This window comes from Chrysoperla carnea, chromosome 4, assembly GCF_905475395.1.
Source record: "Chrysoperla carnea chromosome 4, inChrCarn1.1, whole genome shotgun sequence".
Lineage (NCBI taxonomy): Eukaryota > Metazoa > Arthropoda > Insecta > Neuroptera > Chrysopidae > Chrysoperla > Chrysoperla carnea.
The window spans coordinates 11,313,995-11,378,180 of record NC_058340.1 but is presented as its reverse complement, the minus strand read 5'-3'; the positions used below and the strand labels follow the sequence as shown (position 1 = coordinate 11,378,180).

General features: G+C 30.2%; 4 protein-coding genes and 1 non-coding gene across 8 annotated transcripts; 3 read left to right on the top strand and 2 right to left on the bottom strand.

Annotated features, from left to right (window-relative positions):
- The first annotated feature begins 1,675 nt into the window (after positions 1 to 1,675).
- LOC123299258 (serine--tRNA ligase, mitochondrial) lies at positions 1,676 to 4,453 on the top strand. Its single transcript, XM_044881592.1, has 3 exons — positions 1,676 to 2,286; positions 2,828 to 3,012; positions 3,696 to 4,453. The coding sequence occupies exons 1-3, from the start codon at positions 1,684 to 1,686 to the stop codon at positions 4,171 to 4,173; spliced, it is 1,266 nt and encodes a 421-aa protein (XP_044737527.1). The 5' UTR covers positions 1,676 to 1,683; the 3' UTR covers positions 4,174 to 4,453.
- Positions 4,454 to 6,059: 1,606 nt separating this feature from the next.
- LOC123299257 lies at positions 6,060 to 28,250 on the bottom strand. The gene is made up of 5 exons (XM_044881591.1): positions 28,032 to 28,250; positions 11,543 to 11,749; positions 8,256 to 8,665; positions 6,454 to 7,181; positions 6,060 to 6,195 (listed from the first exon to the last, which is right to left on the bottom strand). The coding sequence occupies exons 1-5, from the start codon at positions 28,119 to 28,121 to the stop codon at positions 6,101 to 6,103; spliced, it is 1,530 nt and encodes a 509-aa protein (XP_044737526.1). The 5' UTR covers positions 28,122 to 28,250; the 3' UTR covers positions 6,060 to 6,100.
- Positions 28,251 to 32,953: 4,703 nt separating this feature from the next.
- Positions 32,954 to 40,587, top strand: LOC123297852 (dynein regulatory complex protein 9-like). Its single transcript, XM_044879659.1, has 5 exons — positions 32,954 to 33,223; positions 36,023 to 36,412; positions 37,570 to 37,706; positions 38,210 to 38,551; positions 40,579 to 40,587. The coding sequence occupies exons 1-5, from the start codon at positions 32,965 to 32,967 to the stop codon at positions 40,585 to 40,587; spliced, it is 1,137 nt and encodes a 378-aa protein (XP_044735594.1). The 5' UTR covers positions 32,954 to 32,964.
- Trnag-gcc lies at positions 34,463 to 34,533 on the bottom strand. The gene has a single exon. It is a non-coding gene; the product is annotated as a tRNA-Gly (tRNA).
- Positions 40,588 to 48,428: 7,841 nt separating the features above from the next.
- On the top strand, positions 48,429 to 63,851 carry LOC123299048 (nucleoprotein TPR). 4 transcript variants are annotated; one of them, XM_044881194.1, is made up of 9 exons: positions 48,429 to 48,681; positions 48,750 to 53,137; positions 54,423 to 55,308; positions 55,394 to 55,764; positions 56,049 to 56,250; positions 56,326 to 56,862; positions 58,042 to 58,442; positions 59,435 to 59,594; positions 63,605 to 63,851. In XM_044881194.1, the coding sequence occupies exons 1-9, from the start codon at positions 48,519 to 48,521 to the stop codon at positions 63,700 to 63,702; spliced, it is 7,206 nt and encodes a 2,401-aa protein (XP_044737129.1). In that variant the 5' UTR covers positions 48,429 to 48,518; the 3' UTR covers positions 63,703 to 63,851. The 4 variants fall into 4 exon arrangements, with proteins under 4 accessions (XP_044737129.1, XP_044737128.1, XP_044737126.1 ...); XM_044881193.1 differs by having other exon boundaries at positions 56,049 to 56,862; positions 59,435 to 59,540; XM_044881191.1 differs by having other exon boundaries at positions 56,049 to 56,862; positions 59,435 to 59,588.
- Positions 63,852 to 64,186: the final 335 nt, after the last annotated feature.

Genomic DNA, 64,186 nt, shown 5'->3' with positions numbered 1-64,186 from the left:
TGGGAAGCTTAGGACAAAATGTGTATTCTTATGGAAAATTGAAAATAAATATACAGGATGTTCTTTTTTAAGTTGGCATATGCTTGAAACTCGATCATTAAATTTAATTGCTTCAAACGAAAAATTAATATCAAAAGCACACATTTTATACTGGCATCGAATTCGATCTAATTTTTTCTCTAAGTGCCGTTGAACAACCTGCTATTATACCAAAAATTATAGTTAAAATTAAATTAAATAAATAAAAATGTATATTACTATAATCTGCTGTAGAAAGTTCTTGTTCAAAAAACTCTGTTATTTTTATAATTATTCGTTGCGAATCATCTTTTCTTCTTGTTTGTATAGCTATTTTGAAATTTTCAAGTAAATTATTTAATGAATCCATCCTTAAAATAATCTTGAAATAAAATAGCAGATATATCAGCGGTTAGTATTAATAACTAATCACATCAATAATATATAAATAAAGTTTAATTCCATATAAAATTATGTTTACTTTATTTTAACTTGAGAAAACTTTTGCTTTAATATTTGAAACACAAGTTTTAAAATCATATGTTTTTGATGTCCGGTTTCCCCCGCTTTTATTAATACAGTAGGTTTGTTCGTTTGTTCCATGATTGCTCAAATTCAAAGAACTAAAATTTTTCTTTTACAATAATATCAGTTGTCATAAATTTTTATTAAGCCTCAAAGACGATTGTATTTCAATCAATTAATCACACTTTTCTGTTCTTTCCGCTATTAATAGTTTTTTTTTTTTTTTTTTTTTTAAATCGGAATTTTGGAAAACCCACAATGCACATAGGGATTTTAACGCTAAGATGTCAGCGTCACGGATAAAAAATGTAAACTAAATTTGGAAGATTCAGCTGATTTTTTCATTGAATGTAAAGTCAAAAGATGTATCATACTTGTACTTACATATGATTTATACTACTCGATCTCATTAAACCCGTGGATCACAGAGTGGACGCCATCACAGTATGAACGCAAAGGACAAAAAACTCGCAGACTCGCTTATTATCGATCCCATTAAAAGCATATGGCCTATCCGCGGATCACAGGTTGGATGCAATCACACGGTGAACGCAACAGTCAACAAGTATTTGTCCCTTGCATTCACCCTGTGATGACGTACCCCCTGCGATCTACAGGTTGGTCATACCTTTAATGGAGTTAAGTTAACGGGAGTCTGAGAGTTTTCTATCGAGAAATTTTTTGTTAAAATTTTTTTTTTAATATCTTCTCTTTTTTAAAAGTTTTTTAAGGTTTTCGGAAGCACTCAATCAGCACTTAAATGTTATGCCTAGAAAAAAAGAAAATATCTACTTTTATACGATGCATTGCTAGAATATTAATATCCTGACAAACTTTTTTTTGCCAATTAATGTTGGAAAATCGTTTGTGTATTATATTGTCTTTATGTATTGAATTTTCAAAGGTCTTTATAGGAATTTAGTGAAAAGTTATTGCAAAAATTAGAAATATAAAAAACATTACACTGAAGAAACACTTTAGAGCGGCCATTGCATTATCTTGGAACAGAACAAACCCACACGCCGCTTCGTTTTAAGTTTGACAAACGTCAATTTGACATTTGTTAATATAATGCTTATTTTGTCAACCCTAAAACTAAAAATTTAATTTTATGTTTGTAGACTAACGGGAATTTCTAAAATGAGATTTAGAAGTCTAACGCCTTTATTTAAACGAAAATATTCGGTCATATCAAAAAATTCGATAGCTGTTCTGAATTTCCCTTTGTCAAATTTTAATGTTGATTTTTTATGCAATAAAGATAATGTACAGTGTATCCAAGAAAATATTCAGAAACGAAAAGGTGTTGGAGATATTTTAAAAGTACAAGAAATATATGAAAATATTCGTTCAGATAAGTTTAACAATGAAAAACTACGAAATGAATTTTTAAATGAAATTAATAAAATACCAAATGATACACATCCCGACGTGTTTAATATGGGCGATGAACCGAAAATAGTTAAACCATGTTTAAATAAACCACAATTTAGTCACGAACCTTTAGATTTCACAACAATAGCAAAAAAATTAAACTTACTAAGAACCGAACATTTAGGAAATTTAACTGGTCATAGAAGCTACGTTTTATTAGGTGAATTAGCAGAATTGGAACAGGCACTTATTAAGTTTACTGTAGCAAATCTATGTAAACGAGGATTTGTGCTACTATCAGTTCCGGATATACTGCCGAGTCAAATTATTGAAAAATGTGGAATGAACACTAAAGGAGAGAGAAATCAAGTAAATATTTTATTTAATATTACCATAATACTATTCGGACACTATAGTGTATCTAACGGCTATCTAACGTTAACGTTATCTTTAGCGACTTTTCTTAAGCTGGTGAAAAATAATAGTTTTTCCTTAAGATTGCGTCCATTCACTGATCCACGGATTGGCCATGCCTTTAATGGGGTCGAGTTAGCACAGGTCTGCGGACTTTGGCTTTTTGGTTAACCCTTTGATTGCGTTCATTCACTGGTCATCAGAAAATATGAGAAAAGTTCAAAAAACTTAGATAACATTCTGTTCACGCTAATTATCTACTCCAAATCATTTTAACGTGACTATCGCGCTAAACACACCCTAATCTTCTAATAGCCTAATCCTTAATATTATTGTACGTTTGTAGCTCATACAATGAGTTAGCTTTGAATCGTTGCCCACTGAAAGCTAAAACAAGCTGCGACACAAACAGTCCGTTAATAATGTTCAATTTTATTGAACATTACTTGACATTAAACAAAATTGTTTATACCAAAATTTCTGATTTATATTTTAGGTTTATGCACTAGATGAAAAACATGGTGAAAATCTTTGTCTATCTGGAACATCCGAAATGGCTATTGCTGGATTTTTAATGAACAAAACGTTTCCTGAAGATCAGTTACCTTTAAAATTAGCTGCAGTAAGTCGATGCTATAGAGCTGAAACATCAAATATTCATGAAGAAAGAGGAATTTATCGGTATTTTCAACTATTTATTTTGTTAAATATTTATTTAGTTACTGAGTTAATTCCCCAATAGCTAAAAACAAACGGCTAATCATTGGCATAGCTAGATATCTTTCCTAGGATGAGCAGCCAGTCAGCAACCTCCCAAAATATTCTCTGCGTCTATGCAAAAATAATATTTCTTGAAATATTAAATTTTTGGTCTACGATTTTCTTGCTATTTTGAAAATAAATGAATTTGTTAAGGCAGTACGAGCACCAAGGCAATTTTAACCTTAATTTGTACCTTATTTTCAACTTTGATGATGAATTTTGTTATAACTTCATGAATGTAGATGAAAAATAAGAATACAATTTTTCGATATCTGCCTTGGTTTTCGAAATATCGAAAGCTAAATAATTAAACAAAATTTTCAATTTTCGATATTTTGAAAATGTCTCCAGATATCGAATAATTTTATTCTTATTTTGTCAAGTTATAATATATACTACAGTTTATATAGAAGCTAGTTACTCTAGTCCATAATGCACTAAATTACAGGAGTTTTTATTAAAATAGGTTCGGTATCACGTAATGAATGTGGTTTTTGGAATCGATTTTGGTTTTTTTTGTACAAACTTGCCACAAAATTTGAAAATGATTTGATGTATTTCTTTATTTACAGATTAATTTCATTAAAAAAATTTTTTTTTAGTGTTCATCAATTTACAAAAGTAGAAATGTTTGGTGTGACAAGAGAAAATGAATCCAATCAATTTTTAGAAGAATTTCGATTAATTGAAGAAGATAATTTTACTGCATTAGACATACCTTACAGAGTATTGGATATGCCACCCCATGAATTAGGTGCACCTGCTTACCGAAAATATGATATTGAAGCATGGTATCCTGGGCGAAAAATGTTTGGTGAAATATCAAGCTGTAGTAATTGTACCGATTATCAATCACGTCGATTAAATATTAAATATGAGAATAAACAAGGTGAAACACATTTTGTTCATACGTTAAATGGTACCGCATGTGCAATACCCAGAATGTTAATAGGCTTAATTGAAGTAAATCAGCAATCGAATGGTACGATAAAAATTCCCAAAATATTGCAACCATTTATGGATAGTAAAGAAATTATCAGTAAGAATAAAAAAATACCTCAATTAAAATTAATAAAATAGAAAGTTAATCTTAGAAAATTATGGAAATTGTTAATTCATGAAATTACATTAGAACAAAAAATATTTGCTTTTTAATGATTTTCCTATTTATTATATTTTTAAAACGTTCGATGTTTCGATTTGTTTATGCAGAGACGCGAGTGATTTTCTAACGTGCATTGGAAATATCGCCCTTAATTACGACATGTCAACGACATATTAAATCTAGATACTATTTTTTTATTCGAAGAAAATTTTATTAGTAGGGTATTACAATATTTTGGCAAAATAAACACACTTTCTTGCCATAAAATTAAATTTTAAATTTTTGTTAATCTCCCAAAAACGCTGTCGGCCATTTTGATGACGTAATATTGGTAAAAACAACAGTCACAAACAAACAAACAAACATGCTTACTTTTGCGTTTATAATATATACAGATTTTGTTGACATTGCAAAAAATATTATCTATCTAATTATTATGTGTATGTAATTATTATATTTATGTATTAAAGAAAGTTGATGGTAACATAACCTACAATTACTATGAAAGCCATCAGCAAATTAGTAATTAATGCATATTATTTTTGCCTATATGATGTCACATTATGGCGGCTCGTGTTTTCGGTCACTTGATATACAGATTAAAAATTATGTCATTTAATTTTAATACAATAAAACAATAATGTACTTTTATGATTTAAAGTCAGGATATTTAAGAATATTTTTCCACATAAATTTTAATTTTTATCTTTCATAATTTATTATTCACTACCGATAGTACCTTATTATAGCATTGGGTTCACCTGAAATAACTTCAAAGGTCGGCTTGGAATGAGTCAGTTAGTTAAAAAAAACTGGCCACTATTTGCTGGGTGTTGGTTAAATAAAAATCCAGGAATCGATGGAGATAAAAAGAGTTTATGATTTGGCTAAAATAGGTTATTCACAAGCTATTGACCAAATGACTATTTCTTGGAATAAAAGTGAGATAAAATATAAAATAAAAAAACTAGCGGAATTTGTGACAGCGAAATATGAATTTAACCATCCTTGAAAAAATACCACTCATGGCCTAGATCTAGACCATAAGCCCATGCTGAAATTTGGGGTGAAATGACCCACCAGGAAAGAGTAAGACACCAAGAGGTGTGACATTCATATTCCCATCTGAAGGTGCTCACCTGTATCGCGCATAACTGACGCTGTGGTGCTTAAACTTACTTTTACATATAGGAGCATCTTTTTAACATGATTCCTGATGGGCCATTTCACCCGAAAAATTTCAGGATGGGCTTGCGGTCTAATAATGCAAAGTCTCTTAAAACATTAGAATGCTTGTACTTTAGAAGGAACCAACAGGGGGATACTTACTGAACTGGCCAATACCGTCTCAAGATACAGGGCTGCCTATATTGTTTGCGAGGAAAGATTCTAACCAGATAAAATTAATTATGTGTCTCCATTTTGGCAAGGTAAAATTAATTTTAATCTATTAATATTCGCCTGTAAATAATATCTGAAAAATGAATGAAACAGTCATGTTATTGAAATTTTGTTAAAAATTTATTTTCAATAATAAAATCAATTTTCTATTTACATTCCAAAATTTAAAAAAAAAAACAAAGCTAAACCAAAAAAAAAAATATTATTACAATTTTCACTACCTATGTCTTTAAAAAATATACATACAAGATTTTTTGTGTGATAATATTTTATTAATTATACAACCATATTGATCTGGATCTCTACAAAGCTGATATAAAAACTTTTTTTTTTTTATAATAACCAAAGATCCCCCCAAGTGTTATTTTTGATTTATTGGATACGTTGATAAATATGAAGAAATTAATTTTAAATGGTTTTATAATTTTGTTGAAAATGTGTCTTCAACTATTAATATTTCAAATTTTTTTTGAAGTGGTTTTTAATAGTAGTTTCTTCTTTTTAACAAGCGCAATCACATGAGCAACGTTTTACTCTTTTTTCACGGTGATGGATGAGTGGATTGTCTACACTACGAATTGAACGTGGTTGCAAAACTGTAAATAAATAAATAAGTATTAATTTGGGATACAAAAATTATATTTGATAATTCTTATTGCTAAATTCCTAAATAATTTACAAATTGATTACAAATTTATTAAAATTTGAATACATAACACTATTAAATTATCAATTTGTCCAGCTTTTACATTCTATAGCATACTAGTTATAAAATTAAACTTTTACGACATACTGTAGATATAAATTATATAGTATGCAAAAAAAAAAGAGTTAAATAATAAATATACACTTACAGTGAGGTCGGTGTTGTTCATTAATTTGTGATGGTGCTGCTTGTGGCATTTCTTGGGGCATCATTTGAACAGGAATTTGTACAGGTAAATTTCGTGCAAAAGCTTGTCGTGCGCTCATTTGTGGGACATTTTGACGTTGTTCTTCTGAAGCAACTCTATTTTCTGCTGATTCTCTTCGATCTTGTTCTTGATTTTGATCATCACTTTCTTCAGACACTTGAATTGCAATGACATCTTCATGTGGTAAACGATTAATTTGCGTGAGTACTTCTTCAGGGATTGGTAAACGTTGAGAATGAGTAAATACTGCTTCAGACATAGGAACTCTCATTCCTGGTTGTGGAATAAAACGTGCTACTTGTGGAACCATTTGCATTTGTGGATGACCTTCTGGTTGATGCATTGGCATTTGTGGATGATGGAACATTTGACTTTGTTGACTAGGTTGTTGGTGTTGTTGTTGTTGAGCATGTGCTGCTTGTTCTGCTGCAACTCGTTGTTGAATTTGTGCAACATGTTGAGCAATAATATGTGGTGGAATCATTGGTGCCATTCGGTGTGGTGGAGTTTGTTGTTGAGGTGGGGCTACTGGTTTCATATTGAATGGGAATCGTGGAACTTGGTGTGGTGGCATTTGTTGTTGTTGGATGGCATCGGCATTCAAAGGAATAATGATAGGTTGAATGTGCATTAAAACTTCATCGTTTTGTTGTTGCGGGGGAGTATGGCTGAAATAATTAAGAGGATTAATTAAAAAAATTTGTATACCTAACTAACTTCTATTTGTATACCTATTCTATTTTGTGGATAAAGTGGATAAGTCTTAATATAAAGCTAAATTGAGAAATTGTGTAGTTCAGTTGTTCGCTGTTTGGAATATGACGAATGCTCGCTCTTTCCCCCAGTGCGCCGATTGAGTTATGCTTAGGCGTTCAATCTCTTTGACTTGGGTTTGACTTCTTGAAACCGGGAGGCCATGAGGTCAAATTCAGACACCGACAGTTTTCCAATTATAAATAATTAGACAATTAATTGATTAAACTGTCGTTGAATTGGTGAGATTGAAGTAATCGATTATACTCGCGAAGGTTTTGTAGCTTTCCAGGCACGACTCCAGATGTATATGGGTACAGTTTCCCAGCCACTTTGCCCATTCATATCAGAACACTAGGCTGTATCTATCTTCTGTATTTTATAATAAATTAATCCCAGTGGAAAAAATATTTGTCCAAATAAGAAGAAAGAATAAGTCTTAATAAGTCTTAGAAACTGTGAATTTCTCAGCGTTTTTGGAATGATATTAATTCAGAGTTATCCAGGCTTGTTAAGAGTTCCTCAGACTTTTACAGAAAATCTTTAGAAACTATTTCCACCAGGGAAAACTATAAAAAATTGCGCCTTTGTATGATTATCATAGAAAACGGAGGTAAAATTTTCGTTATTTTTATTTACTCTTTTTTCACACTTTTTAGTTTCCAGAGAAACCATTTTTTTTTGAGCCAGAGAAAGATTAAGGTCAGTCGCATTAGAACGATAGGTGGTATGTACATTGCAATAATAAATTAGGGAGAGTCTATAAACTACGCGGCTCAATTCCAGCCTCTTAGGATGAAACGGAGTTTTTTTTATTATCAAGTCAAGAAAACATTTTATATTTTCCGAAACACTGGCATTACCAATTATGTATTATATTTATAACATAATCTTATGGCAGAATCAAACCTTTTCTAAAACTAGTAAAAGTGATCAATTGCTAAAATAGTAAAAGTGATCAATGTTCTTTAAATTTTCAAATTGTTTACCTTTGTTCGTTTCCGCTTTCACAGTAAATGGCCATTTTTTCTCCAGTAACATGTTCATAGCGTGGGTCAGTCGTTAAATTCAATCCAAATGGTAACTGAAGTGTTTTTGGTTTATGATCAATGACTTCATCAGCACGCTTCTTTTCAACAATACAATTCATTCTTGATTTTTGATTTTTCTCAATTAAAGCACCAGCCAAATCATCAAAATCTAATTGTAATGGTAATTTAAAATGAATTGGTGTATGACTATTACTAACTTCATCCGATTCATCATCTTCATCATAATTTAAAGAATTATCATCGGATTCATTTTCATCAGATGCTTTTGAAGTTGTTGTTTTTGTTTCTTCTTTTAATTCTTTTGATTGTTTGTAATTCACTTTCGATTCTTCAGCAGTTTGTTCATCCTATAAATTAAAATTTTTTTCCTGTATTTATAAAACTGTTATCACACCAGAGATAATTATGGATCAACTAGGGAAGGGTTAAAAATTAACCTTTTTAAGAAAAGGACAAATTTTTTTTGGTATAGTTTTAAGTAACGTTTTGAGAAATATTTGGATTGGATTGGAGTAATTCTGTCTGTCTGTCTGTATGTATGTATGTTACGAAATCACACCTAAACTATTGAACTGATTTAAATGAAATTTGGTACAGAGATAGTCTAGAGCCTGAGAAACGGTATTGGCTTCTTTTAAATGCGAAAAAAGGATTGTAAGAGGTTGAAAGAAGAAATTTTGACACGATATACAACCAGCTTTGAAGATTGTTTTTATCTATTTTTAATGTTCGCGTGGTGAAAAGTTGGGAATGAACAATTGAACATTTTCAATTATAACCAAGTGGAGTGGCAAATAAAAGAGCATGGCGTGTGCTTTATAAAACTATAACCCCGACGCAAGCGGGTATGGTTGGAGTCCCGACGCATTTCTGATATCAAATAAAAGGGTATTATGTGTACATTAAAAAACTGTAAGTTACATGAAAGTCAGTTCATACGTTTAAAACTTTTGTGAAATTTTTTATCGGGGGGTATGAACTAGACCACAGCCTTCAAGATATAGGTGTAAGTACTAGGTACCTAACCGATTTGAAAAATTATTTCACGTATAAAAAGCTTTATTATCAACGAGTAACATATGCTGTTTACAAAAAAAAAAATTAGGGCTCCGCTCAAAAATAATAAAATCGACGAACTTGTGAACAAAAGAAGGATAAGTGACGACATATGAAGTGAAGGTTATAGGCACAATAATCTATGAATTTAAAATTGAAGTTTTCCAGCGAAGCGTGCAGTTCACAGCTAGTATTACATAATTCTAAGGCTTGTCGAATAGCCCGAACAATGATGGCTGCCATAGAAAAAAGTAACTGCAATCAAACATCCAAAGAATTTGGCCAAGGAAAAAGAGTTTGGTGGAAGTTTTTCCCATTTTTGATTGTTCAACGTTCTTGATTATGATATAAATTACATAGATATATTAATAAGTTCAGTAAGTATTACATTAAATATAATAATTATTTAGTTTCATTTGCGGTAGAAAAAATAAATTAAAATTATAAAAAATAGGTAATAATGAAACTTAAAAAATATTAACATGTTGTTTATTCGCTTTCACTTAATAAGGTCAATCAACTTTACTAACTCATTTATACAAATAAAATAATAATATAACACATAAATAATATTGCTTCATAACGTATCAGCCATAGTTAGTCAGTCAGTAGTACCTACATAGGTAAAGATCATCATGAAAAAATTGTTCTTTTTTATATATTATTAGAAAGCAAATTTCACAAAAATGGTTGTAATAGATAGTCAGTCGTTGGTTGCTAACACTGTTCACTACTGTGCTGTGTTTTTTTTTCTTCATTTTTATGAAGTATAAATGCCACGATAAAAAAAAAGAATGTTGTATTATTGCAGCAGTAATGGTAACCTAAATCAAGGAAAAGTAAAATTTTTTTTTACAAACTGAACACGAGTTGTGAAGATGGTTATGATGATGATTTAGCAATCGTGTTTTATGGATATTGATAAATGTTAAATGATTCATTAAAACTTTTATGAGACCATAGCAGTGCTGTATTTAAAAATCGTGAGACCCGGAACAAATCGTGAAACCCGGGACATTTTTTATCATGAGTTCTAAAAATTTCAAATAAATCAGAAGCGAAGAGGATAACTGGTATAAGCTTGTGGAAAGTATTTACATCTCGTATTTATTAAAGCGATACAGGCCATACAATCGCTTTTTTAGCCTTTACAGGTTGATTACCGCCTAAATATGCCCACAAAATTCCTTGACATTTCCACGTTTTCTAAAGATTTAAATGAATTGTTCCAGACAATTATTAAACATGATATATACTTTTTAACGTACAGTATAGATTCAGTAAATGTAGATTATTGAAGTGAAAACTTCTTTTCGCACGTTGATCATTTTTTGGATCAACAAAAATCATGGAACTCGCGTCATCGGTTTTTGCAATTGAACTTCCTCCAACGGATGGACCGATTTTGATGAAATTTTATGCGTGTCCAAGTGGATGCGATTCACAATTCGGTCCACTACAAAATGTTTTTGAGGATTCCACATTAAAAAATTAAAACCCATGAAATAAATGGTGGAAACGCATATAGATAATGTATTACATTAAATCTTACTATTCAAATGTATTTATTTGCGCTTCCGCCATATTTATGTAGAATTGTGAACATAGATATTTGAATAGTATTGAGATATTATTTATTATTATTCAGGTATGCGAATAAGTATTTATTAGAGCTATATGCGAGCGCAAAAAATATCTCCACCCAGGCTAAAGGCTGACTATCTTTTTTTAATTTTTGGCTTCTAATCCATCTACTATTTTCTTGGGTCTTTTTAATTCATTATTTTCTTTCCCTTTAAGTATTTAAATTATTTTCTTTTTCAACATTTATCTTTATACCAAGAATGGTAAGTTATAGCTGATAGATAATATTAGTTCTATAGTAACTGGAATATTCTCAATTCCTTCTTTATCCATATTTTAATATTTTGATTCATCTCAAGTAACAATTAAATCGATACAAAATTGATCTAATCGTGTATCGATATGATCCAAAATTTTACGTTTTGTTTTTGCCCAAGTTTATGCTAATAGAATACTAAATTCAGCTTCTTTTACTAGTTTCTAAATCTTTGATGGCTGGATCCGAACAAGTCAAAGCTTCAACAATCGGAAATCGATAGGAGATTATAGAAGATTAAGTATGGATAGTATTATTTGAATTTTACCTGCACTAAAGCTTCTGGTGGTTGAAATCTTTCAGCTGCTTCTTGAAGAAGCATTAATTCTTGTTGCAAATGTGCGCATGTAGCATTAGCTTGTACATAGGAGCTTGCAAGCATAAATATTCCCATTGTAAATGTGACTACAACTATTGTAATAGCTGCAATTCGTGCTACTTGGACAGCTGTAGCTGGTTGTTGACGATGGTATGCCTGTAAGAAAAAAATTATACTTTAATATATTTTCAAAATAAAAGTAAATTTAATGATCAAAATAATATGTTATTATAAAATGAGGTTCGTGTACATCAATAGTACATCTACCCTTCAGACATGGACACTACACAAGGATATACTCAACATAAATGAGAGAATTGACAAAGTTTGTCAACGAAATGGCAGAAATTATACTGTCGCTGGTGTTCCTTTTGCACCAAAATGAATGTATAATATAATAAATAGGAGTAAATTAATTATCTAAAGTATTATATTTGCCATTTTGTTAGATTTATTTTTTATAAATAAAAAATTAATTTAATATCTGATTCAATTCTTCTAAATTGATTTGAATCTCGTGTCACGGTGTAAAAGAAACACTACTGCTACCTTTTTTTGGCAGGTATTTGGTTACATGGAGTTGAGTATCCTTGTGTAGTGGCCATGCCTTTAGATATGAATTATAGTGTTCAAGCCTACAGAGATGAAGACTTGCAGGGACATAATTTATTATTACAATGCTTGCTATTATTACTGGTTGTGCTGATGCAAACAAGGAAGTCATAAGATATAGGCTTTTACTCAACAGTGATACTAGAAGACTTAACTATTTTTCAATTCTTCTTGTATCTAATTATGATTTTGCTGTCTGAGTGTCTTAAAAGTCGTTGATATGAAATTCAAAGAAAGTCAAGAAATCCTAAGACGAAAAATCTTTCGGTAATTTGCGATGTGACATTTCTCAGAATCAGAGATACATTTATAGTTAATCTTGTTAACAGAATACGTTGCGATATCCAGATGTTGGGATAATTCTTGAAGATTATGCTTTTTGATAATGTTTAATATTTCGATAGGTGTTGCCTGATTGTCTTTGAGATAGTGTTGCAACAGGGCCTGATCTAGCTATTTAGCCAATCCTAACAAAAATAATATTTACCGCACTTTACACTCATACCATATACCATACTCATACCATACCATATATTAAACCACTTTGATGGAATTTATTGGAAATTTTTTTTGGAAAGTGCCTAGATTTCGCATAAACAATTATACGAAATAATAATTTTGATAGGAAAAAACAATTTGGGGTGTATAACTTGTGAGTCCGTTTTTGCCTAAACTGTACCTAGAGTTTGCGGAAAAATGTTTCGAGTAAAAAATGTAGTAATTTTTTAATCAAGCTGGCCCCGGTCACCCTCCCCCTCCCAAGCTGGTACTGCCTTTAAAGATCTAATCATGTGAAATATACATCTATTCATACAAACTGTACCTGTGTATTTTTTAACCAACATGATACAACGAATGGTGTGTTTCTAAAGTTGCGACCAGACACGAAGGCGGACAAAAAACAAGAACCAAAATAGACTAGTACCAAACAGTATGCGATCTGCGATGTTTTATACCAGTTTGATACTTATATATTTTCGTTGTGTGTTATTCGCGGTCGTGCCTGGCCGTGGCTTTATAGAATCACTATAATGAAATTACAAACAATAATTTCAGGTCATGGACAGAGAAAATATACCTTTAAAAACAATAGAAAGCCAACAAACTAACATTGTAATTCCATAACAATACAAAAAATAAATAAATAATAATACATAAATGTTCGAAATTAATTGTTTAATACTAATAATTATTTACAATAAACAATTATAAATAGTAATACAATAATTAACATATAAAATAATTCAAACTTAAAACACACAAAAAGTAATTATAATTTAAAAAAAAATAAGTGAAAACAAACAATTGATTGAGTTAATTGTTGAAATACCATGTATGGATATAGACACCTATATAAAAATTTTGTTCGTAGCGTCCATATTTTTAAGCGTTACAAACTTGGGACTAAACTTAGTATACATTGATATATTTCATATACATGGTATAATTAATGTTAGTTAAAAATATATATCTAAAAGGTCTATAAAACGCTCTACCAGATATACTATACTAGACGAATTATTTTAGACGAAAAAAGTGTAAAATAAAGAATTTTTTTGTACCTCGACCTATGGGAGCCAATTTTTTTAAATGTTCAGGAAGGCCCATATATCAAAATCTACATCTAACTTGTTGCTGCTAGAAAGATTGGTCATTGCTTTGGGTCAAATAGGCCAATTATTAGAATCCATTTCTTAGGCCATTTTTGAAAATTTTGAAAACTTTGAAAACATTCAACAAAATGTATCAGGAACGTATACACGGAGATTTTCAGGATCACTGATCACTATTCCAAAGTCAGAATTTCGATATACTCCCCCCTCCTGGGGCAATGAGCCCCGTAGTTCCAAAATAGCAATATTTTGTAAATATTCAACAAAATGGACCAAAAAAGTATACTCGGGGATTTTTAGGATCGCTGATCAATGTGGATATACTTCCCCTCTTGGAATTATTCTGGAATTACTCTTCCTGAACATAAAAAAAATTGGCTCCATAGATTGAGATACAAAAAATTTCTCTTTGAAATGCTAAAATGATTCGTCTATACAGCTCAAAATAATTCTGTTTAGGAATTTAATTTTAACTTGTTGACCTTGTGTTATAAGATTAAAAAAGTCCACATAAAAATTAAGTTGATCATCAATCCATTGACGCTTGATGTTTAACGAGAAATTTGCTATTTTTTTGTCTTTCATAACTACAAATCCTAGGTCACAATCACGAAAGGGGCCATAACTCGGGTCTATTTTTTAAAAAAAATTTTGGTTTTCAAAGCACTTTGTAAATTTTAAAACCCCATCTCGTTAAGTTGAAAATTTAATTTTCCAATTAAATTTATCATAAAACGGAAAAAATATGGTATCATAAAACGGAAACCTTTTTTTAAATTACACCCGGGTTTCGTCGGATTTCTTGCACTAAGAAACCTAAAGATACTTAAGTTATGATAAAGTCCATATACTTAGGCTTGAACTAAGATCCGACACCTAAGTTTAGTATGAAGTGATCATTCGATGTTAATTCAAGATTGGGGTAAACTTGATTCGTAAGTTAGGCCTAATCCAGAATTATTTTCTCCGAGACTTGAACCAACATTGACCCAGACTATGTATTGAGTATTGACTAGTATCTATATATTCTAATTTAGTGGCTTAGATTTATCTTAAAATTAATCTTAGTCTAGATTTATATTATAATACCTTCATAAATTGAGATTTTAAAATTTTGATAATAGGCTGGCTCTAAACAATACAATACTGTTATTTCTAAATCATACAAAATTAAGTCGATTGTCATGAGAATACATTTAGAAAATTATCTTACTATAATCTTTTAAAGCAATTATCATGTGTGTCCGATGCTCTCTTTAGCTTGCCAATTACTTGAAGACCTAGTAAGTTAAAATTTTTTAAAACTAATATTTGATAATGGATTAAAAACTTGTTTGCTGAAAAAAGAATTTTACTTGTAAAAAAAAAAATTAGAGCAGTACAGTCGTCTCATGTTAAACAATATCTACGATCTCTTTGAAATTTTATAGTGTTCGATTTTTTTCAACGAGTTTCAACTTATAACTTAATAACATCATATCTGCTCATACGTATTTTGAAATTTATGTAAATTCATAAACAAAGCTAACATAATTTTTCATTTCAAACAATTTTTACATTTCATTTGAATAATAATAATAAAAGAAAAAATATATAAAACCGCAATAATTTAACCTGACCTCGAAATACTTTACTTTAAGGCTGAGGATAAAAGATATGAATACGTTTAAATTCAATTCTTTAAAGATGTACCTTTAAGAAAATAATGTAAAGAAACAAATTTGTATTTATACACTAATTCCTGAAAGATCTGAACGATGGGAAATATTGGAAACCTGATTATTGAAAATATTGAAAACTTTGATATTTAACTACCATTAAAGCAGTTAAGGTTCAGAAAGACGCAATTAAAGTGAAATAGACTCAAACAATTAAAAATATAATGAAAATTGAATAATCAAAATGGGCCTACTGTAAATTAAATACTATTCCATGCTTAATCGGAAGTTGTACTCTCAAAATAAAAGGGTTGACTACTAAAGTTATTTGAAAATATTTGTTGCGCATATGTCTCACATGCATTTTTAAAACGAACCAAAAGTTGACTCTTTTAATGGAACCGGGTGCCCACGATATCTCTCGTTTTTCTTATTAATATAAACTGAGAAATTCCAAAGAAGTTCGGAATAATATAGGTAAGTAAGGCTTTTTTAGACGTACATTTTTTGAACATTAAATTTCTATATATATTAAAACAAATTCAAGAATTAATTTTGCATGACTTTGTTATTATGTATATCATTTAAATAAATTATTAAATAATCGATACAAAATCTATATACTTTCTTTAAAATTATATTTAATTATTTACAATCACAGTGTGAAAATTCACAGTATTCAATTAATTTTCTAATATTGTTTTATTTTAAATAAAATCATAATAATTGTAATAACTATAAAATAAATATTTATTCGAAAAAAGCAGAAATACAGAAATTAGTGAAAGGAGATTTATTATTACTACATGTATACTTACTTATACCTGTACTTTTAAGATTACCTACGAAGAAGGCAGATAACCGTATACATTTAGTCTGCATTTTATATTAATTTTCTGATACAAAATTATTGTCTTCACCCCGAAAATGGAAATAAACAATTTCCATTGAACTGAATATTTTAATATCTACATGTTTCCTGAATATTTGAAAAAGAATTACATTGTGAAAATAAAACCCAGAGTGGATTTTATGAATGAAGTAGGTTATAAATTATGATATTTTATTTAGGTAATGTATTTTTTTGACTCACGGGGATTCGAAGATGTTTAGTTTGATGGAGGATATCATGTTCATGTTTGTTTGATGGAGGATATTCAAAAGTTGCTGAGTTTGATGGAGGATATCATGTTCTGAAATCAGATTGGACCTAGTTGTTTGGGTTTTTTTAATAGCCAATTTAGATACTAAACGGTAAGAGATAGAATAATACTTTAAATTAGAAAGTTCATCTTCATAAAAAAAACTAATAACCTTTTCATAACAACCATTTTTTTTAATCGTCAGAGGAAATGCGTCAAAAATCAAAATTTTGACTTTCCTTTCAATTATTACCTTTATTTATCTATCGACTAAAGAAATTTTCTAGATTTTTTTCATTTTAAACAATCTAAGCCAGAGATATGGTGCTCACCGCCAGGCACTTTTTTTTAAGGACCTCAAGGAGATTGCTTACAGGAGTAGTACTATATCAAATTTTTGAAGTCGGACAAAGGAATCTTAAAATTTAAAAAAATGCCTATATTTATTCGTTCTTCATATTTATGTAGAATAAATGGTCTTCACAAGAAAACGTTTTTTGCGCTCTCCTGGATATAATCACTTAAATTTTGAATATCCCGAAGGAGAATATAAATTCCATTTTAATTGAACAATGAACACAATAATTGACTAAATAAGAGTTATTGGTGTAGCTCTCAAAGGCTATCTCCACCACCTACGACTTGTTTGTGTGTGTATTTGCAATCATTATTTGAATTAAAACTACATAGGTATATTATAATTGTTATTATACCTAGCTTCATTGTTATAAATAGAATAAAAATATAATAGAATTTATATAATTATAATTTTGTTGGAATTTATAATTATAATTTTTTTATTCTCTTATTTTTTTGCATAAAATAATGTGTTTTGTTTTTAGTTATAAATTTTATTCAGCTGATTGCTTAGCTAAGCTTAGCTAGCTTGTTGTTAGCCTTGAACAATGATTTAATGTTTTCAACATTAATACACGACGACTATAAACAATTATATTAAATTTGAGAGTGTTGTGGCAACAATGGCATCACGAACATTTATCATTAGCAAAAAATTCGTTTACTAAAATTAACCGTTTTTAATTCAAATACAAAATTGTTTAAAGAAGATTGTTTTTCATATCCGTAGCTAAAAAAATTTACTAAATCGAATAGTTTATTAACTATTTCCCTCAAAAACTTCAATCTGGCTTTTAAAAGAGGTGGGTTGATAAGAGTCATTTTCCGCCCATCACAAACTCAAAGAAAAAAAAAGCTTTGATTTTCAACTTTTATTAAATGCATTTGTATTCTTAAAGATGTGTATTTTTTATTATATGAGATTTATCTCATAAATAATATAGTAAGTTTTCGAAATTATTGCCAAGGGATAGAGTATTTATTCCTTTTTTTTACATTTTTGTTGTTGTTTGATCTTTGAACAATTTTTTATTACGAAGCGTTTCATGAACCATCTTAACGTTGACTCTCAGTGATTCTATTCTCATTATAAGCTGGTATATGCGTATTTTTTATTTTGGTTCAGTGTACGTTTCGTAAAAGAAATGTAATTAAAAGATAAAAAAACAACAAACATATACAAAAAAGGGCTAAATCCAATCTTTCTTGGCAATAATTTCTAAAATTTACTATTTTATTTACGGGATAAATCTCATATAATAAAAAAATACATATCTTTAAGAATACATTCAATAAAAATTGAAAATCAAAATCTTTTTTTCCGAGTGTGTGATGGGCGGAAAATGGCTCTTATCAACACACCTCTTTTACAATGTGGTTAATAAGACGAAATTTTGAACGAAAACAATAAAATCCTATCAACCTTTAGCACTTAGACTCCATCAGGTAACACTAATCCGAGGAGAGATATAAACTTTCAAAATTAAAATATTTCCGGGGAAGCATTTTCACCATGAATGCATCGCGAAACAAGAGCCGCTAGATAACGATGGATCTATCTGCCACTTCGCCTACTTACTTTTGCTTATTTACTCTCAATTAAAGGGGTGATATGCGCCCCAATTTTGCCAAAAATCATGAATTCTATGAAAATAGGTCGACTAAATCTAGTATAAAATAGGTCTATTAAATCTGCCTGTTCATGTTTTTTTGGTTTACAGTCATGCCGTAAAAGCCTCGCTGAAGTCATTTAAATTTTGGGGGTTAATATCTCCCTCTTGATTGTTGTGACGAGATCAAGCCTTGGTGTTAAACGGCGGATAGATCGATATCATTGACAGATATTAAAATATCGACGTAGCTATTTCCTGTGCATCTCCCGGGCCATAATGATTGAATATCAAATTATTTTTAATAATATTAATTTTATAAAATATTTATTTCATTGTAATTAAATATGTTTGACTTTATATTTTATATTTAATAACAATTATTCATGCATAGTACTTAGATATTTATTATTATGATTATTATTTAGAAATTATAATAAAATGAGGTCTTCTGTAATTGTTATGATTGGTATTTATAGATTTTATATACAAAATCTAGTTTACCACAGCCAGCAACTTATTTTATGAAATTTAATCAAATGTTATATAATATTTATTGTTTTGTAATTACTAATTAGGTAAACATTGTTTTATAAGTCGATAATTGATATAATCATTTTAAATATAAATAATAAATATATGCAATCATATGTATATAAAAATAAAAAAGTGTCAAATCAAATGAACAAGTGATGACAAATATATGGGAACAAATAAAAGGATCCCGCAATATTAGATAGAAAAATTGGTTTTCTGGATTTTTTTTAACCCATCCTAAAATGTTCTTTGGATCATTGTGATCGAAAGCTTCCACGACCACAAAATTTTTTAATGAGTAGTTTTCGAGCTACGGGTTATATAACTATAATGTATGTGTAGCTTTAATCACCCGTAGCTCAAAAACTATTGGTTAAAAAGTTTTGTGGCCTTGAGAGATTTGGTCAGAACGATTTGAAGAACATTTTGGGGGCAGTTTGAAAAAGTTTCACAGAAGGCCATTTTCCTATCTAATACTGCGAAATCCTTTACAAAATTTAAAAACACCCCCGATAAATTAGGATTTTTTCTTGTAGCTTTCCCCAAACTGAACCGATTTTCCCGAACTTCTTATTATAATTGTAGTTCTTAAAATTTCCCACAAGGTTTCTACTCTTTTTCTAGGGCTAAAAATCACGATAGGTGATACAACGGCTTAAAGTCAAAAATATCATTTTCGCTTTGACTATTGATAACAGTGCTTAAAAAAGAACGAAGACACTTAGTAGTGTTTTTTCTAGAGCAAAGAATAAGTTTGTCAATTAGCTTGTCGAAGCGGTAGAGGATAATAATAACATTTGAGCTATATTTAAAATAATGGTATCCAAAAAACATTTTTCATTTTTATGCACACTTCTTAATTTTGTTATGATTATAAAGCTTAAAACTTGAGGAATATTGACAAAAGTTTTTTATGTAAATGATAACATTTTTAAAAGCACTTATTGACTAAAAAATCAACGCTTAAAGTTAGAAAGTTGTTTTTTATAAATATGCAAACATTTTTTGTTTGAAACAGTTTTTTGCAAGCCGAACAGATTACTGTATATCATATTTTAAGGATTTGCCGCCCCACAATTTTGTCACTTCGGACGGCTGCTCGGACCAATAATACCATGTAGCAATTGTGTAAGAAATTTTGTTTTCTTATTAAATTTACAATTATATTTTGACCATACGTTTGTAAGAACAATACCTTAAAAAAAAATTCAAAAATATGTCTGATATTATAATATATTCAATATATGAATTGATCAACAAACAAAACATGAATTATGTGCTTGTAAAATGAAAAAAATTATTAATGAAGTTTTACAAACATGACTTATTTATACCTATATGTGTGTGTAGGAAATAAACTACCTATTGTTTTAAAAAAAGAAATTTTGTAAAAATATGTTAGAATGTTTTAATTTCCTACCTAGATATATAAAAATTACATAGTTTGGTATAATACAAAATATGTCTTCCTGTTCTGTTGTTGATAGGTTATTGTACAAACCTAGCCTAGCCTAGCCTAGCGATCGCGATGATGGTAGAGACTAGAGAGTTAAAATATTGTTAGGTACAGTGTTGTACCATGACGGTAATGAATATATTTATACTTTGAGTTTTTCTTTAGTTTCTTGAAAGATATCGCTAAATTACGAGATAGCAAATAAAACAGTGTGTTGTCAGAATGGTATTAATATGGTGGTATTCGTTGAGTTCAGAATAGATCCAGCTCTAATTTCACCTTATAAAAAAGAATTCCTATTTAATAAAAAATCTAGGCATAAGATATAATTTTTCGACGGAAAAAAATGTTATTGTTTTTTACGCATCAATACATAGTATAAAACAAAGTCGCTTTCTCTGTCCCTATGTCCCTATGTCCCTTTGTATGCTTAAATCTTTGAAACTACGCAACGGATTTTGATGCGGTTTTTTTTAATAGATAGAGTGATTCAAGAAGAAGGTTTTTATGTATAATACATCCATATTATAGTAGAGTAAGGGGTTGAAATAGGGGTTGAAAGGGATATGCTTCAAAAACTAAAAAAGTTGTGCATCGATTAAGCTCAAATATTGACACGATATACAACCAGCTTCAAAGATCTATTGTTTTTATCTACTTTTAACCTTCGGAGGGTAGAAAGGTGTAGCGAGAAAGTGGGAAGGAAGTATCGAATATTTACAAATATACCTAAGTGGGGTATCAAATAAAAGAGCATGACGTGTACATTACAAAACTGTTATCTCACGCAAGGAAATGTGGAGGGAGGGGTGCAAGTGGGGATGTTGCCCAGCAAAGCGGGTAGTTCACAGCTAGTAATAAATACAATTAAATCTATATATACAAAAAATGAATCCCTATTTATTCTGATCATCGAATCACGAGCGAACGGACGGAACACTTTTGCTAATTCTTTTTTGTTGTGCTAATTATTGCCAGGAAAAGGTTTGTATGAAAGAAAAAATTAAGAAAGTTGAGTGGAACACAAGAAAATTTAAGAAAAAATATTGAATGCAATAAATGGTGGAAACGCATTTAGATAATGCTTTATAATACCTTCTTATGTACTTATGTATTTATTTGCGCTTCTACCATATTTATCTTGAATTGTGAACATACTATTTGAATAGTATTGAGGTATTATTAATTATTAATAGGTATTTATTAGAGCTATATTAGAGCGCAGAGAGCTCCTGCCGAAGGCTCCAGCCAGGCCGACGGCCGAAAGCCAGTCCAAGAGATGGTGTAAAATTTGTATTTAGCGAGCGGACTAAACAGGGGAGGGTTTGCGGATGGGCTTAACGTACTTAGCAGGCGGGCTAACAGCGGACTATTTAGAATTAAATAAATTGTAGGTGAAACAAAGTTAACCGGGTCATCTAGAAGTATCTACACTTAAGGATGTATGAGCATGGTAGTGGGGGCACAAATTTAAAAATAGATATTTTCAATTTTGATGATAAATTTATATTATTACTTGACGATATAAGACGAAAAGTAAGAATAAAATTTTTCGATATCTGGCTTAATTTTGAAAACTGAAAAATTTTATTCTTATTTTTCGTCTACATTCATGAAGTTATAACAAAATTCATTATCAAAGTTGAAAATAAGATAAAAATAATTTCAACCCTTAATCTACCCTGCTCTTACATCCCTTTTATGGACGGTGATACTTAGTTTTTTTCTTTTCTAATTCATTGCTAATATGTTTACTTTCTATTAAAAAGTTTTTTTTAAATTTGTTTTCATTCATTCCAAATGAAAATTATCAAAACCTTCCAAAATTTGTCGTTTTTTGAGATTCCTCCATAACAGCCAATGTATTTTATATCGATTTTTAATGACTTTTTTCTTAAAAATTTGCACGGATACCTAAGCTGAAATTTTAACCACATATTCTTTGAGTAAAAGACTACCTACAAACAAATTTTGAGCCTTTAAATCAAACATTGTTGTCATGCTCATACATCCTTAAATCCACCAAATCTTACTAATGGCTATAAGCGCTATAGTATGAAAGTAAACTTATGATCTTAGGTACAACAATCTTCTATGTAAGTACATGACATTTGAAATCACAGTATTTACATTGTTTCAACCATCTGATAATATTTTTAATATTGTTGCAATTATAATATAATTAAGTTTTCTTTTAATATATACAGGGTACCTATATTTGCGTGATTATAATATTACTATTATATTATTTTATATATTTTAATTATTAACACTTTTGAGAAAGTTTTTTAGTATTTTTTGTTGTTGTTGTTATTTTACTTATGTTAGTTTCACTTGACATCTATAAATATTAGAATAATATGCACAATAGGACGTATTACACCCATATTTTCGAAAGGTGTCTCAATTAGTTTCTATAGGGCTAATAAACCACTAAAAAAAAACACCAACACAATTTGATTCAATTGGTAAATGCATATAAAAATGCATTTAAATTTCATATTTTTAAATATCGCACGAAATTTGACGAGAACGCTCGAATAATGTGCAAAATACAAAATTTTGAATTTTTTTTAAATAAAAAATATTTGTGTATTTCTTGATCAGTTTGAAGCCAAAAAGTACTCTTGTGATTTTTTCTCTAAGCGCTTAGTTTTCGAAATAAAAATTCTTGGAGAACTAAAAATTCAATATTCGATTTTAAAATGTGTTTTTTTTTTCAATTTCTGAGGAAATTCGCTTAACTAACGCAACTCCTGCGCTAAGAATTTTTTGTTTCATTAAAGAGGTGAAAATATTCATTAAACTTAAGATGAGAATGGTCACTGTTCAGCCAGGATTTAAATAAACAACGTGCTTAATGAATTTACAATAAATTTTACTCACTTAATTTCATTTTAAGATTTATAATGAAAATAAATAATAATATATATTCCCTAGTGCAAGACTCCAAAAGCAAATGAACAAGCCGTGAATAAAGTCTAGTACGACCCTTGAAACGACAACACGAAAAACTTCCCAATATAATAACATAAAAAGTTATAAAAATAAAATAAACAGCTCGCCCGACTCGAATGTTATGAAATTCGTTTCGGGTCATACTGTCTTTAATACGCATCGATTGACACCGCAACGAAGTCGATATCATTTTTTGTTAGTGCGATATCGACGACGAATAAAATGTCTACGGACGTACACATCCACACACATACCTTTTCTCCAAATTAGTGTTAATGCCTTATCCTAATTATGAAACTTAAAGATATGTTGAAAATTTCGATTTCGAAAATCATTGCAATAACTTCCTATAGCTTGAAGCTAAAAAGTTTCACCTAGTTCCGATTTTGAGTATTTACACGAAATTGATGCAATAAATTCATTTTACACATTATTATTCTGCTACTAACTTTCGGGTGATTATTTATTATGTATTTTGAGGATTATCTTCTATTTTAAAATATTAATTGTAAATACCTAGTTACAAGAATTGATACTAAACTATGTATATGCCGGATACTTAAAGAACTGACTCAGTTAATTGTTATATTTACTTTAGTATTTTGTACAGATAAAATGTATTTATTTTTGTAACATCTTTATAGCTCCCACACAAAGAAAAGAGAAATCTTATAAACAGATTTAAAGATTTTAATATCTTTTACACAGTCATGTTATCTTTTGTACATCAAAATTATGACATTTATCATTTTGGCTTAAAAAATTGATAAAAAAAAGCAATTCAGTTTCTTTTTAATTTATTCGTTTTTGTACTCTGTATTGAAACTACTGTCTTCAGATTACAAGAATTGGTAGCTTTATAAATTAAAGGTTTGGTAGAGACAAATTGGCCACGTAAACAACCTTTTCATTTGTGATGTTTTCAAAAAAAGGAATAATTCCGGGTGTATGAATTTACTAGTTGGATCTTTGGAATATCTAAATTATACACGTGTTAGTAGATTCGATTTTATTGACGAGCAGCTAAAAGATTCGGCTTTCTCGCCAACACTATCGCTCACATAAATAGAAACGAAAAAAACGAGAAACGAGAAAACACGTTTTACAAAATTAAAAAACCTCACGATATAAAATACCAAGCCTTTTTAGGGGTATGCAATTATTGTAAATTTATGATGGAAGCATAAGTTAGTTCTTTTATTTAAGTGTAATTAATTGTAGAGAGCTTTACTTTGTAATTTCATAATTAGGATTTTTAAGAAATAAAACTTCTAATTTACTTTTAGTCCACTATAAAAGAAAGGCGTTCACACCGATACTGACACAATGATATCCACAATTTAAATTCACATTTTTCAGCTTGTTTCTATGGAAAATTAGGTTGTAATATATTGAAAGCAAGTTTGGACACATTCAGAATTTATAGTTTAGAGAAACCATTTTCAATTTGAAAATTACATGAAAAAACTTTCGAAAAAAATAAAATTAAATAAAAAAACATGCAATTTCTCTATTGTAAGTAGAAAATTCGGGGAATAGTATAATAGTAAAGCAAAAGTAACCTTCTTTATTGAAATGATGCTCCAATCTTAATATTCATAATTATATGTTACGTTATAATTAATTCTAATTAAAAACGGATAGGATTTTTAAAGTGAATGTTTTAAAATTCACCATATTATTATATAATTGTTTATGTTAACAGCACAAGGCCATATTTTCTATAATCCTCGTAAAATCCTACATTAAACATAAATATAATTATAACAATAATTGAAAATTTATTACTCACTTTAATTTTTTTTATTAAGGTAAGATAAAAATTAATTAACGGTATAATAGTACAAACAACCTTTCCTAATTTGTACTGGATTTTATTTAAGTAAAATTTATAAAAATTAAAAACAACTTCGTCTAAGAAAATGAAACTTGAATTGCAATCTATATATAATTTTTTAAATTTTATGTTAAAAAAATTATTTAAAAAAGTGTTATTATGAAGCCCAGGGAAATAATATTTTGTAAAATTATCAATATTAAAATGCATGCTTTTTAATTTTCCTTGCGCTTCCACCATATCCTACTATCAAAACCTGTGCTAACGAACATTTTTATACCAAGAATATATTAAACACATCAAGGAAAACCTAAGTTTAGTCCTAAGTTTGGAAAGCTTAAAAATATTGATGCTTCGAACAAAAATTTGGTATAGGTGTTCATGAAATCATTTTCCGTTTGCCCTTCTGAATTTCTGTCTGATCGTAAGGACGATAGTTCAAAAACGAAAAGAGATATCGAGCTGTAATTTTTAAAGCGTACTTAGGACGTAAAAAGTGATATCGAGTTCGTTAATGAGCAACATAAGGTCAATTGAGTCTTGGCTATAGAACAAAATTTTAAATGTAAAAAATGTTCCTTATTAAAATAAAAGTGTTCCTTATTAAATAGACAATTTTTGTTTGAAACGAGGAAGTGAAAAGAAAGATACACTTACTACTTTGTGTGTAAGAGTAAATACCTTTCTTTACTTACATGACGTAAAAAAACAAACAATTATGTTGTCAGCACTCTCTACACAAGGTATTTCAACAATTAACTAAGTCAATTGTATATCTAAATATGATTAAACCAGTTATCCAGATTAAACAAGACATCAGAGTGTCAATGCTCAAATATAAACGTTTTTTTCAGAATATAAAAGATATTTATTTCGAAATTAAACATTCTTTATAGCGTATAAACGTTCTATGGAGAATACCTCTCTTGCCTTTTTCTTAAGAGAGTTAAGAATAGGGATCGGCTTCATAAACAAAAATAAAACGGGCCAACTGTCGCATAGATTATCGCGTAGATCATAGCGAGACCATTATTGTACTTTTTTTAATTCTACATTAGATTTCGACTATACAAAAGGAACTTTCTCGAAGAAGATTAACGATAAAACTAAAAGAAGAAAGTTCTTTGCATGTAGTTTTCGAATCCAATATACCATTAGCGAAATATGATTCAGGATTAGATTCGGTAAATTATCGTTAATTTTGAAAATTTCTCTAGTAAATAATTTTAGTAAAATTGAAAATTTCATGGAAGCTAAAATTTTTGAAGTTGTACTTGTGGAGTTGTACATTATATTCCAGATCTACAAAAGGATATTTCTTCTTAGAATTTAATCCTCACTTAGTGGTTTGCTTATGCTATAGTTACAGGACACTGAGTACATGAATTTTTATAAGAAAATCGATCAAGTGTGAATAGGATTCGCGTAAAAATTTCAAGTGTATTTCCATCATGTGTTATCAAAAACTTTTAATGGTATATATTCAATTGATTTATGGGTCCATTGGACCCATCTTGTAAACCGTTAGAGATAGAACAAAAGTTCCTTATCAAAAAATAAACAACTTTTGTTTGAAATATTTTTTCGTAAACATCACTGTTTACCCGTGAGAGCGCAAACTAGGAGTAAATTGTATAGTATGTATTATAAAAATTGTATATGTATGTGCAATGTGATAGAGTAATCAACACTATTTATGCATGGTATTTCAACAACTAACTCAGTCAATTGTTTGTTTTCACTTGTTAAGGTTTTAACTTTAATTTAAATAGTATTTTTTTCATTTCCACTAGTTTTGGAGAAATCTATGAAAATATATTATCCATCTAGCGTTTTACCATAAAGCCAATGTTAATAAATATGCCTACTTTTGGAATTATTTATTTATTTTAATAATCGGGAAACCCTCCCTAAAATCTTCAGAATTGATTTAGACTTAGTCCAACTGCCTATTAAAAAAATCAAGCTTTTTATTTAAAATACAGCGAAAACGGTTTACCAAAAAATGTTATTGCTGTATCAATATGCGTGTTTGGCCTAAGATGAGCATATAAGCATAGAAAGAGGAAAATTCCACACACTGTATCCGATGAAATAATAGACTGAGAATCGAACTAAGCATCTTTAAACAAACCGGCGAGCAAATTTTTCACATACTACCGATTCTAATATTCAAAATCATTTTTAAAAACAATCTTAATTTAAAAATGGACATCTCATTTGCTCAATATTAATTTTTTGTGTATTTTATAACAGTACTCTTGAAGTACCGACAAAAAAAAAATGATAACCGGATAAAATTGTTATAAATTTCAGCTCGTAAAAAATTTATAATATCTGCAGTATATAAATTGTTGAATTTAGACATTTTTGACATAAAATTCTATAATTATATACAATTACCTTTGATGGAAACTTAATTAACATTTATTACTTAAATAAGCAAACCATAAAAATATTTAAAAAAAAACTGATGTCATAATTAAATAAAGAGGAAACTTTGTTGTTTTTTTTCCTTGATACCTACATATGCAATGCATTGAAATTTATGTTACAAGTGAAAGGCATTTTAAACAAAGAAAAATAAAGATTTATTTTTAAAATAATAAAAAAATTAATGTAATTGTTAAAAAAATATATGAATTTATAATCACTTACAGGGGGTGGTTCACTGCCATACACTTCCGATGAAGCATATTCTTTAACGGTAACCGCTGATAATGAATCCGGTTGTGGTTCTTTCTCCATTGTTGATATCTCTTCTCAAATACTTATAAACAACAACAAATTTAAATTTTATATATATATATATTCAAATGTATGTGTTTCGGCCGACGTTTGCGGACCGTATGACTGGTTGATTGTGAGCAATGTATTAAAAACCTTCTACAACACACTGTTTAATAATAAAAAAAAAGGAGAACATGAAATCACGAACTGCACCAGTGACTGTTGGTGATGAAGATATATAGAAATAAATGGTGATGGATCTCCTTCGAAACCAGACCAATAGCCTTCTAATGAATTATTGCATTTCTTGGTCAAGAAAATAAACTTCCCGTGCGCAAGGGAGTGGTTTTGGGGTGTCACCCCCCCCCTTTGAGTATCTGCCCACATAAATTTTGAACTATCAATATAATCCTGTAAATGCACCTATTTATGAAACGCTTTTCCATTGACTAGTCAGATACCAATGCATATTTTGAGCTCGGTACATTCTTTGTCTTTGTTTTTGAGTCGAGTCCTTTAAACAGAAAACCTGGATTTTGGCGAGGCTATCGAACTGGCTGATGCTGCGAAACAGATTTTGATTGAAAGAAGAGGAAACGTTGGAAAAGAGTTCAGGAACATTTGCAAAACCAGGAGCGATATCTGCGATGAATACGACATATAATTGCGGAAGCCAAAGCTCGCGTTATAACAGACTCAACGCTCGAATATACAGACTGATTCAGTTTAAGATTATAGATCGAATTTTAAATCATCACAATATTTAATCAAATTTAGCTTGTCGGTTTCTCAATAAAATGAAAAATTTTGATGAAAACTCTTGCTCGACTTTCTGAACTGGAGTATTCAATTTTGCAGGATGATTCTCTTGATATCTGAGTCGACGACGTTCAACTTTAGCGAAAAAACATTGCCGGACGGTGTGCCAAAAATTCAATCGAAGTACTCGGTATTTGCAATAAAGATGTTCTGGCAGTTTTACCTGTGATAACAGTGGCGAATGAACAATGACAATGTCTGAATATCGGCTAAACGGTTTAGTCCTCGCTCAATATATCACGATGTAGAGGTCGATGAACACAGAGTTTTGGAATATCACATTTTGACCTACTTGAATGTTCTCTGGCTCGAAAAAAGATTGTTTTTAATGACATTATGACCTCGCAAAAGTTTGAACCCCTGCTTTGGAGAATTCCTGGGCACGGGCCTGATAGCACCATATTAATGATCAAACTAATTGAAATTATTGATTTCTGTTTTCGGTGTGGAAATAATAACTTTCTAGCAGAAAGTGAACAAATAATAATAATAATAAAAAAAAGATTCTTTTACTGTTTCTTCTTTTCAATACCATTTATTTATACACCTCCAATTCAACCATATTTAATTTTTATTATTATTAATATTATTTTAAATTAAATTATTTTTGTAATTACAATATGCTGCACTTATACCAATAAAAATATTATTGAAGAAAGTTCATATTATTTGTAAAAAATTTTTCTTTTTTTTTTATAAATGAAGAATATCCTCCCACTATAAAAACATTATACTTTTTCCGTGTACAATCATTAATTACAAAAACCGTTCTTAATAAACACTTCAAGATTATATTTTACTGTTAACTGTGTAGATAGATATATATTCTCAGAAATTTCATTATTGATCAATAAAAAAATAAAAAAAAATTGTTACTAAACTTAAAGAAGAAATGAACTTTAGAACTCAATATTATTGTTGGATCTGAAATATAAAGCCAGTGTACATTTTTTTGGGATTAGATAGTCCAATCATACTAAGCAAGGGGACTTAAATGAGAAAGCTGCGCGTTTGGATTCCGTCAAGTTTTCTATTTTGTCGGTAGCTTAAAATGTATGTATGTTTTCATGAAACCATGTATATATGAAATAAATCAAGGCATAATAATATAAATATTATCACAGATAATAAATGAGAACTCTAGGAATCTATATTTCGAGATAAATTTCGATTTTTGACCCAATTCCATCTTTGGTTTATTATAGGATATAATTTGGATGTGATAGAGCCATATTTGGTTTAATAAAATAGGATATAATTTGAATGTGATAGAACAAATTCAATTTTTTGGATTTTGATGACGTCATGAAGTTCAAAAAATCAATTTTTTTCATAATACAACCAAATTTTATACTATCTGAATAAAAATTTTTTTGAAATCCATGAATTTTTTGTTATACTTTTCATTTTTGATATTATTATTCAGCTTACTTTCACCGTTATGTGAAATATCGGTACTAGGGCCCTTTTATCTTCAAAACTTTTAGAGGTAGGTTAAATTTGACCACAAATTTTAAAAATATGACCAAAAATTACTATAATTCCATACTTGGTATATTAAAATTGGATATAATTTGGATGTGATAGTGCAAAATTTAATTTTTTAGATTTTGATGACGTCATAAAGATCAAAAAATCAATTTTTTTTTTCATAATACACCCAAATTTTTTTCCGATTTGAATGCAATTTTTTTTGAAACCCACTAATTTTGGTTCAAAGTTTTATTTTTTATGTTATTATTTTAACTTCCCAGTTAAGGGTATGGGTTTTTGCGTTCCATATCTTTCCATATCGTTTTCGAAATAAAATGGTGGAAATTTTTTTTTAAATCTCCCGTATATCTTTGATTTCATTTAAAGATTCAAAATATTTTGTATAATACAGGAACTAGTAGTCCTGAAGGGAGAAAGGAGAAGTTCTGGTAAAGGATGGTGACAAAAGGGCCCAACAACATAATTTTGGGCTTCTCTCAGGGTGTTAAAATCTTTTTATTTCCAATTTACAAAACGTATAATATAGGTAAAATGACAAAATTTAATTTTTTATTATCTAGTAATTTTACGAGGATATCATAATGTGTGGGAGCGCCACTTCAAGGTTATTGTGTGTTATGTTTATTTACTAATAGAAAACACAATGGAATTGTTAAAACTGATGTGCAGTGGAAATGTTGCAGTAACTTTTTATTAAAGATTTAGCTGTATTAGCTGTATAGTCAGGAGGCGGATGTAAATTTTTCAAATCGTCTATGATTCTATCATACCTGGAACCAACCATACTCTTCAGGTTTAATCAAAAGTCATGGTCTTAAAAAGTTTGTTGTAAAATAATTTTTAAATTTTGGTACGTTTCTAAACTTCGTATAAAATTTAGGGATAACATTTTTCACCCAATCAATACTCCGTGTAATGCGACAACGGCAGATAAATATTTTTAGCAATATATCCCAAAAGTAGAAAATTTTCGAGTGAGCTATTGCGATTCTAAATAAGATAATTTTTAAGCCCCCCGAACCAAAAAAGGTGGTATAAGTTTGATCGGTATGTGTGTATGTGTGCGTGTCTGTCTGTCTGTGGCATCGTGGCGATTAAAAGGATTAACCAATTTTGATCATTTTTTGTTTTGTTTGAAATGTAATTTAATGGAGAGTGTTCTTAGCTATGTTTCAAGAAGATCAATTTGGACAGAGCAACAAGGAAAAAACCACATTTATAGGGATTTTTAAAATTTTGTAAATTTCACTTGTTTATGAAATTTTTTGGGCAAAATTAAAAAGTATATGAAGAGAAAAATGTTAAAAGGTAGGGAGGTATTTTGGAGTTTTCGGAGCTTCAAATCAAGTTCTTTAAAATAAATAATTGTATTTTCCTGCCTTCTACAACCATCGAGATTCGAGACACTAGCAAAGAAGTGTTAAGAGCGTGTATTCTCTAAGGGTACGTCTAATTATGGTTGTTTAAGGGGAAATTGATCCTTTGGTGGCCGCTTATATCCGCCACTAAGCTGCTTACGAAAGTGTGAATTCTATAGATTTTTGGTATTTTGCTTTTTTATATCTATGGGAAAAATATTTGCAATATTTGCATTGTTTTAAGTTGTACCAACAACGCAGTTGTACCAAGGTCATTCATGTTATCTATTTACATGTTTCATCTTACAATGTTGACTATTGTCACAAATTTAATTAAAATAAACATTTATTCGAATAAGAAGACAAATCGAAAGTAAATGAAAAAAAAAATTTTCCCCGATAAGCTACAAATGTCCGCTGTCTTATGCTGTGTAAATTGCAATTTTTGGAATGTCGAACAGCTAAAGCTTTTTTGTTGAGTGCCAGGCAATGGATTTTAGCATTTCTTATTCAATCATCTTCTTACTAGACAAAGGACAAAATGAGATTAATCAATTTGAAGCATTTAGTAAAATTAAAATTTTCCGCACTTCGTACTAAACAAGCGCGACCCAATCAATAACGCAAATGCTTAGAATTATCATGACCTAAGAACTATCACGCCTACACAAAATTTTGACGTGTTGCAAACGACGAATTTTTCGGATACGGAATCCTAAACTTGCACTTTAAACATATCTATGAACACCCTCCATTAAATTACCTTTTTCCTTAAAGCCTTGTCCAAAATGAACCGATTTTGAAGACCATCGCCAATTTTTTAGTTTTTTCGGGTACGGAACTCTAAACTCGCACTTGTGACATAGCTAAGAACACTCTCTCCTTAAATTGCCTTTCAAATGAAACAAAAAAAATAAATAAAAAACGGTTTATCTGTTCAGGCGCTACGATGCCACAGACAGGCAGACAGAAAAACAGACAGAGAGACACACACATATAGTGGTCAAACTTAACCCCTTTTTTTTAGTCCGGGGGTTAAAAATTACACAGTATACGATGGCTTTGTATCTTATTTCCCGTAACTATAGATACTGTTTTAAATCCATTTTTGGATTTTTTCTTGATATACCTACATAAATATATTATATTTAACAAAAATTATTTGATAATAATAAAATATTTTTTAAAAGATGAGTTATCATAATCATATGTCTCTACCAAAAGCATTCCCTGATGAAGACTCTGAAGTGGATGATTCACAAATTCAAGTTTTGCATATGACAAATGTTAGTTCATCAGAATCAGAAATTCCCTCAGAAATGGTGTCATCAGAGGTTAATTCTTCAATCTTTGAATCAACCAGTTCAACTTCAACAACCGATAGCCAACAATCGGTATCAGCAGTTAATTTAAGTAAATTAGCATACAATTCAATGTCAATATGTTTAGGTAATTAATTTTATTTTATTAAATGATGAATCAATTTCCCAACAATTTAACACAGCTATTTAATGAAGATCATTTCTTTGACTTTATTTGGAGTCGATTGGTGAAAATCGGGGGGGGGGGGTGTTGTTTGGTTTAGGTCCGTAAAGTACAAAATTTTGAATTTTTTCAAAATAGAAAATATTTTTTGATCAGTTTTAAGCGAAAAGTACTTGTAATTTTTTCTCTAAACGCATAGTTTTTGAAATAAAAATTCTTGAAAAATAAAAATGCAATATTCGATTTCGAAAAATGTACGCTACGCTACGAATTTTTTTAGAACTTTAAACGTACTTAAATTTTTCTGAAAATATTAAACTTATCTGAAAAATGGTCTAATGATAAATTATGGTAAACTTTAATTCCTATAAAAACAAGTGAAAACAAACAATTGACTGAGTTAATTGTTGAAATATCATGCATAGATAATGTTGATTACTCTACCACATTACACATACGTACATGTCACACATACTTAACTGATATCCCCATATAATAATACATACTATACAATTTACGCCTAATTTGCGCCCTCACGGGTAAACAGTGATGTTTACGAAAAAATGTTTTAAGAAAAAGTTGTTTATTTTTTTTAAGGAAGATTTTTTACATTTAAACTTTTTTTCTATCTATAACGGTTTACAAGATGGATCCTACGGACCCATAGTTCAAGACTCAATTGACTTATGTTGCTCATTTACGAACTTGACCTCAATTTTTACGTCCTGAGTACGCTGTAAAAATTTCAGCTTGATATATTTTTTCGTTTTTGAGTTGTCGTGCCCACAGATGGACGGATGGACAACCGGAAATGGAAGAATTAGGTAATTTTATGAACACCTAAACCAAAATTTTGTTCATAGCATCAATATTTTTAAGCGTTACAAACTTGGGACTAAACTTAGTATACCTTGCATATTACATATATGCATGGTATGAAAAGTTGCGTACCCTCGCCAAATAATGTTAGCGTGGAAATAGAATATTCCAACTTAAATAATCTTACAGAGGAAGATAAACTACGCTATCTGATTCAGAAAACCGGGCTGGATAGTCAAGAGTTGGGTACGTCTCATGGTCGCACAAGCCACTCCTTCTCTCTATCGAAGAACCCACACATTATTATTGGAAATTCCGCCCATTGATAAAATGATTCCGCCTTTGGCGTAAACCATAAGTTTCTAATCCATTTAAAAAAAATTATGCATCGTCCGGGAATCGAACCCGGGCCGCCCGCGTGGCAGGCGAGCATTCTACCACTGAACCAACGATGCTCTTATGTGTTGAAATGCAAATGTAGCTTCATATCTTTTTTCGTTTTTGAGGTATCGTGGTGGCCTTAGGTGGTGGCAGACAGACGGACAGACAACCGAAAATGGGCTAATTAGGTGATTTTATAAACACCTATACCAAAATTTTGTTCCTAAAATTAATATTTTTAAGCGTTACAAACTTGGGACTAAACTTAGTATACCTTGCATATTACATATATGCAAGGTATAAAAAGTAGCTCAGCACTTTTAAGAAATTCGTCAGGATAGTTTCAAATACACATTAAGTTGTTCAATTTTGGTTTAGAGCTCGATCATTCATAAAAAACACTCTATAAAGTAATTATACCATGTATATATTAAACACATCAAGGTATACTAAGTTTAGTGCCAAGTTTGTAATGCCTAAAAATATTGATGCTACGAACAAAATTTTGGTCTAGGTATTCATAAAATCAGATAATTAGTCCATTCTCGGTTGTTTGTACGTCCATCCGCCTGCTCGTCTGTGAATACGATCAGTCAAAACCGAAAAGTTCGTTAATGAGCAGCATAGGTCAAGGTCTTGGGTCCGTAGCACCATCTTGTAAACCGTTAGAGATAAAACAAAAGTTTAAATGTCAAAAATGTTATAAAAAAATAAAAACTTTTGTTTGACATTTTTTCGTAAACATCACTGTTTACCTTAAGAGTGCAAATTAGTTTTGAAACATTTTATAGTAAACTAGCTGGGAACTACCCGCTTTGCTGGGCAACATCCCCACTTGCACCCCTCCCTCCACATTTCCTTGCGTTGGATAACAGTTTTGTAATGTACACGTCATGCTCTTTTATTTGATACCCCACTTAGGTATATTTGAAAATATTCGATATTTCCTTCCCACTTTCTCGCTACACCTTTCTACCCTCCGAAGGTTAAAAAAATTTCTAAATGTAATTTAAAACATTCTGACCAAGTTTTGAACTATTAAAAGCCATAATTGAAAAATATGAATTTTTTATTCATGAACACCCCCGCAACCCCCCTTGTGGGTGGAATTTCGTAAAATCCGTTCTTAGCTGACCTCTTCTTGGCAAAAGGAATATTCCTGCCAAATTTCAAGTCTCTAGGTCTTATAGTTCCAGAGATATCGTGATGAGTGACTATCTATCTATATAGATCTATAGAAAGTCTCCTATATATTTATAGATAGTAGAGAAGATGTATATACAGATACCTAATGTCTATATTTTAAATTTATACATTGCATATATAATGTATGTGTTTGTTTGTTTATCTTTCGTTACTTAATGACGTAAAAAAGCAAACAAATGCGTGATCATCACTGTCTATACATAGTATTTCAACAGTTAACTCAGTCGATTGTTTGCTTTCACTTGTTTGTTAATCCTTTCGAGAGATCCAGTTGCATATAGGTATTGCACTCCCATCCCTAAATATACCACTAGTGTTATAAACGGATAACTTTGTAATATAACTTACTCTTTTTAGGTAATACAATTGATAAATTAATAATAAATAATACAATATTACAATTAAGTGAGGTAAATAGTTGGCAGAAACCATTTACCTACGATACAATCGAACAACGTATAAACGATATAAAAAAGACACAAACATCATTACCAGAATCGGTGCGGGATCCATTATTAAATTTAACAAATTTACAAAAACTAAAACGTGATGTAACAATGATTATACGTACATTTAAATTAATATTAAAACAAATACAAAGTTATGAAAATTTAGAAGATTTGTTTAATGTTGCTGATTTAATTAAACGTTTTAATAATGATGAATATGAGTTAATCTATGAATGTAATAGAAATATTAAATTAGTACGACAATTAATTACTGATATACGTGCTGAAACAAGGAAAGGTAAATATAATCTAGCAGTTTTAACATCAAATTGTCCCAATTCCTAAATCTAGGCTAGTTAAAGAAGATAGACTGGGCCGCGGATATTGGTTCAAGTCTGGGAGGACATTGTTGACTATTGGGCAATGTTATATTTTAACATCATTTAAACTTAGGTATCAGATATTGGCCAAATGCTGATTATTCGATCTTAATGTAATTGTCTGCTAATTCTTACGTGTACTACTAATAGACGAATAATTTTAGACAAAAAGTGTAAAATAAAATTTTTTTGTATCTCAATCTATTGGACCAGTTTTTTTAAATGTTCTGGAAGGTCTATAGATCAAAATCTACATCTAATTTGGTACCACCAGAAAGTTTGGCCATTGCCGTTGACCAAATAAACCAATTATATTGGAATCCATATCTGGGGTGATTTTTGAAAATTTTAAATCTTTGAAAATATTTAACAAAATAAGCCAAAAAGTTTACTCGGGGGTTTTCGGGGTCGTTGGTCATGATCCAAAAGCCAGAATTCCTACTACTCCTTCTCTAGAAATTCGCCAACCCCCCAATAGGTACAAAAATAGCAATTTTATATAAATATTCAACAAGATCCAAGATTCCGAAGTCAGAATTCCGATATCCGACCCCCTCCCCTTGACATAATTCATAATTTTGTCAAATACTTACTGTTACTGTTCTGGACCAGCGGGGTCGAATTACCCCAGGCTAAGGGGAGTATATCAAAAGTCTGACTTCGGAACTATGATCAGCATTTTGTTGGGTCAGCGAGACTAATTACTCTAGAAGGGGTTACTCAATCGGAATTACAACTTCGGAGCCATGAGCAGAGACCCCGAAAACCCTCGAGTAATCCTTTTTGTCTATTTTGTTGAATATTTACAGAATATTGTTATTTTGGTCAGTGGAGCGAATTACCCCAGGAAGAAGAGAGGTAATTCACATTCTAACAAAAGAAACGTGATCAGGGACCCCAAAAACGGAAGATTAGCAGAGATGATACTAGCCCCTGAATTACTAGTTTTTTTAGTTGTAGACCTGTAATATTTATGAAGTTTTACCGTTATGATCGCGTCATGTTTTATAATAACAATGCTTGCTTATAGGTAATGAAAATGTAAAACAATTAAATGCACAAATTGAAAATTTAGATAATATTGTACATGATGCTGGTGTAACTGTTGATTTAACATTACGATTTACAAATCATTGGGATTTAAATCGATACAATCAAAATAGATTACGATTACAAATTGATGAACAGACTTTACAAAATGAGATTAATGAGGTATTATTACTTAGCATTTATTACAGGACACTGGCTGGGTGGAATTCAAAATTCTTCAAAAACTTTTAAAGTTTCAAAAGACGTTTACACTCAGTTAAAATTTCTTTTTCATACGTTTATCTTCGTGAATATTTTTTGGTACTTGTAGTTTTCATAGAATATACTTAAATATATGTATACATTCCGGAAATGCACAAAAATTGATTCTTTGAAAATCCTAACTGGAAATAACCCCTTAAGATATAAGGTATAAGGATTCTGCGCTTTCAATTCAGGCTTCTTTAGCTTGAAGATGGCTCATATGATACATGTTAGCTTTATTCCATAATATTTATGCATTGTGCGATCATACTTGACTAGCTTTTTTCCTGAAAAATATTGTATAATACATGTTAAATTCTCCGAAGGGTAAAGCATTCATTAAAAATGAAAATCGAGTACATGAAGAAATTCAAAAATATTTAACTTTAAATCAAACAATGAATTTAGAAAAAATTGAACAGCGTATGGCAATGTACGATCAAGATACAGAACAATCTGATATGGATTTTAAAAAATTATTGGCTGATCAAGCAATACAACATAAAAATTATAAAGAGATGAAAAAAGAATTTAAACGTCGTAAAATAGAAATGGCTGAATGGATTAAAGATAAAACAGAACGTGAAGAAATCGAAAAACATACACAACTAATTAATTCAGCTGCAACGAAAATTCAAGCCTGGTATCGGGGTCGTTTGGTACGGCATGCAATTGGACCATACAAATTTTTAAAAGCATTAAGACGTAAAGCTGCCGCTGCTTCGAAAAAAGCGGCAAAAGCAGCTAAAAAACATGAAAAAAAAGCTAATGGATAATTTAATTTTATCGTTTTTTATTATTTAATTTTTATAAATGTTGAAATATATTATTTTTATTATGAACATGCTTTAGTCGTATTTACTCCTAAAATATAGGACCATATATATAGGCAATGCGACGAGTGCTGTATAATGAACTTTTTATTGTACGCAAAATGAGTGAGATAAGTAGTTCTTACCTGAAATTAAAAATAATCCCTAAACGATATCGATGGTAAAGTTACTTTGCGCCAAAATTGACACGCTGTATAACTCGAAAACTACGGGTAATCGGAGTAATAATTACATTTGTGAGTAGTGTTTACAACACTAGTTCTATTCAAATCGGCCATAATGAGTGCTTTATCATATCGAATTACATGGGTTTTATATTTGTTATTTTAATAATTATTTATAATACTTTAATGGCTTATAAATAAAATTAGTTTTCGGAATTTTAATTAATTTATGTTTTCTTAAAAATTAAAGTAAATAAAAATACGCATTTTAACTACAATGCAATAAAAAATAATTTTGAAATTCATGAATTATTCGAAATAATAATAATTATTATTGTTGATATTTTTATTTTAAAATGTCAAACTAAATGTGATATTAAATTTTTAACCACAACTGCTGTTTTTATTACCTATATACTAGCCGCAACCCGTTTGCTTCGCTGAAGTATTCCAATTTTATAAACAAGTCGAGGGTAGGATCTGGTGTGACCCTTGAGGTCCACACGAATAACTTAAAAGCATAATAAATAGCTATAAATATTTAAAAACAAAAAACAAAACTCGACCAACTCGAAACGACTCGACCGAACGTTATGAAATTTTTTTTCGGATATCTTTTTTTGTTCTCGAAATATCGACGACGAAAAAAATTCGTACACACACACACACGCGCATACACGCAGACTTCTTCTCAAAATTTATTGTTAATAATAACCTTCCTATAACCATGATCCAAAATCAATCAAATTGATTTTTTTAACTTTATGACGTCATCAAAATCCAAAAAATTGAATTTTTCTCGATCATATCCAAATTATATCCAATTTTAATAAACCAAGTATGGAATTATAGCCTATGGAAATAACTTCCATACATACACTCTTTACTCTTTTTACCAAAGTAGTAAATACACAAAAAATTTTCTTAAAATAAAAGAAAAATAGCAAGCCCAGACTCGTTCCTACCTGGACACGTTACTTAGTTATAACCATCGACAATACATAAATGACTTTTACTGTAATTATAAATATAATTTCACTGTAATTAATGAAGTCAACCATTGTAAACATAATAGTGTGACGGAATAAAATTAAAATCTATTAATTTCTAAGAAAATATTTTTAAAATAAATTTTGTTTATTGTTCGATGAATAATTTAAATTCAATAATTTTATAATTATGATGTTTTAATTAAAATTAAATGATGAATATTAATTATTTTTAATTCTAAATTTATAACACAAATTTAATTATTTAACCATTTGCATATGCTATGATCCAACACCGAAATCGCTGAATGTACCTAGGTTAAAGGCAGAGGTTTTCATACTTATTTAATCTATCGCCGCCACTTCGAGAGTCAACTAGTTTTCGGCGCCCCAAGTTTTACGTTGAGTTTTTTGTCCTATAAAACAATCTCTGTTGGAAAATTTTGTTTCCCAAATAAGAAGAAAGAATAAGTGCACACAGAGTTTTGGAAAAGTTTTTTCCGTGCTTCTCAGAATTGACTTATTGAAAAACAGTGACTGAATATTAAATTTTGACCTAGTTAAATGTTCTCATTACTAGAAAAAAGAATTTCTTGTTTTTATTGACTTTATGGCCTAACATGGCGAGCAAAAGTTTGGACCCTTCTCTTGAATAATTCCTGCGCATGGACCTGAATGAACAAAGTGTTTGCCTATGGTTATATTTGAACTAAGATATAAATAACCTTTTGCATCATATGCAAGAATGCTTCTTTACATGGTCGTTTAATTTTTTAACCATTTAATCATAAATCACCATTTTTAGGCTCATTGAGCAAGTTTTATTTTTGTTATGCACACACGTAAACACCTATTATTATTACTTTAAGCATGTCGTGTTTGATGAAAAGATAATAATAATATGATTTGCAATGTATTTATTGTAAACAGAATGCATTTCAATATTTATATGCATTTAACTCAACAGTTATTTATAAATGTCAAACTATACAATCATCTTCATGAACTAACACCATTAGCGTTCAAATATTTCCAACATGAAATTTTATCATTTTAAGCCTATTAGAAGGTACCTTGGTCTTTCAAGAGAGTTTGAAGTGTCGCTGATATTATAATGAAATGTTAAATCGCATTGACCAGTAAAGGTATACAAAAATGTCCAACTTAATGAAGTTCTAAATTCGGATACCTAATCTTTGATGAGTATATAACAAATTTTCAAGTTTTGAAAATTTGAGTTTTTGCAATGGAAAGGGTATCAAAGTTCAAACATAGGCAATAATATACTCGCTCTCATTTAAGGATGTTCCAGCATGGTATTTGCAGTTTCTATGTTAAAGCAATGGTACAATTTTTTTTTCGACAGAATTTAACGAAAAATTAAATTTAAGAATTTAATAATGCTTACTATTAATTCCCAAAGTTTCAGAAATTTTGACCGTTTAAAATGGGAAATAATTATGCCAACGTCCAAATTTCGATCAATTTACGTCAAAATTAATATCTCGAAAGTGAAAATTAATTTCTAAATTTTTTTTTTAGAATTGTATTGTATAAACATTTTTTTCTACTTTTTCTTCAATATATAATAATATCATAAAAAATAGTTGGAGAGACCGGACATTTTACATGCTTTAAATGGGACATGACCCTCAAAATCGCGAACTTTGTCTTTAAATATCTCGCAATCTAAACGGTCAAAAATTATGAAATTTTAGGAATTCATAAATAAAGCTATTATAAACACGAGAAAAAAAATTCGGCCAAATCTGTCGAAAAGTGATTTCATGCTGGTACTACCTTAAAGACTTTTATTATATTTTTAAAACCTTTGCAAAAATTCCCTATAAATTATCTCCTTTTTTGAATTGTGTGATAATATGTTAGATATGATCTTGAATCATTAGCGACTGAACTAGCCGAAATATAAGGCAAGCACTATGAAGATGCAATAGAAAAACGAAGTCTCATTGTGAAAAATGGGATATTGATACAACAATACGTTTACGAAGACGCCGAAAAATCTCAGGAGAAATGGCTAGAGATAAATAATTGGTATCTTTTTAACTAATTCTAGATGATCATATACATTTCAAAGTCTATAGTCTCATTTTCTCAACTATATTTTTTGTCTCTAATTTACAGCCTAGCTTGAGCCTATAACTTTATTTATGTATTAATAATTGCGAGGATATTTTACATATAATATGATATGGTTTTCCAATGGATGGGGAGGAGGTGCGCTTAAAAAACGTATTGTTCCACGGGCTCAAGTTAAGCTCGCTATGCCACTGCTAATATGCAACATTAGTTTTAAAAAAGTTGATTAAAAGCTATTTTCGAAGTGGATCGAGGAGGTCTTTTATTTAAAAATATAAAGCCATATTAATTTTTTTTAAAATTTTAGATTGGAAATATTCATATTGCATTAATATTCCAATTTATACATGGATTACAATACTTGTACTTTCTTTTAAAATTAAGAAGTAAGTATTATTTGTAAAATAGAAAGTTGATATAATATTTAAATTAATAATCATTGTTTTTTTTTAACATTAATTAAATAGGAATATTAAAATCACAAATTGAACGTTTAAATGTAATTAAAATTTACAATATTAGTTTTTATAACATTTTCAATAAAATTAAAAAAAAAAAAACTAACTATTTAACGGTTTTCAGGGTTGCGAAGTCGAGACATTATACACATGGATAACAAAAACAAACAAACCGTGGTGGATTTATAGACCGTGAGACACCACGGTTTTTTTAAATGATAAATACATACTTCTGAAAATCTCGATCTGCGTCTATCATTTCGGCTGCCGGATCACTGTAGCGTGTATCAAACGGAAGTGGTGACTATTCATGAGGTATGTGAATGTATAAGACTGAACACCCTTAGGTGCAGTGGCATTACAATCTTCACCGACAGCCAAGCAGCTCTTAAATCCTTCAGCTCAGTCTATCTATCGGCACAGGACTGCCGTAGGTCCTTAAATGAGCTGGCGGAACAAATGAACGTAAACCTGGTATGGGTACCGGGACACGGGGACATTCTAGGAAATTGTGAAGCCAACGAGCTTGCCAGAAATGGCACAATACTACCGGACACAAGCCGGCTCAAAGAGGATATCTTAAAAAAGGCCAATCTTAGATGGAGACTTTTTACCTTCTGCTGTTTTACGATCATAGAACTTGTATCAAACAACCAAATAATTCAATTAATCGACAAAAATGTGTGATTTTTCTAGGGACTTCACCTACCTATTCTAGTTTAATAATAAATTTTCTCCAATTAAATAAGTTGGCACAAATGACTTTATGATTAATTCTTATATAATAATTGTTCCTGTTAATTAATTAATATTGACGACATGTACTTGGAAATAAATCATAAACTTTGTAGGTATCCGATACCAAATATGAAAATATTATTCAAACGATTAACAAGTAGTTTTTTCTGATATAAAGCTATCGATTTCATCCAGAAAACGAAATCGAAATATACCAAAGTTTTGTTCGTAGCATCAATATTTTTAAGCGTTACAAACTTGGGACTAAACTTAGTATACCTTGACATACAGGTATTTCATATATATACAGAATATAAAAACAATTTCAAAAGCTTTCAAACCATATTATATTTTTTGAAAATCGAATAAGAGGTTCACGAACTGTACATCTTTTAATTATAACGCAAGCCACATTTTTGCTCACAGCATAGTCAGTAAACGTACCGGGTATTAACTTAACTCCGGATTGGAAGACTTCTAATAATATCTTTTGAATAATTCCGTAGAAAACCGAAGCATTTTACCTAAATGCTTTGTCTATTCCGACATCACACTTGCTCAAAAACGAAAAGAAATATCGATCTGATTTTTTGAACATGTTCTAGACTTAAAAAAATTACCATGGGACCTCTGTTAGTTGTTTTTTCCACTTGGAAACATATTTTTCGACATTAGACGTAGGATATTTAGAATAAGTATGCCTATGATGATTAAGTATTTTATTTAATAAATTTATTGTAACAGATGATTGAATGAATATTATATTTTATAAATTTAATTTCGCAAATTTCACTATTAGCATACCGGGTGGACAATGTTAATCGATAAGTTGAAAAATTTTTACAACAATCATCTTGAAGCACAGTTAAAAAAATTTTAATCTGGAAAAGCTGCGGAATAAAATGAAAATTTTTTACAACAGTCTTGAAGTTTCACCTTCGGAAATATGCAAATAAGGGAAATATTGTGAAAACATATATTGGGTGCAGAATAGAATAAAGTTAATAAATTTTAATTATTCCAAAACCTTCCAAAAAATCGAAAAAAATTTATGATTTCTGATTTGGATAAAACTTAGTATATAAGGTAATTTTGACCCAAAAAATTCAAAAATTGTATTCATTTGGTGATTGGAAGCATAATTTTTGAATTATCACCCATTATCCCATATTTTGGCTCGATATCTCCGAAACTAGTTGCCTAACCGTTATATTAATACGATTTTTGAATTTTTTGGGTCAAAATTACCTTATAAACAGAGTTTTATCAAAATCAGAGACAAAAAAATTTTCTCGATTTTTTCGATTTTTTATAAAGGGGTACCCCTTAAAAAAATTCCAAAAAATCGAAAAAAATTTATGATTTCTGATTTGGATAAAACTTAGTATTTAAGGTAATTTTGACCTAAAAAATTCAAAAATTGTATTCATTTGGTGATTGGAAGCATAATTTTTGAATTATCACCCATTATCCCATATTTTGGCTCGATATCTCCGAAACTATTTGCCTAACCGTTATATTAATACGATTTTTGAATTTTTTGGGTCAAAATTACCTTATAAACAGAGTTTTATCAAAATCAGAGACAAAAAAATTTTCTCGATTTTTTCGATTTTTTATAAAGGGGTACCCCTTAAAAAAAATCAAAAAAATCGAAAAAAATTTATGATTTCTGATTTGGATAAAACTTAGTATTTAAGGTAATTTTGACCCAAAAAATTCAAAAATCGTATTCATTTGGTGATTGGAAGCATAATTTTTGAATTATCACCCATTATCCCATATTTTGGCTCGATATCTCCGAAACTAGTTGCCTAACCGTTATATTAATACGATTTTTGAATTTTTTGGGTCAAAATTACCTTATAAACAGAGTTTTATCAAAATCAGAGACAAAAAAATTTTCTCGATTTTTTCGATTTTTTATAAAGGGGTACCCCTTAAAAAAATTCCAAAAAATCGAAAAAAATTTATGATTTCTGATTTGGATAAAACTTAGTATTTAAGGTAATTTTGACCCAAAAAATTCAAAAATTGTATTCATTTGGTGATTGGAAGCATAATTTTTGAATTATCACCCATTATCCCATATTTTGGCTCGATATCTCCGAAACTAGTTGCCTAACCGTTATATTAATACGATTTTTGAATTTTTTGGGTCAAAATTACCTTATAAACAGAGTTTTATCAAAATCAGAGACAAAAAAATTTTCTCGATTTTTTCGATTTTTTATAAAGGGGTACCCCTTAAAAAAATTCCAAAAAATCGAAAAAAATTTATGATTTCTGATTTGGATAAAACTTAGTATTTAAGGTAATTTTGACCCAAAAAATTCAAAAATCGTATTCATTTGGTGATTGGAAGCATAATTTTTGAATTATCACCCATTATCCCATATTTTGGCTCGATATCTCCGAAACTAGTTGCCTAACCGTTATATTAATACCATTTTTGTAATTTATGGGTCATAATTACCTTATAAAATGACTATTATCGAATTTGGAGACAAAAAAATTTTCTCGATTTTTTCGATTTTTTATAAAACGTTTACAAGATGGGTCCTACGGACCCAAGACCCAATTGACCTATGATGCTCATTTACGAACTTGACCTGACTTTTTACGTCCTGAGTACGCTGTAAAAATTTCAGCTTGATATCTTTTTTTGTTTTTGAGTTATCGTGTCCACAGACGGACGGACGGACGGACAACCGGAAATGGACTAATTAGGTGATTTTATGAACACCTATGACAAAATTTTTTTCCTAGCATCATTATTTTTAAGCGTTACAAACTTGGGACTAAACTTAATATACTATGTATATTTCATATATACATGGTATAAAAAGTCAAAAAACAAAAATTGTCCAAAATATGAGATACGAGATTCATTAAAAGTGTCTCCCCTCTCTGCCATCAGGAAATAAATTTCTGTATTTGTGCTACAAGATTTTTCAACCTATCGATTAAAATGGACCACCCTTTATAGTTTTTATTTTATCAATAAAATAAATAAACAAAAGTAGGTACTCACTGCTCATGAAGTGTACCTGTAGGTATTAGGTATTGCAGTTTTTTAACTCATTATTGCAAATAGTGAAAGTTTTTTTTTTTTTTAAGTGATATCGAAAGTATTTTAATATTTACATATAATATTTTTTTTTATACTAAATAATTGTTGCGAGTAATCTGTGGATAATTTTTAGGTAACAAAAAAGGATCAAGGTATTTCTCATTCAGGAACCCATGTGGTGAATTTACTAGTAAAACTATGTAAGCGGCCAACAGCAGCAGAGAATTATTTCCTTTTCGGAAATATTTTAAAAAACAAAGTTTTAGTTGAAGAAACCAATAAAAAAAAAACTATTGGCATCATCAGTGGATTACGGAGACAAAGAAACGTGGGCGAACACAAATACGCAAATAATTTTTTGAAGAGGGCTCCAATTAGAGAGAAAAATGGACACCCCAGGGATACCCCAGAACAGTCTGATATCCAATAAATACCTGGGCAATGTTAGTTTAGTTATACTCGTTCATGGGCATTATTCGAAAACCATTCTCCAAATACAATGGTCTGGGGTTCAATTGTCCCAATAAAAAAATTGTACCCTTTTTATACCATGTATATATGTAATATATATCAAGGTAAACTAAGTTTAGTCCTAAATTTAATGTAACGCTTAAAAATATTGATGCTACAAACAAGATTTTGGTATGGGTGTTCATAAAATCGCCTAATTAATTCATTTCCGGTTGTATGTCTGTCTGCCGTCTGTCATCACGATAACTCAAAAACGAAAAGAGATATCATGTTGAAATTTTTATAGCGTTCTTAAAAATTCTACCCAATTTTGTTCAGTACAGAAATACTACTACTTGGCTAGATTATAAGAAGACGCACAGTGGGAATAGAAATAGAAGCGTGATATCAGCCGTTTGACTATATAGATAGATATGCTCTGTATAGTTAATGGATCAGATCTAGTGAAATCATTTGCAGTGTTTAGGTAGTTATTATACATTATTATTTGAAAAGAATCGCATGCAACCCTTTCGATAACCACAGATTATAATTTTTAATTTAAACTTATAATCTGTGTTCGATACCCCCTTTCGTTAGAAAAATTTTGGCATCTGATAGGCGCCATTTTGAGCACAATTATTTGCAATAACTATTAATTGTTAGCTATTTATACAAAAAAAAAAGATATTTTGTCAACGTTCTAAAAGATATTCAGCGCATATATTAATTACATACTATATAATTATACATCATTAAAGGATAGTTGTAAATAAACAAATAATCATCTTTTTAAAAATTTGCCGCGTAATATCGAAACTTTAAACTGTAAAAAATGACATTTATTAAATTATAAAAAATACCAACAAAGAATAAAAAACCTTCGACACTACGTGAATCATAGACTTTGTATGAAATAGATTGAAAACAAAAAATTAATAAAATAACCAATTGAAATAAATTTAAATTGTCAAAAAATATTTTTCTATTTTCGTGCTTTATAAAACGAAACTCAAATGTAATAAAAAATACATATTTTTACAGATGCTCGATAATAATATCTTTAATAAATGGACTAATTGGGATACTCAAATTAATAAAAACAAAAATTTATGACAACACTGAAATCTGTTATTATGAACGATGATGATAGTCTCTATGTTTGAATAGTATTATTACCGGTATAGTATTATAGCGGTATTACCAAAGAATACAGAATACCTAGGTATTATTTATTATTGAAAAAGCGCCCATGAAAGAATTGTGCATAAACAGTTTACTTAAAGTAAAGATCTCAATTCCTTAAGTTTTACCATTAATTATATGTTTTAACCTACCTTTATGACATCAACCACAATTGTAGAAAATTTTAATAAGATTTGGAATAGAAAATAAAAATATTCAATTAAAAGTACACACTTATCATAACAAGTTTGTGGTTCAAAGCATTACTATATGGTGTGTAGATGTAAAGGAACACAATCCCTTATGGCTGTTTGACATAAAAAGTGGCACTAAAATAGCATTAAATAAATGGGCTATAATGGCACTCGTGTAGCGGAGTGTAAGTGTATATGTATGTATGAACTGTATGTCCTCTGTAACACCAATGCCATCTTAATTTAATACAATTTTACGGCCACTTTTTAACACAGAGGTTGTGCTCCTTTATTTCTACACTCCATAGCATTACAAGTTGTATGCAGACTATCGATTTTATTCTTTTAGATTTTCTAGTTTTCTATAAATATCTCTAAGTTGGCACTACCGGTATAAATTGTATACACAATCGTTATAAAATGTATCGATATTATTCTTTGAATTTCTGCACGGCTGGCTTTATTGAAACTGCTTATATCTCAATAAATGTGTTGTTGTTAATCGGTTATAAAATATTCCATTTTTAATCCTAATGTAAAATTAATCATGGAAAGTGCTTCAAAAAATATCGTAAAAGAAGCACTAACTGAAGATGAAATACAGCAGATACCCGAAAGTTTAGTTAAGAAAATAGATGAATATTTTGATCGTGAGTTTGGAGAATATTTAACGGCGAAAGCTATTTATGAAACCGGGCGGTCAAAATCAGGTAATCAAAATAATGTTTTTTATTATGAAATATAATTGAGTCATACTACAATATTTAATTATGTTTAGAACAACAAATTCAGGAGCTAAACAATCAACTAACAGAATTTAAAGAAAAATATGAATTAGAAAAATCTAACCTAGAAGCGGCTACTCAAAATATTAGTCAACTAGAAAACCAAGTCGAACAATTACGTCACGATATCAGTAAGTTAAATGAATCTAGACAACAAGCCGAACATAATGCTGCTGAATTTCGGCGGCAACGTGATGAAGCCGTTGACGAACGCGATAGTATGCAAGCAATGCTTGAACGTCGTACAACTGAACTTGAACGTCTTCAAACAGATTTTAAATCACTGTCTGAACAACTACAAGCGGCAATTACTGCAAAATGTGAGGTTTTGGCTAAATCAGAAGAAGTTGAAAGTATGAAAACTAACCTGGAATTCCGCGAAAAACGGATGGAACAAGAAAGGGCACTACTCAATAATCAAATACAAAATTTGACTGAAGATTTAAATAAACGTGTTAATGAATTATTGCAAATCCGCCGTGAAAATACTACAAGGCTAATAGCACTACAAACCGCATTGGATACCAAAACTGAAGAATTAAACAGTGCAAAAGAGTCAATTAAAACCTTGACTGAATCAAATAATGAAATGACTACAAAATATGAAACTCTAGTTGAACGATATAAAGAACAGCGTGACGCTGAGAACCGTTATCAAGATTCGTTTACTCAAGAATTGCAAGCTCAAACGAAATTAGCTCAATTGTATAAAGATATGTCTGAAGAAAATCAAGCACAAATTAATCAACTTACAGAAGCAGTTTCAGAATTACAACGATTATTAAAGGAACATAAAGAACAACAAGAAATATTAGAAACCGAACACAAAGAATTACAATTGACATACGAGGAAACAGTTACAAAGAAAAACGAATGTATTGAATTGTTAAAGAAAGAATTAGAAGATGCGAATGATATTCTTAAATCTACACGAGAACAAAAACTAGAAAATGTTATTGAAAGTTTAGCACCATCTGCAGCTGCTACAAGTCGATTAATTAAACCAGGAATGTCTTTAACACAGATTTATTCACAATATGTTTCAGCATCCGAAGAAGTTATTATCAAGGATGCTGAAATCCGACGATTAAATACATATATTGAAGCGATTGTAAAAGAGCTTGATGAGAAAGCACCAGTTTTAAGAAAACAACGTGAAGACTATGAAATGGCTATCGAAAATGTAAGTGAATTATCAAAACAAAATGACTTATTAACATCCGAATTACATCGTCTTCAAAAAGAATATGCTGAAGCTCATAAAACAGCTTCACATGCGTGTCGGGAAAATGAAAGGCTGAAATCTGAACGAGGTGACTTGGGACGACAAGTATGTTATCTATTAAAAGAAATTGAAGAATTACGTTCAGCTTCTGTATCCAGTCATGATAATGATATGAACACATCTGATTATCACAGTTCGTCGGATATTATTTCAAAACGTTTGGTTACTTTCTCAAATATCGAAGAGCTACAAGCAACAAATGAAAAATTACTTGCATTAGTACGTGAATTAAGTAGTAAGCAAGAAGAAGCTGAAGGTGTAACTCCAGCTGAAGTTGCTGAATTACGTAATAAATTAACAGAAATGCGTGAAAATCAAGCGGATTTATTACAAAATCAAGAACGACAAACGAAAATGTTAAGTGCGTTAATTCGACAACGTGATTCATACAAGAAAATGTATCAAAATGCAATGAAAATGCCAGTTGATGATTTGGATGAAAGTGTGAACTTAGAAGAAATGGAAGTAGTCGAATCAGTTCAAAAATCAACACCAAAAAAAGTTTCGGAACAGGTACAACAACCGATAGTACAACAAATTGATGTCTCCAAATATACAAATGAAATTGAAGAATTGAAGAAAAAATTGGAAGATAGTGAAAAACTATTAAGAACATTACAACAAGAATATGAAAATTATCAAAAAGAAAAGTCAACAAATGAAACGATGGTTAGTGAACAATTAGATGCACTTCGTACAGAAAATCGTAATATAATTCAAGCTAATTGTAAGTTAAATGCAGTTATCGAATACAAAGATGAACAAATTAAAATATCGAAATCAAATATTGATATTCTTCGAAAACAAATTGCAAGTCTAGAAAAGAAAAATAATACTTACAGTAATATAATAACAAAACACGAACAATCTAGCAAGCATCTAACGGACGAAGTATTAAATGCACAAAGTAAATTATCACGCGCTGAAGTTTTACTTGATAATATTCGACAGGAAAATAAACTTCTTAAAGATTCTGAAAGTCGTTTGTTACGTGAACGAGACGCTCTACAACGTGAAGCTCATGGTCAAAGTTTACTCTTAAATAACTTGGAATCGATCAAAGCAAGTTTTGAACGAAGTGAAGCTGAAGGTAAAATTCGTCTTGAACAACGTCTTGATGAAACATCGCGTGAATGTTCTGCATTACGTCGCCGATTACAAGAGGAACAAGATCGTTTTAGAGAATATAGTACTGTTTTGGAACGTCAAACTCAGGCTGCTAAAGATCGTATGGAAGAAGAAAAAGGTCAAGCTGATAAATTACGTAAAGAATTAACTAGTTTACGTGAAGAATTACAAGAAAAATTGAATTTAATCGATGAACTTAATAAGAAAATGAAACATAACATCATTCATGATAGTAATCCATTACATGAACAAATACGAGGCTTAGAACGTGAAGTTGGCGATGCCAAATCGGAAATACAAGCATTACAGCAACAATTGAAATCGGCGAAATTACAAGCAGAACAATATTGTAATGTATCTGAAAATGCTGAAAAAGAATTACGTGAACTTAATGAAACATATCAACAATACAAAACAGACATGGAAACTAGATTACAAGCTCAATCGAAAACAGAAGATGAATTGCGGCGTAAAATTGCACATTATGAACAAGAATTAAACCGACATACAGTTGGACACCGTGATACCGCAAATGATCTACGAAATCAATTGATGAAAACTAAAGATGAATTGAGTTCAACTAATGAAGAATTACAGAACCTTAAGGTCGAATTAGAAGTATCGAAATTAGAAATAATTCGATTAAATGAATGCATACAAGAGACTGAAGATAAATATGCACGAGAAATGATTCATCATTCAGCTGATATTCAATCACTGGCAGCAATCAAAGAAGAAGTAGCTAGAATTAACAAAGAACGTAATGAATTAATACAAAATCGAGATGAAGCAATCAATGCTTTAGAAGTAAGTAAAGCTAGTTGGTTAAAACAAGAGGAAGCAATTGCGGCTGAAAAGAAAGAAATTCAAATACGTTTAGAAGAAGTTGAAAAACAAAATTCAATATTACACAATCAATTAGATGCATTAAGTACACAATTGTCTATATCACATGCTCAACATCCTGCAGGCCCTGGAGATGCCGCTGCTGATAGTTCGTCAGGAGATATATCAATGAACAAATCATTTAATGAAGATGAAAGTAAATCTGCTGATAAATTATTGCAAATTATAAAATATTTACGTCGTGAAAAAGATGTGCTTATTGCTAAATTTGATATTTTACAAGCTGAAAATGTACGAGTTCGATCACAACTTGATATAACTAATAAACAATTAGAGGAAGCAAAACTTTCCGAAACAACAGCCCGTACAAAGAGCGATGCTGATGTTGTGACCATTGCTAAACATAATGAAGTTTTACGTAAAGTTGAAACACTTAATGCAATTACAGATAGTAATCGTGTATTACGCGAGGAACGTGATACACTGTTAACGAAAATATCTGAATTATCAGAGCGTACAAATCGATTAGAAACAGAATTAGCTCCATTACAAGAACAAAATCGAGAATTAACAATGAAATACGAGGCAGCACTAATTGATATTACATCACTAAAAGCGGAAGCAACAAGATGGCGTCAACGAGCAAATACATTGATTGAACGATCTAATAAGGCAACACCGGATGATTGGAGACGTTTACAACAAGAACGTGAAAATTTGACAAAACTTGTGATGAGCCAAAAAGAAGAAGTGAAAAAGGCCACTGAAGCTAAAACAAAGGTTGAACAACAATTAGCTGTTGTTCAAAAACAATTAACGTTACAAAATGAGCAAATTAAAAAATTAAATGAAGAATTGAGTAACATTAAACAGAGTAACACAAAATTACAACAAGAATTTGAAGAACAAAAAATAGCTTTAACTAAAGCTAATGAAGAAAATGCTAAATTGAATGAAGATATTACAAATAAAACTAAAGAACATAAAGCTTTAATGTCCAAATATGTTAGTGTTCGAGCATTGGCACGAAAATATAAGGAACAAGTTGAAGAAGAAAGTAAACAAGCTGCTGCGGCTGCTGCTGCTGCTGCAGAACCACAACCTGTGCCTCCAGAAGTCCAGGTGAGATATTAAAATAAAACATTTATTCTTGAAAAAATTTTGTAGGATATTTTTTTTATGGAATCTTTTACGAGTATATACAAAAAAACAAATTAAAAAATTTTTAGAAGAAAAGTGGGATAGTTAAGGTAGTACGAGCGCCAAGGCAATTTTAGATTTAGGGTTGAAATTATTTGTGCCTTATTTTCAACTTTGATTATGCATTTGGTTATAACTTCATGAATGTAAACCAAAAATAAGAACACAAATTTTCGATTTTGAAAATTACTCCAGATATTAAAAAATTTTATTTTTACTTTTCGTTTTATATTGTCAAGTTAAAACATAATTCACCATCAAAATTGAAAAAATTAATTTTTTTAAATTTGTGTCCCCACTTTCGTGGTTATACATCTTTTAATTTTCCACGCTCTTGTGTAAAAATGTTTCTGCCAAAACTGAAAATAAGTCCAAATAATACTTCTTTAAATTTTTACTTTTTCTTAAAAGGTTTGAAAAAGTCTTATAAACTCAGAATAACTTTTAATTTGACGTATTAAGTCAGAATAATTCCAAGATTTCCAGACCTTTCCAGAATAATTATTCAGAGTTAATTAAACTTACTAAAAGAGTTACTAAAACTAAAAAGATGTTTGGCTCTAAAAATAAATAAAAAACATTTTTCAAGTATTAAGACGTCCTAGTTTAATTAACTCTGAATAATTCTTCTGGAAGAGTCCGAAATCTTGGAATTACTCGAACTTTATACGTCATATTAAAAGTTATTCTGAGTTTATAAGACTTTTTCAAACTTTTTAAGAAAAAATAAAAAATGTTATTCGGACTTTTTTCGAATTGTGAAATTTTCTCACAAAAGCGGCGAAACATTTGGTATATGAATAATTTATATAAGTGAGATACAAATACCTCAACAATTAACTTGTTTGCCATTAACCCCAATGCTGAATGTATTGAATATAAGTAACAGGCTGAAGTACGAAATTATTATTTTTTCATAAATATCTAAACGAGGGATTTTACAAATATATTGAGATCATAGTTTTTGATATTTTTAAAGCCACCATTTATTGATTACTAATTAAAAAACACTATCTTTAAGAAGACTTTCGACTTCACAAAAGACTGCCTATTCTGTCTATGAAAATCTAAAAATAGTTCTAAAAATTGCAAAACCCTTGTTATTTTATCACTTCATCACCATTTGGTTTTTGGAAAAACTTTAATTTTGTTCTTTGATATAAACTGTACAAGATTTATAACAAATTATATTATAATTTTGTTGTAGGAACAATATCGAGAAGAAGGGCGTCGCGAATTAACCGAACGTGTCAGTAATATGGAAAAAGCCCATAATGATTTAGTACAAGAATTGAATGGTCAAGTAACATCAACACAAGAAGAAATGGCAAAATTAAGAAAAGAAAATGAGACACTAAAATTAAATGCCAACGCAAAATATGAACGATCACAAAATGTTTTACGTAGTGCAAAATCAAAAATACAGACATTAAATGAACAAAACGATCAGTATTGTAAAGAAATCAATGAGTTACGTAGTCGAATTGAAAATCAAGATGATTCCAAGGATTCGCGAATTGCAACCATCAAGAGTCAATATGAAACAAAGATTGCACGATTAGAAAAAGAAAAAACTGAATGTTTGAATGAGCGTAAAGTGGAAAGTGAGAAAGCAAAACGTGATATTGAAGCATTAAATCAACATGTTTCACAATTGCAACGACAAATTGGCCAATTAGGTGGATCAAAACCATCAACTAGCTCTGGATCGGTTGAAAAACCAACGTCAGTACCACCAACAGCGAATATTAAACCAATGGCGGGTCAAACATCACAAAGTGTTAGTGTTGTTCCACGACGTACTGGTGAGACACCATTTGCCAGTATTCGGCCAATATCAATGCCACAACGTTCAGTTGCAATGCTATTCCCAACAAATGTGAATGCTAGCACATCTGGTACTGCTGCAGTAGCTGTCCCACCACAACAACAGGTTGTTCATACCACTGGCAACAGTTCAATTGAAGCCCTATCATCCAGTCCCACAAGCTCACATACTGATTACATGCCAGCTACGAGCTCTGCAAGTCCAGCAGTTCAAAGTATACGACAAATTGCAGTTCCACCAACTCAACAAGCAACTGTAACTATTGGTAAGTTTCATTTTCGAGAATTTTCCTATAATCTAAACCTTAAAATTTTTTGTTTTGTTTATGTATACAATATTTATATTGACAGGTATGGGAAGCAGTTGTGAAGATCCACCATCCGCTGCTGAATCCACTCAAGATATGGAAGCTGAAGCAGATCGAGATTCTCAACAAACAACATCACAACAAACCCAACAGGCTGTAGCACTTGTATTACCGCGTGTTGAACAACAATCTGAACATGAGCAACCACAAGCTGCTGAACAAAGTCATTCATCAAGTTCAAGTAGCTTGATAGTAGCAAGTAGCCAACCAGCCAGTAGCAGCAATACTGTTACAACATCTCAAGCAGGTCTTAAACGTACTCGGGAGACAGAAGGTGACAGTTCTACAAGTAGTGCTCAGGATGAACAACAAAACAATTCTCAACCACAAGCTAAACGAACGCGAATACAACAGGTTAGTTTCTCTCGAAATTTAGAATAATGCATTAGTATTTTGTATTTTTACAATCTGTAGATTGTTGGAATATGCAAATCATTATTATATAGACTGTTATAATCATGAATTTCATTTCTTAGTTGTAATTTTTGATAATTTTTTAAAATAAATATTAAGTATAAGCAGCTCTTAGTAACATGTACCATAAATAATTCCGTTTAAAATGGTTAACAAATTATTCTCGATAACCAACATTAAGCATGAGCCGAATAATTATTAAATAATTTTGATTTGATTTATAGGTAATAACTGAATCCGGCAGCACAGAAGTCGAATATCAAGTACCAACAAGCTCACAACGCGATCAAGAAGACGATGTAATTTGTGTGGACAGTGACGATGACGACGACGATGAAGAAGAAGAGGAGGAGGAGGAGGGTCCTGATGATGGTGTGGAAGTTTTGGATGATCCAGACGATGGTCCGTATGAAGAAGGGGAAAATGGTGAGGAATGTTATGAAGCTGAAGGGCTTTCTTATGATAATGATCAAGAAATAACCGAAAGTTATGATGATGCAGAATGTCAGGCTATGGAAGAAGATCAAGTGCAAGAAAATGATAATAATGAAGTAGAAGTCATCGAGGAAAATAGAAATGCTGATGGCGGTGCATCTCAAAGTACTTCATCCACTGGCACATCGTCTACAACAACTCTAGCACAAAATCAAGGTGGTGCTCAATCCGAAGCTATTAGTAGTGCTAGTAGTGGAGAAACTGCCAGTTCTCAAGCATCTAGTCAGCCGGCATCTTCGAATCAAACTACGTACGCTCTACGTGGCCGAAACATCACTCCATTAGCAAGACAAAATCAAATGATTCTTGGGCATGGATTTGAAGAATCGGGTGATGATGGAATTGTGCCATCTACACCTACGTTGTATGTTCCTCGAAGGACTGATGGTTTTGGAGAAGCTGTTAGTTCTCCTCATGTTCCTAGTGGCGGACGATTCACTTTTAATGATCCTCCTGCCACAACTGGTCGTAATACTATCAGTAATGTAGAACAAGGTCAAACTGAACAATCTGAAGAATTACGAGATCCCCTCGAAGATACAGGTTAGTTTATTATTGTGTCTTTGCAATTTAAACATTCTTTGTTATTTCAAACTTTATTTTGTGGGAGTCCATTTTTATCAATGTGTTTAGAATATTTTTAAGGATATTATCAGTTAGTCTACAATTTGTCACGGTTATGAATATTCAACATGGAAATAAATCTGTTGTAGAGCTGTTCTAAAAATAATATAATTAGATTATTTCTACAAATACCTCTATTTAATTGTTAGATAATTAATACACAGAGTGGAGTGACGCAATGGAAGCGTGCTGGGCTCATAACCCAGAGGTCCATAGATCAAAAATACGCTTTGTTAACAGAATTTGTATACCATTTATATGAAATATATCTAGGTATATTAAGTTTGTGACGCTTGAAAATATTGATACTACCAACAAAAATTTGATACAGGTACAAAAACACCTAATTAGTCCGTTTTCGGTTGTCTGTTCGTCTGTCTAATTCGCCTGTCAACATGATAACTCAAAAACGAAGAGATATCAAGTTGAAATTTTTATAGCGTGCTTAGGACGTAAAAAGTAATGTTGAGTTCGTAAATGAGCAACATAGGTCAATTGGGTCTTGTTAACCGTTAGAGATAGAATAAAAGTTTAAATGTAAAAAATGTTCCTTATAAAAAAATAAACAACTATTGTTTGAAACATTTTTTCGTAAACATCACTGTTTACCCGCAAGGGAGCAAATTAGGTGCAAATTTTTTAAGTATGCATTATATGGGAATATCAGTTACATGTGTGTGGCTATCTAAGAGTGGATATCTTTCTTTAAAATAAACGATTGGGTCATCAATACTGTCTATACATGGTATTTTAACAATTAACTCAGTCAATTGTGTGTTTTCACTTGTTTTTAAACTAAATTATGGAGGTGAAGAGCATTTATGACTGGACCCAATCACTAGAGGCGTTGAGACTCGTTTACTCTTTTTTTAACATTGCCAGTAATGAGAACCATCTTCTGTATCTACTCTTTGGGTACACTTAATTAGCACTTCTTTAATGTGTTAAGAATATAAACCATAGAAATTTAATAACATTTGATATCATAATTTTTAACTTCTTTTTAATTTTTGTAGTCAAAACACAATTTTCTTTGATTCGTTTGAGTGTCATTTAACTGTTTTTTCATAATATTCAATTTTTCTTATGTAATGATAGGCACTGGTCGAAGTGTACCAACTACACCATTACAAGTTTCGCCACAAGGTGATGTTCCACCTAATGAAAACACTCTTACCGCAAATGTTAATAATGAAGAAATTAATGCAAGTGAATCAAATGTTGGTGATTCTACAAGTAGTAATCAAGAAGCTAACGCATTGGCAAATATACCAGAAATAACAATTTCAAATGTGCAAACGTTATCAGAAACAACAGTTGGAGATACACAGACAAGTCAAGAAAAATCAAACGAAGAGGAACAAATGGCACCACCACAAGATGTTGCTGGTCCTTCTGGTGAAGTCACAAATACACTTAATGTTGATGCCGAGGCAGATGAAGGCACAGATGGCGTTAGTTCTGAAGGCGAAAAACCTATTCCGGTTGAAGATGCAGAGGTAATTTCAATAAATATAATTTTATCATAGCGTCAGTTTAAATTTAAACAGGTTTTTTAAATCTAACTCGATTAATCCTACACATTTCTTTCTCACAAGACTCAATTATTTTAATTTACCAGGTGTCAATGGATACATTTTATATACAAATATAACTATCAATTTCCTATTTAAAAATGAGCATGTGTTTTTTGATGTAGAAAAGAAGAAAATGAAACTTTGGGAATGAGTTACATTTATCAAAAACGCATTAAGTATGTTTGATAAATTTTATTGGTTATTCTGCTGATATTATCAATTTTTCTAAATGAAGAATGAAATTTTTTAATATACAAGTTAAATTTACAAGATTAAAAAACTCCCGACAAATTTTTCTGGTATGGAACCCTAAACTCGCACTTGAAACATATCTAAAAACACTCTCCATGAAAATACCTTATTCCTTAGAGCCTTTTCCAAACTGAACCGATTTTGAGGATCATCGCCTACTTTTAAGATGTTCCGGGTACGGAATCCTAAACTATCACTTGAAAGATAGCTAAGAACATTGTCTATTAAATTACCTTTCAAAAGAAACCAAAAAAATCAAAATCGGTTCATCTGTTTCGGCGCTACGATGGCACACACAGCCAGACAGACATACACACACTTAGCGGTCAAACTTAAAATACATCTTTTTTAGTTCGGGTGCAAATGGACGGCGGCTAGCCATGTAGAAGTATAACATGTATGGAAAAAAAACCTGTGCTAAATCAATGTATATTAATCCAACCCAACATAGTTGGGTTCGATGTGTAAATACGGGTTGAGTTATCACAGGTTTTTGATAGCTTCTGGCAGTAGTCGGATTACAATTGGCATTTTTTTTTTAAATAAAAAAAAATTGGTTATTAACTGCTTATAAGAACAATTCTTATTTTATTATAATAATTTAAAAAGTTTACTTTCATTTGAATAGAGTGCAAATTAAATTAAAAATTTATATTCCTTAGATGGAAGAAGGGCGAGAAGCAGAAGCCAGCCAATCACCGAGCAGTAATACACGAGGACAACGTGTTAACAACGTGCGTTCCAGCTATCGCAACACTCGATCACGAGGTACACCTTCCCGACCAATTCCTATTATTTGGAATGATCAACAAAATCGTGAGGGTATATTTCATTAAGACACTTAATTGAAATTTTTTGTACTTTTTTATTGGGTCCGTAAACAAAAATCGAGGACTCTCATTTTTAAAATTCATAAAAATTATTCCTTATTCGTATAGATAGAAATACAGCGTTAACCACGGTATATATAAGAGATGTAGATACAAATTTTGGAGCAATTATTTAACTACTTCTTCAGTAAAATAAGAGAAATTGAGATTATAAAATGTTTATCCCGAAAATACTAACGTTGTAATCGTATTTATATCTCTTATAAAAATATCGTCTTGGTGTGATATATTTAAAAAAATATATTTCGTCGTATTTAAATAATTAAATTTGTAATATAACATGTAGGAGGCCTATCAATAGAAATATAAAATTAGATCAATGTTGCAAAAGTATAGGAGATTCTTTTGTGGTCTTCAGTTAGATGTGCAGTGAAACTTGGATAAGTGAGACCTGGATAAGTGAGAAACCTCCATAACGGGAACTCATGCTGATGTCCCAACACTTTGACACTGAATTACCTCTGTTAGTGGAACGAAGCTAACCTCTATACCTGGGATTCAATCATGTCGATTTTATCGTCATAGTTTCCTCTATAACTGAGACAGCGATTGAATTTTATATGCATTAACCTCTGTAACCTCTCTAAAACGTGTATGGTTATCAGAATATCCTGAATTTGAATAGTGTTTTCTAACATGAGTTTTTATTATCTCTTTTTGATTCGATAATGCGTAAATGAGCTGCTCTGTAAATGAGACAGATATTTATTTACACCTGGATATCTGAGACACCGACTAAATGGAATACCTGTATAAGTGAGACAAATTTGAAGGTCCCTTGATGTCTTAATCAAATTTCACTGTCTTATACTAAAGTTTATTAGAAACGCATTACGCTATTAAAAAATCTGAAGGTTTTTTTTTTAGATTACAGGCGTTAAACTGGTGGTTTTGTTAAACTTTTTTATATACAGAGAGTGCGACGCTAATTGAAAATGAAATCAGGTTTAATTACTCAACATTTTTTATTTACTTTGAAATTATGATTCCTAAATTTTATAATATGTTTTGTATTTAAGAAACTGAAGAAAATAAGCAAAGAGTTGAAAATATAGCTAATTTTATACCCAATATTTTTAAAAAGACAGACTTATTCTATTCTAATAAATAAATACTCGCAAAAAAGTTATATACTGTTTGTAAACCATATCGTTAGCCATTTATATTATATGAAGTAAGAAGAGTTCTTATGTATAAAACAAAGAGACATTTTAAATGTTTATACATGAACATAGCCGGTCAGACTCGTCACTTGAAGTTGTTCACATACAATACCAATCACACAAAGTACACATTCCCTTTTTGTTTTATACATAATAACGTCCATAAAAACTTACTTCATGTATTTTATATTGCTAACGATATAGCTTACAATCGGTGTATGCAAGCGCGAGCGGTGACTAAACGGTAAAATCGCAGAAAGTTCAATAACATATCTAACTGAAGGCCTGCCAAAGAAAAAACTATACCTTTTGGAAAGTAAAACTATCTATCGATTGGCCTAATGGTCTAATAATGGAAATTCTAAATGTTTTTATATTGATATTAATGAGCGTTTAATGTAATTATTAAGTCTAAGTAGAATTGTAATTTAATGGCAACTATTATACAATTTAAAATTTTTTATTTATTTAAATTATGAAATTTATTCTCTATTGATGTCTACGGATCTTTCATAGAATTTAATTTTAATTAAAAACTTAATTTCTGAAAAAATTAAACTTTTCAATTCGTCTAAAAGTAGTAAAATTTGAATGGGCTATACAGGAATTTCAAAAGGGAAACACCTCTAGATAACAAGCCCATGCTGAAATTTTTCAGGTAAAATGACTTACCAAGAATTACACATACACTTAGGGTTTCGTTGTAAGTATTGAGTAAAACCAAATAGAAAAAATCGGATTGTACGTTTTTCAATTACTTTTTCCCCTCAAGTGAATATTTTAATTTTTTAATTAATTAGAGTACAAATAATTAAAATTTAAAACTATTATGAATAATAAAAACAGCAACAACATATAGTGTTTTCAATCGGAACTAAGTGTGCTCAACGTTCCTTAACTTCAGTGATCGGGCGAGAACCGTTGTTTTCAATGTGATATATATGGACCAATGACGCGTGAGATTAATGACGATGGCGCGAGTCGATGATTTTTGTTCACCCAAAAAAGTGCTCAAAGCGCGAAGTTTTAACTTCGAAAATTTCGTATAAATGGGTACTCAAATTTTACTACTTTTTTTTTACCAGGCGAGACTATAGATCACAAAAATTATTCAGTTATTCAAAAAATTTCATATTGTGCATCTATATGAAAATACTATTTATATTCTTGTATCTTGCATCCATATATTTTTCACATTTCTATCAAGTGAAAGGATAAAAATAGAAATATTCTCATGTCATTTCTTATTTTTGTGTTAACTCTCGTTCACATGACGAAAATTTCAGAACAAATATTTATATACGATTGTTAATTTGCAAATTAATTTAAGATCTTGTCGCGAAAACCTAAAATTTTCATGGTAAATCCTTTTTAAAATAACATGATTGGTACAGTGATTGCGTTACCATCTTATTTATTTTTTGCATTGTGGAAAATTATTTAAACACCATATAACAGAAGAGTGAAGTTGAATAAAAGCGTTTAAAAAGAGAATGAATAATACAATCAAGTTTTAAGAAGACTTGATTATATGTGCGTCACTAAACTATCGAAATTGAATTCTAGTAAATAGAATAAGTTGCTAGATTTTCTCTAATTTACTAGATACACTGATCGGAAAATTTTGATTGTATAATCTAATATAATTTATAGCCACAAATGAAGCTGACTGGTTCACTCATACATACAAATTCTAAGGCACTTCTATACATGAAAGATGCAGTTTTTGCAACTCATTTTTAATGCAACTCATCGGGAAATTCCCCCAAAATTAATTTTTATGGTTCTATAAATTCTAGAAAGACGGTATTTTCACCAAACAACCCGAAATAAAGTCAAATTAACAGAATGTAAAAAACTACCTCTTTTCTTTATACTTGTCAGAGAGATGCGATTTTTTGCAATCGACACTAAATAGCCAAAAATTAAGAGGGTAATTCGAAAAACATGAAAATTTTGCGTCACTGCTACCTAAAAACGGGGAAAAGACCATCACCTAGCTACTATTTTTGCTTCTAGTCATGCTAGAAAGATAAGATTTTTTGCATTTGGTGGGGAATTTCTTCAAACTAATGAGGTTATTCGATTAACTTTAATTTTTTCTTAGTTACTCTCTTGAAAATTTTGGAGTGGGGGCATTTTTTTAGGGACGGAAATTTTTGACATGGAACTTTTTGAGGGCCAATTGGAGGGAGGGGAGGGGGTTGTTAAATAAACATTAATTTATTGAGCGTTATTTTTTGTGACGCGGAGCAAAGGCAATCGGCTGCCTTGGGAAATCTGCTTTAATGGTATATTTACACTGCAGCTCTATTTAAACTCGATCTATAATAGGTTTAGCTAGATTAGATAGAAGAAACTGATTCCACTCGCTAGAATTTGAAATGCTTTCGTACATTATCACTTTAAGATAGTAGTCTCCGTAGCTATCTGCTCCAATCCCCAGAAATTTACATTTACTTAACTGAGTGTCACTAACATTTAATAATAGTATTAAAGATCTCAGAGTCCGGTGTCAACATCAAAATACACTTTCGTTGTTTATTTTCCAAAACCAGCATCATTTATATTCAGCCTAAATGTTTCACAGCGCCTAATCTCAAATCAAAAATTCAATATTTCCGATCATATTCATTCAAAAAAAAAGGAACAATCAAGTAATTTTCTTGAAAATAATTTTCGAAACTTCAGATTCGTCATGTGAACTCATTTATTAATATTATTTGTGTGTGTTTTTAGTTTCTATTTTTTTTTATTGTTTTGTTGTCTTTATTTTTAGGTGCGTCTGGCTCACGAGGCCAAGGTGGGTTTCAAAGAGCACAAAGAGGCAGACGTAATGTTAGACGTGCACAACAAAACAACTACATGAGATATTAAAATTAGTAGTGTACTATCTTTTTTCTAAATCCCAATATATTTATTAATATTTCTATGTCTCGTCGTCAACCAACAATAATAAGAACTTTTCATATTTATGAATACGTTTCGATAGAAAATCGAAACAAAAATATAAACAAGAAAAAGAAAAAGAAGAAAATAATAAAATAATTTTAGATTTCATACTTTCATTCATTTTTCCATATTTATAAATATGCTAAGTAGAAAATATAATTAATTCATAATTTTCTTTTGAAATATGAAAAAAAAATAATGGATATAATTTAATTTTTGTAAAATTCATGTTTCATTCAATTAGACTTTATTTTTTTAATTAAGTTTTGTTTATAAAATAGATATAATTAATTAATATAATTAAGAGTACACTTAACTAAGTGCTTTTAAAAAATATATTATATAATAAACAAGCAAAATGAAAAAAAAAGAATTCCATAAAATGTATTTCTTAATAGTACTGTAAGTT

Bases quoted from the DNA above. Each gene is read 5' to 3' on its own strand.
- LOC123299258 (XM_044881592.1), top strand. From the start codon at position 1,684: ATGAGATTTAGAAGTCTAACGCCTTTATTTAAACGAAAATATTCGGTC. The intron at 2,287-2,827 runs GTAAATATTTTA...TTTATATTTTAG, and splicing joins CTAAAGGAGAGAGAAATCAA to GTTTATGCACTAGATGAAAA. The intron at 3,013-3,695 runs GTATTTTCAACT...ATTTTTTTTTAG, and splicing joins GAAGAAAGAGGAATTTATCG to TGTTCATCAATTTACAAAAG.
- LOC123299048 (XM_044881190.1), top strand. From the start codon at position 48,519: ATGGAAAGTGCTTCAAAAAATATCGTAAAAGAAGCACTAACTGAAGAT. The intron at 48,682-48,749 runs GTAATCAAAATA...AATTATGTTTAG, and splicing joins AACCGGGCGGTCAAAATCAG to AACAACAAATTCAGGAGCTA. The intron at 56,863-58,041 runs GTTAGTTTATTA...ATGTAATGATAG, and splicing joins AGATCCCCTCGAAGATACAG to GCACTGGTCGAAGTGTACCA.
- LOC123297852 (XM_044879659.1), top strand. From the start codon at position 32,965: ATGAGTTATCATAATCATATGTCTCTACCAAAAGCATTCCCTGATGAA. The intron at 33,224-36,022 runs GTAATTAATTTT...TACTCTTTTTAG, and splicing joins TTCAATGTCAATATGTTTAG to GTAATACAATTGATAAATTA. The intron at 36,413-37,569 runs GTAAATATAATC...TTGAAAATTTAG, and splicing joins ACGTGCTGAAACAAGGAAAG to ATAATATTGTACATGATGCT.
- LOC123299257 (XM_044881591.1), bottom strand. From the start codon at position 28,121: ATGGAGAAAGAACCACAACCGGATTCATTATCAGCGGTTACCGTTAAA. The intron at 8,666-11,542 runs GTAAAATTCAAA...TTTAATTTATAG, and splicing joins CACCAGAAGCTTTAGTGCAG to GATGAACAAACTGCTGAAGA. The intron at 6,196-6,453 runs GTAAGTGTATAT...ATTTATTTACAG, and splicing joins TGAACAACACCGACCTCACT to TTTTGCAACCACGTTCAATT.